Genomic DNA, 72089 nt, shown 5'->3' on the forward strand with positions numbered 1-72089 from the left:
CGCTTTGTTAGGATCAGCTAGACAATAGAGAGGATGCATCAGATTACAATTAGCGGCCACCCCACGCTTGCTGGAAAAGCACAGTTTTTAATTTCTTGCGGAAGGGCATTAGGTTCGTCTCATTGCGAAGTTCCGACGGTAATTTGTTCCACATAGCTGGCAGAGTATGTGAAAAAGCACGCCCACCCACAGTGGTCAGTCTACAGCGTGGCTGAACAAGATAGATGGAATCAGCAGATCTAAGCACCCTCCCTGGTTTATAGAGGGTCAGGCGTGATTTCAAATAGGTAGGTGCCCTTCCATAAAGAGCTTTGTGGACAATGCAGAGCCCCTTGAACATTAGCCTCTGCCTAACTGGCAACCAGTGGAGTTCCCGCAGGAGGGGGGATGCCTGGGTGCTCCTCGGTTTCTTAAAAATGAGCCTAGCGGCATCATTCATGACCGTCTGCATTCTGTTTAGAAGACCCTGTGGAAGTCCTATGTACAACGAATTGCCATAGTCCAACCTGGCTAAAATCATTGCAGAGACCGCACTCCTTAAAGTGGAAAAAGAGAGCAGCGAGGAAACTTTCCTGAGTTGTCGGAGGAGGCCGACACAGCTGCCCACCACAGCTGTGACTTGCTTTTTCATGGACAGCTTACTGTCCACCTGGATGCCCAGGCTCTTAACCACCTCCGCCGGTTCCGGAGGCATGCCCAATTCCCCAGGCCAGAAACGATCACACCAAGGGTTGCCAGCGATGGTAATCGACAGCACCTTGGTTTTGTCTGGGTTGATTTTTAGGGAGTTACCGGACATCCAGTTAGCTGTACTTCTCAGAATGTTTTGCAATCTAGCAAAAGCATTCTGGCTATCATCCAATTGGATGATGATCTGAGTGTCATCTGCGTAGTTATATACCTGGCAGTCCATTTGATTAAGCATTAGAATCAAAGGCTGCAGATATAAATTGAACAATAGGGGTGACAGAGCAGACCCTTGTGGGACTCCGCAAGTGATCGAAGTTGCGGTAGAAAGCATGTCACCTAATTGCACTCTCTGCGTCCTCCCTTGAAGGAAGGATGTGAACCATGCCAATGCTGTGCCCTGAATGCCGAAATCCCTCATCCGCGACAGTAGTTGTTCATGACACACGGTATCAAATGCCGCGGAGAGGTCCAACAGCACCAGGGCCCCCGGGATTTTCTTGTCTGCTCTGTTCCTAAGCTCATCTACGATTGACAGCATAACCAGCTCCGTGCTATGATTAGCACGGAAGCCTGCTTGATTCGGCTCTAACAGCGTGTTGCTTTCCAGGTGTTCCGATAGAGTGGTGAGGACGTGCTGCTCCAGTACCTTCGCCAGGAACGGTAACTGGGAAATTGGTCTGAAATTTTTCAGACTTTTCGCGTCCGCCCCCGTTTTTTTTAGCTAAGGAATCAGACGGGCTTCCTTAAAAGAGGAGTCAATGTCTGTGTTAGGGGAGTCCGAGAAATAAGGGTGGTTGACTACGGCCCAAAATTGCCTGCTGTCCCGCAAAATATTAGTGGCAATTAATTGTTCCCACGCCTCCTGTTTGATACTATCCCTTCTAAACTTAGTGGCCTTCCTATACTCTTTTCTCAAAGTTGAGACCAGAGCCCTGTCCCTAGGGTTTGCTTTAAGAGCAGATTTTAAAGCTCTAAGTGCCCTAGTACAGGCAGAATCAAACCACCTATGAGGCTTTGGCTCTCCCCTACCCCTTGGGGCCATAAGGTTGTCAGACACTATGTGGCATATTGACTGGAAGGCAACCATGGTATCGTGGCCTGGTGAGGTCGGATCTTGACAGATCCTGATCTGATCTTCAATCTGTGGGCCAATGTCGGTGTAAAAATCATCTGGTACCACATTCCCCCACTTCAGCCGCCTACCTTGATCTATTGGGCGAAGGGTAGGTCCATGTTTGATCTGCCCTGGCCTAGGACCCACAGAGTCCCCCCAGCGGACGATCAAAAGGACAGGGTTGTGGTCACTAAAGGGGGATAACACAGTGCGGTAAGAAATAATGCACTCAAGGAAAGCAGAGGTCACAAAAATATAATCAATGACAGTCCCCGGGGATGAGCCCTTAAACGTTGGTGTTCTATGGGCCCCCTCCCCTGCTGGAAATTCAAGGAGGTTAAAGTTGGCCAGGAAGTCCTCCAGCTCCTCGCCAGCCCTGGTATGTTCAAAGTGCGGGCCCTCCTGTTCCCAAGTCTCCAACTCTCCAATTGTAGTACAACCAAAATAACAAGGGTGGATGTTAAAGTCACCCATTAACACAAATTCATAACTGGTTAGAGTATTTTGGCTGAGTACGTTTAAAAAGGCATCCAATTTTGAGATGTTATCGCCACCATACTCCTTGTTGACAGAATTGTAAAAATTAATAAACAGAGTACTTTTTGACGGGCAGGTTTGCCTTTCTATAATCAAACAGTTAGGAGAGTCATAATTGATCTGTTTTAGGGATCCAGTGAGGTTAAGAGAGAAAAGAGTCAAGAGGCCTCCCCTCGCTCTGCCTGCAGTACTAGGGCAAGCCGCGACTGAAAAGCCTACAAAACCATCCAACCAAAAACGAGATGTTATGTCCCACGTTTCTTGCAAGGCAATAACATTGTGGTCTGAGACAAATGCAACCCATTCATTGTCACTCATTTTTGTGCTAATTCCGGCAATGTTCCAGCTGATGATTTTACAACCTTCTTCCTTGGTGGCTGCCCTAGAGATCCTTACGTCCTCCTTAGGCGTTGTTGACTCTTCTATCGTTAGTCAGTCCATATCATCCAGGCCAGACAAGGGAGAGAACTGATTACTTAAGCTCACACTCATCCCATCTACCAAAGTTGCTGCCTGAGTGTCATGATGTATCAAGGTGGGTGGATTAGGTAAGGTAGTTACTTGTTGCCTTATAGTGGAATTGAGTGCATTTCTGTGTGCCGCTGCTAGCCTTTTACCCTGCCATCTGGCCTGATAGTTTATATTGGGTTTATGAAAAGGTAGTGGTTGGTAGAAAAATCCCAAGGGGACAGGTCTAAGGCGATCCCTGATTGAGATTACCGAGCCATCCCAGAAAAGTCTATCAGCCACATCCGCCCTGCAGAAATTTACGACCACACAGTCGCCATAGGTTGTTTTGGGTTGTTTACCAATCCACCCCACCCTTCTTGCATGGATGATGAGATCCGCTATGTTTCCACCACAACATTTTTCGCCACTCCATCGCTTGACTTTAGCGATTAATTCCTCAGTTGATTCCCTTTCCCCTTCTCCCAGTGGGTCAACCCCAATGAACACTGCAACCAAAGGGGATGCTTCTGGTGGGAGGTGGAGTTTATATGTACTTGGCGAGGACCTTTTCCTGGGTGGTTGGCTATTATCAGGCGGTGCTAGTGGGACAGGAGCCACACTAAGGTTACCTGTCGTTGCTCGCTGAGGAGGTGTACAAAGATCACAAGGCCTATTATCGCTAGGAAAGTTTCCACCTATTGGATTAGTCACAAATGTAGACCTCTCTGCGTTCCTGTTCACTCTCGTCTGATCAAGCTTACCATCGCCCGTTTGAATGTGGTTAGGGGGGAGCGATTGGATGATTCTGTCAATGAGGGAACATTTCTTCAATAAACCTTCCAGGCATGTGTTTAAAGTATCTACGATATCTTTGGCAATGCCCACCAGCAATGGTTCAATCCTCGCCACAAATATTTCCTCCAGTTTTTTCCTCCATAGTGGCTGATCTGTCTGCAGTAAGTGGCATACTATTGGCTTTTTTCCCTCTCTTGCGGGAAATAGCTTTAGTGGCTATCTGGGTTTGTGCTCTTGGGGATGTGGCAGGTGGGGCGGGTTGTGGGTCAATAGCTGGTTGGGCGTGAGGGGGACGGTTGACAATGGTCACAAGAGGTTTCAAGGGAACGCCAGCTGGGGTGCATGAAGGGTGGGTTATGGCGTCAGCTGTGAGCGATGTTGATGGGGTGCTTGGGGAAATCAATGCAGTGGCCAACTCTTGCTCCACATTGGCAATCTCCTTCGTTAGGGCCCCCACAGCCGAGGAGAGATATGACATAATAGAGTTAGAATGCCTGGGCATTTTAGCGTTTTTCCCCCCCTCATCTATGGTAGTATGTTTCTTTCTCTTACCCATCTTGGATGTTGGATGTTAGCGTTGTGGCCCAGCCCGGCCTCCTTCGGCCCTTGACGGCCACAGACGGCCCGCCCTCTGCCCGGGCTCCGCCCGGCGACGCCCGCGCGTGTCCCGCGACGCGGAGGAAGCGTCCCGCTCAAGTAGCGGTAAACCGGAAGTTGCCGCTAGGCTCCCTGGGAGCTGTAGTCTCCAGCCGCCGGCCGCGATATGGAGCTGTGCGGCGCGGCGAGACTACAGCGTTTGGGCCCCAGGAGTCGGTGTCCGCCAGGTAAGTGAAGTCCTCAGCACCTCTACCGGCTTGTTCAGCTCTCCCCCGACGCAGATGGCTGCCCATCATAGAATATACGAATTAGGCAACAGGGCGGGAAAGACGCTGGCCTGGCTACAAAAAAAGGAGCAAGGCTCACGGTAGGTGCCGAGATTGCAAAAACCCCAGAGGGACATGGTATCCTCCCCGGTGGATATAGCGGAGACGTTTGCGGATTACTTTGAAAAATTATACTCGCCCTCAGCGGTTTATACTGCTGAGGAGTCGCGCCAACTCTTAGAGGAATGTGAGCTGCCTACGGTCTCGGCCGAAGACAGGGAGTCCTTGGAGCTAGACCTTTCGGAGGATGAAATCAGAGCGGCCATAAGTCGGACAGAGTCTGGAAAGGCGATGGGGCCTAATGGTACCCCGGTGGAATTCCTTAAAGTGACAGCCACCCAAATGGTTCCACATCTGAAAGCCATGTACCATGAGAGTTAGGAAAAGGGTGCCCTTCCGCCAGACCAGAGGTTGGCGAGCATAGTTGTCATCCATAAAACGGGCAAGCCAGTGGAAGACTGCAGTTCATACAGACCGATCTCGTTAATTAATGTGGAAGTGAAGGTTCTTGCGAAAGTGCTAGCCACACGTTTGGGAATGGTGATATCCTCCCTAGTACATCCCGATCAGTCCGGTTTTATGCCAGGGATTAATACAGCTCTAAATATCCGCCGTTTACGTAACGTGTTGGCCTGACAGGTGTCTTCAGAAGAAGACGCGGCTATATTGTCCCTGGATGCCTCTATGGCCTTCGATTCCATCGAATGGTCCTATATGTTTGAGGTACTAACCAGAACAGGTTTAGGCCAGAAGTTCCTGAGGTGGGTACGCCTGCTATATACAGACATAGCTGGACAGGTGAGAGTGAACAACTTCACGTCTAGACAATTTTCCCTTCGCAGGGGCACTAGACAGGGCTGCCCTCTGTCTCCGCTATTATTTGCATTGATGTTGGAACCCCTGGCAACCTGGGTGCGTAAAGATGTTATGACCAGAGGGCTGCGATGGTCACCGGACTGTGAGGACAGAATATCATTATATGCGGACGACATAGTGTTGTACCTGGCATATCCCTACCGATCCATCCGGGGGGTCTTTGACATTTTTATCAGTTTTGGAAAGTATTCTGGATACGCTATTAACTGGGACAAGTCGATACTGTATATTCTTCATGGACAGGTTCCTCGTCTTCCTAATGATTGTGCCTTGTTAGTGGCGACAAACGGTTTTAAGTACCTAGGAATCTTTGTTACACCAGACCCGGCTCTTTTCTACAAGAGCAATTTGGCTCCCTTACTAGCGTGGCTGCAAGCGGACGTCCAGCATTGGAGGACCCTCCCCTTGTCACTGATTGGCTGGGCTGCACTCTTTAAGATGCTTGCCCTTTCTCGCTTTCTGTATATCTTACAGAAAAGTCCGACTAAGGTTCCCGATACCTTTTTTACGGCTGTGGAGTGGGAGATACGTACATTATTGTGGGATGGACGGGCTCCCAGATTAGTGCTCCAAAAATTGACGAAGGGGTGGTATGATGGGGGAATTGCGCTGCCCGATGTGCGGCTGTACTATTGGGCTTCGCAACTAGCTATGGTCAACAGATGGAAGTATACTCTAACAGATGATCCGGCGTTTGCCTTGGACAGGTATCAAATGACCGGAGCAGGCTATCTCTAGGCGCTTTATTCGTCCCCACGGAGTAAGAAGTTTGTAGGTCCCACCCAACATACATTGCAAATTTGGAGACCGACTAATTCCCGCCTTGGTTGAACGAATAGACTCACTCAGATGACACCGTTGTGGTCGGCACAAAAGCTGGGCATGCTCTGCCACCACTCAAGGTTTGACAAATGGGACATGATTGGTATTTCGACAGTAGGAGATTTGATCAAGAAGGGTAAGATCCTTCGGTTCGAGGAGCTGCAGAAAACGTACCAGTTGGCTCCAAGTGAAGTCTTTCGATATTTACAAATCAGATATGCCTTAATGGCGGCGTTTCCTAGTTGCGAAGATATACCATAATACTTCCCGTTGGAAGACCGTTTATTGGACGGACAACTACATGCCAAGGCGATTTCCCTTACATATAGGAAGCTTAGTAACAACATGCCAGATACCTTTGGGCGGCTCAAGGAGCAATGGGAACAAGAACTAGGGCCAATTGAGGAGGAGGACTGGAGGCAGTCATTGATGTCCCCGAGAGAGGCTGCCATCACACTTAGATATCTCCTTATACAGCTCCGTATACTACACCGCTCCTACTTGACAGGGATCACTCTGGCGAAAATTGGGTCCAAAACGGATGACTTATGTTTCAAGGGATGTAGACAGTCAGCTAGCTTCTATCATATGGTCTGGGAATGTCCCATGCTACATGACAGATGGGACAGGTTGGTCACGCACCTGCAATCTGCTCTGGGTAAGAGTCACACTGATGCCACGGCTGGGTTTGTTAAACATATGGGATGCTACGGACCTTACGGAGACGGAACAACAGTTTGCTATGCTAGGATTCACCTTATTTAAGAGAGAATTAGCTAGGGGGTGGGGTAGTGCCAGGCCGCCGGGGTTGCAACATGGAGTAGGGAAATGGATAAATGTATGGTGGCCGAGAAAGAAATCTTTATCTCACGTGGATGTCCAAAGAAATGAGATAAGAAATGGGCCAAATGGAATATGTACAGAGGTGAAATATGTGTGTCCCCCTCGGTGGACCTAGATATGCGAAGGGGTAGGGACAGAGAGCAAGAATTGTAATGAATCTGTTTATTGTTTATATTGGTCAATGTAAGAGACATTATGATTGGTAATGTGAAATGATTGTATCAATGTCTAAGGTCTGTCACTACTGCAAAGTTCAAATAAAAACATTTTTTTTAAAAAGTACCTGCTTTCAGGTGCAATGTTTTGACAGAAGAAACCGTTAGAAATATATAATGTTTGTTGTATATTTTTTATATGTTTTATATTTTATACGCACAATGTTATTCATTAGTGCTGCACTGTGTGCGTTTTGTACTGCAAAGGTTTTGCAACAAGACTTTAAATGTCTGTAGTCCAAAACTAGACGATATGTATTGTCTGGTTTGGAGACAGGAAACAAAGGATTGTTCATTGACGAGGTGCATGTTTCAATCACCCCTTGATATTCAAGTAGATCTAATATCTCCCTGACATGTTGTTTAGTTTCTTGTTTTACTGGATACTGCTTCTGTGCAGTTGGTTGTGTTTTTAACTGGATTTTATGGTTAGGAGAATCCTCTTCCCATCCTACATGATTTTTATATAATGCTGGAGCCTGGGCTGCAGCCCATTTTCTGGCATAGGTGTATTGTAAGTGAATTGGAATATGCTTGGAGAAGGCTGGCATAATGATGTCTTCGCCATGTGGGCACTCCCTGACAAATGTTGATGGCCAGTCTATTTCAGCTAGAAGAATGTCATAACCCTTAGAGAGCTTCTCCCAAAAGAGTACTCTTATTTTCCTAGTTATGTCCCCCTCCATCCGGAGCGTTACTTCTTATAACTTATAACTTATGGGTTACACTAACCCTGGTATCTGCTGTTTGAACTTGAATGTACTCATTCAAGTCTACTGTCTCCAGATGATCCTTCAAGATCTTGAGAGCTATGGTGACTTCTGCTGCGCTTTCCAGCATTGTCTGGGCCCACTCCCCGTTCTTGAGTTGTGTCCTCAAGATCCTCAGCATGTCTGATTTTTAGACCTGCTACCTTCTTTTTGGTGAAATGGGTTTTCTTATTTTTTGGAACGTGTTGATCGTCTTTGGACTTCACCCGTCCTTCCTTGTGATCTGACCGTCCTCTTCTTTCCAATTTCTGTGAGGAAGTCTGAAAGGTACGAGAGGAACGTGTATCAGTATCTTGATATCTATCAGGTTTTTTCAAATTATCCCTGTTCCTGAGGTTATACCTCTTTTCAGAGGGCTCCTTTTGAGGAGACCCTCCTCGGGACTGAGAACGCTTCTCTTTAGAAGTTTGTTTAGTATTCTCCCACTTCTTTTTGGGAGTAGCGAAAGTGTTTTTCCAGGACTTTCTGTAAGTTGGGGTTTAACTGGTTTCACACCAAACTATCTCTACCTAGTTCTTCATAGGATTTTTCAATTATTCTGGCCAGTTCATATGGTTGCTCAGTTACATCAAATTCTTTTAATTTTTGGTGGAACGCTAATATTATAGCTGAGACCTGTTTGAAATCTCTCAGTAATTTCATACCCAGATTTAAAGCAGGCTCTACCCCTTATTCATTTTGAATCTGTTTCAGGACATCTGGTATAACCACCATAGACGGAACACCATGTGTTTTTGTGTAGATTGCAGCAAAGACTGTACCCCAAGTGTCACAGTCCTGCAGGTGTGGTGCGATCCCCATTGGTAAACTGATTGTTAAAATTCTGTGTTTCTCATGAGGGGTAGTATCGGGAAATACTGCCTCAATTTGAGTAATTTTTTGAGCTATCCAGAGTGGAATTTGTTCCCTTTTTGCGGGCAATTTACCAATGACTGATTGTATAGTCTGTGGTGTGATTTTATTTGTGTTCCCCTGGTAAGGGGTTTGTTGTGGAATCCTAATAGGAGGTTGGACTGTTTGAGTCCGCATGACATATTGAACCAATTGTCTAAGTATTTTGATTAGTTGTTTTAGTTGAACTAATAACTCCTCACCTGTTGGTTCTTCAATGGCAGGGTGTGGTGTATAGCTGGCTAGTACCTGCCATGTTGCTCCTGGTCTACCTAGTGGACCGAGCCTGGTGATTTTGATGTTGTAGGGCGCCTTTAAACCAGAGCGCATGCTCTTGGTATGTTAATGGAATTTCAACATCCTCGAAAGGAGAGTATTCCAATGGATGTTCCTCTACTATGTAGAAGTGAAACACATGTGATACTGAATTTGCTTCAGGGAAGAAAATCCATGAATAGAATACCTCTGTCTGCCGATATTCATGTCTTGGTGATAGGCCATTTGTTATAAGCTTTATAGTGATGGTTTTCCTTAGGTTTTCAGGAATGATTATAGCATCCGGGTCGGTTTCTTGGAAACCTGTAACATCTAAGCCCGGATGAGTTGCAGTTCCTGCAGCTCCACCGGTCGCGTTATTGTCGCCGTTAAGCGACATTGTTTTATGAAAGTTGTAGAGCAAGTTACAAGGAAACAAAGATAAGGTGCATAATATTTTGGAACACTGTGTCCTTCAACGTTGAACAAACCAAAAACGAATACATAGGTTTTTCGTCCTACTTAGTTATGGTGGATTTATGATCCTTTTACCCACTCCAGATGTCGATTGGAGTATTTTAAGGGAAAAAGAGGGTCTCTGAGAGAAGCGCAACTGAGTTACTCTAGTATCTAGCGTTAAATTAGTGCCTTACCAAACGTTGGGCGCCATGTAGTGTAGTTCCTATATTCCCAATAGGCTCTGCGCATTGGAACAATATATCCTAAAGATTTGACGTAGGACTTATGTCTACTAGGTCTCTATTGAATATATTAGACTTAATTGTGGGAGCCAGCTAGCTCAGAGGTCACTAGAAACTTTCTTGAATACACAAGAAGGGATTAGTTTCTGACAACCGCATAAACATGACAACTTTTTTCCCTAAGAATATCTTACGAGTCGTGGGAACAATAGATAGATATTTTACTCAGTCAATCGTGTATGCTTCGTTTCATCAGAGGTGCAGAGAAATAGAGAGATGGGCGTTTTCAATAAAAGGATTTATTGAACAGTCTTCTTTCTCATGCAATTAAAGTGAACTGCTACAATCGTAATACAGGCTGCAAAGTATAATGCGTACAGCGTGAAGAGTATTATAAAATAATACTGTAAAAGCATTGTATGGTTTCTAAACCATAGATAAATACATATATAAATAACAAAGGCTAAAAATGGTATGCAGTCTAAATATCGAGTTTTTTTATCGAGTGGACATAATATCGAGTCAGGAATATCAAGTCTGCAATAATATCGAGGTAAGTAATATCGAGGTATGTAATATCGATTTTAATAGTAAAAAAAAATATCGAAGGTAGTAATATCGAGTTGTTAATATCGAGTGTGTAAAATATCGATTATGTTTGTAAGTAATTAATATCGAAAGTAAAAATATAGAGTGTCAGAATATCGAATGTAAAAATATAGTGTCAGAATATCGAATGTAAAAATATAGAGTGTTAGAATATCGAATGTAAAAATATAGAAAGTTAGAATATCGAAATCAATAATATAGAGTGTAAGAATATTTATAATAGTATTTTAGATTGTAAAATATGTTATTTAAGTTATAAAAAATATATATTTTTATACATTTTTTAATAAATAATAAAAAAAATATTTAAAAAAAATGTATAATAAAATGTAGGATCGGGATGTGGGTTTTTAGGGGACTAGGGTAGGGAGTATTTTAAAAAATTGAATTTTTGAACAAAATTTCAATAAAAGTATAAGAAAATTTATGAGCGGGATGTGGGTATTTAGGGGAATAGGGTGGGGATTGTTTTTAAAAAGTGAAAATTGATTTTTTTTATTTTAATTTTTTTTATTTTAAAAAAAAATAAATAAATGTATAAAGAAATTTAGGAGTGGTATGTGTGTTTTTAGGGAAATGTGTGGGGAGTGCATTACAAATGTTATTTTTAAAAAATGTATTTTAAAAAAAATATTTTGAATTTTTTTTAATTTTAATAAAATTTATGAGTGGGTTGTGGGTTTTTAAGGGGAATAGGGAGGGGATTGTTATAAAAATTTAAATTTGTAATATTTATTTTAAATTGTTATCAACCCTGACTTTCTACTTGGTGGAGTGGGAATAGTAAATTATATGGGTTTTGTGTCCAGTACCTTCCCTGAGTTAGTACTTGATGGATTGGGAATAGTAAATTATATGGGTTTTGTGTCCAGCACCTTCCCTGACTTTCTACTTGGTGGAGTGGGAATAGTAAATTATATGGGTTTAGTGTCCAGCACCTTCCCTGAGTTTGTACTTGGTGGAGTTGGAATAGTACATTATATGGGTTTAGTGTCCAGCACCTTCCCTGAGTTTGTACTTGGTGGAGTACAAATAGTAAATTATATGGGTTTTGTGTCCAGCACCTTTCCTGAATTTGTACTTGGTGGAGTGGGAATAGTAAATTATATGGGTTTTGTGTCGAGCACCTTCCCTGAGTTAGTACTTGGTGGATTGGGAATAGTAAATTATATTGTTTGAGTGTACAACACTTTCCCTGAATTTGTACTTGGTGGAGTTGGAATAGTAAATTATCTGGGTTTAGTGTCCAGCACCTTCACTGAGTTTGTACTTGGTGGAGAAGTAATAGTAAATTGTATGGGTTTTGTGTCCAGCACCTTCCCTGAATTTGTACTTGGTGGAGTGGGAATAGTAAATTATATGGGTTTTGTGTCCAGCACCTTCCCTAAGTTAGTACTTGGTGGAGTGGGAATAGTAAATGATATTGTTTGAGTGTCCAACACCTTCTCTGAGTTTATAGTTGGTGGAGTTGGAATAGTAAAATATATGGGTTTTGTGTCCAGCACCTTCCCTGAATTTGTACTTGATGGAGTGGGAATAGTAAATTATCTGGGTTTTGTGTCCAGCACCTTCCCTGAGTTTGGACTTGGTGGAGTTGAAATAGTAAATTATATGGGTTTTGTGTCCAGCACCTTCCCTGAATTTGTACTTGGTGGAGTGGGAATAGTAAATTATATGGGTTTTGTGTCCAGCACCTTCCTTGAGTTAGTACTTGGTGGAGTGGGAATAGTAAATTATATTGTTTGAGTGTCCAACACCTTCCCTGAGTTTATAGTTGGTGGAGTTGGAATAGTAAATTATATGGGTTTTGTGTCCAGCACCTTCCCTGAATTTGTACTTGGTGGTGTGGGAATAGTAAATTATATGGGTTTTGTGTCCAGCACCTTCCCTGAGTTAGTACTTGGTGGAGTGGGAATAGTAAATTGTATTGTTTGAGTGTCCAACACCTTCCCTGAATTTATAGTTGGTGGAGTTGGAATAGTAAATTATATGGGTTTTGTGTCCAGAACCTTCCTTGAGTTAGTACTTGGTGGAGTGGGAATAGTAAATTATATTGTTTGACTGTCCAGCACCTTTCCTGAGTTTATAGTTGGTGGAGTTGGAATAGTAAATTATATGGGTTTTGTGTCCAGCACCTTCCTTGAGTTTATACTTGGTGGAGTGGGAATAGTAATTTATTTGGGTTAAGGGTTTACCACCTTCTCTGACTTTATACTTTGTGGAGTGGGAATGATAAATTATTTGTGTTGACTGTTCAGCATTTTGGTAGAATATATAGTTGATGGAGTGGAAATAGTACATTTTAATATATGAATGTTTAGTATTTTGTGAGAGTATATGTAATGATATTGAGTATGTTTAACTCATGTTGTATGGTGAAATTAATATAATAATATTAATTAATTATTGTAATTGTTAGCAATTAAAAATTGCAGCATGCTTTAAATATTAAACAGCATGCTTTAAATATTTTATTATTTTCAAAAAGTAGGTAATAAAATAAGAAATCAGAAAATATTTTTTTTTTGTCTTCATATGCTATAAGGATATTTTCAGAGTCACCGATTCCTGCCCCCCTCTGCAAAAAAAAAAAAAAAGGAAAAGCAGAGGGGCCCCTTCTTAAACTCTGACAATCTTTATTGGTGCACTTTCTGTAGATACCCAAGTGCGTCCCACACAGTTTCCGTTTAATTCAGTTCTTCCAACTATCCAAGCCCATGAACTGATCTTAGGGTAACTCCGTCTGCAGAAAGGCATAATCATTGGGCATAGTTGTTTACATCCTATCCAACCAATTAATACATGGATTCCAGAAATGCTTTCTTCTCTTCCACACAACCTTATCTAACTTAAGTCTGTGTCTAATCGCTCTAATCCAATCTATATACAATGGTGTACTTTCACTCACCCAAAGTTTACATATTTCTCTACGAGCAAGAATGATTAAATAAAGAGATAGTTTGTTGATATCTTGAGGGAGAGCCTCATAATTATCACACATTCCAAAAAAAACAATGATATACTAACCTGTATATCGAATTTGAAAAGCATTTTCATACCTTCTTCTATCTCAGTCCAGAAGATCCTTAGATTAGGGCAAGTTAAAAACATATGAAGGTCGTCTGCCTTTTCAACCTTACACTTTGGACAACACGGAATAGAGCCTTTAGAAAACTTGGCCAATCTGGCCGGCGACCAATATACTCTATGGAGGGAAAAGAGATGATTTCGCTTTAAATTGGCAGGTGAAACTGTCGCGTGAAGTAAATCAAAATATACTTGCCAAATATTCTGCAAGTCGATATCTGGAACTAGATTCCTCCAAAGATGTTCCGGTAGACAAAAATCTCCATCCTCTGCTTCTAAGATAGTCCAATAAAGCACTGATGTTTTTATTTTCCTTGCTTTATTCGATAAAAGTTCTTCCAACGCCGACTTAACACCAATTTGTCCAATCTTATCCTGGGCCCAGCTTTTAATTTGTAAATACTTGAACTTGGATAAGTTATTGTCCGTGAGCATAAAAATCTCCTCCCAACTCAGGAGGTCTCCTTCCGAAATTAGCTGACCCCATGTATTCAAGTTTGCTACCCTTAGAGGCCATGCTAAAGAGACTTTGGTCCATTCTGGCGACCCCGGTGAATCCCAGATGGGAGCCATCGCAGAGTAATATGAAGTGTTCGACACCCATCTCATTCTAGCCCAAACGTAAGCCATATCCCTAAGAACTTTTAACCAAACCTTTTTGAAGAAGCGAGTATCTCCAAACTTAAACAAAAATCCATGAGCCCCACCCTGGAGCTCAGAAAGCATAATCTGGAACATGATGTCTTTTTTCTGTTGTGGTTGGGGACTCAAATAGCGTAATTCCTGCCTTAATTAGTAGAGTCCAAGCATGCAATTTCAGATCCGGGGCACACAGCCCGCCTTTACATTTCCGTCTGCGCAAGTTCTTCCATGCAATTCTTATGCCTTTTGAAGCCCATATAAAAGTATTCCAGTTAGCTTGAATCTTATTAAGCCGGGCTTCCCTAAAAGCAAGTGGAATATTCTGAAAAATGAAAATTAATTTGGGTAACAACATCATTTTAATCATATTTACCCTACCAATTAAGGTCAAGGGAAGAAGTGCCTAACCTTTCAATGCCTCCTCACTTTCCCGCTCTACTTTCATTAGATTTTTTTCCGCTATTAAATTTATATCCTGCGTAATTTGAATACCCAAATATCTTATTTCCTGCTTTAAAATTGTAATATTTGCAGGCACTATGATGTTCCAAATCATACATTCTGATTTAGCCTGGTTAATTTGGTATCCTGAGATCTTGCCAAACTGCTCTGCCGCACTATAAATAATAGGGATAGCATTAATTGGATCTGCAGTATATATCATCATGTCATCAGCATATAAAGAAACTTTTTTCTTCCAATTATTATACTTAAATGGTACAATGCGCTGGTCTTGTCTTATATTTTCTGCCAGTGATTCTATATATAAATCGAAGATCAGGGGTGAGAGAGGACAGCCCTGTCTTGTGCCTCTGTAGATTTTTATAGGCGAGGACAAATTTCCATTAATTAATACTCTGGCGGTTGGTGCTCGATAAAAAGCTGCTATGGACCTACAAAAATTCCTACCCAGGTTGCAGCTTTCTAAGACCCTGTTCAAAAATGTCCAATTCACACGATCAATAGCCTTAGTGGCATCTAATGTTATGACCGTCAGTGGAATTTTATAGAGGGTAGCGAGATCAATTGTGTCCACAAATGCTTGCGCTTGTGTATAGAGCGCCCTCTGACAAATCCCTTATGGTCAGCATGTAACAGACTGCCTGCTACCCCATTCAATCTCTCTGCCAATATTTTCGCCATCAATTTATAGTCTGAATTGAGCGGAGAGATAGGTCTATATGAATCAGTCTGCGATCGTACCTTCAGTGGCTTAAGGATAAGAACTATTGTACCCTCATTCCATGACAGGGGAATTTCGCCTCCTTCCTCAAAAATATATGTGAAAAGCTTTTGAAGAACAGGAGTAACTATTGGAGCCAAAACCTTATATATCTCAGCCGGCAGTCCATCCGGACCCGGAGCCTTACTTTTTTTAGCAGAACTTATTGCCGCAGTTATTTCAATTAAGCTAATTCCCCTATTCAGGTTCTCCGATCTCTGATCATCTAACCGACGAGCAGCATACTTATCCAGCCAAACCCGGATATTATCATGACTATGAATTAAGTCCTCCTTATATACTAAATGGAAATGATTAAAAAAAGCCTGTTCAATATCTGTGCTATTTTCTGAAACCTCAGCCCCGACGCCCATCTGAACTCCCTTAATGGTGTTCCTCTTCTGCTCTTTCTTTGCTTTCCAAGCAAGCAGCTCACCACTGGCCTCACCATACTCGAAATGGGCCAGAGAGCTGGCCTGCCAACGTTGCCTAAGCCTTTCATCTAGGACCTGCTCAAGTTGTGATTTACAAGATATCAACTCTTCCTTCATACTGTCTGAGGTTGCTGAAATTGGATCCAATAGCCCACATTCTAAGGCTTTAATTTTCAACTCAATCTGGGCAATCTTTGGTCTATATGTTTTATGTTTGGCAGATTAAAAAGCCAATAATAGTCCTCTCAAAAAGGCTTTATATGCGTCCCAGACCATGGGAAGCGCAGCTGTCATTAAGTTAGTTTTAAAAAACTGATCTGATTCCAGGAGCAAAGTCTCTACTGTTCCTTCCTCCAAAAGAATGCTCCTATCCAATGTATACCTTCTAATATTCTGTATGTCTGGTAAATTAAGGTGCTTAACCTCTTTTACAAACTGACAGAGTTGTTGTGCAACTAGGAAAAAATCGAATCTAGATTTATGCCTCAACCTCTTATTATGGAAAGTATACTCTTTATTTCTCCCTGATTTCTTCCTCCATATATCTTTCCAACCAAACTGCTTTATTGCGTTTAATAGTAATGATCTTGTTTTCGGATTATGCAAGATCTTAAGTTTATGGGATTTATCAAGATATGGATCTAGCACTAAATTGAAATCCCCTGCAAAAATTAGGGGATCATCAAAATCAAGGAGTTCCACCAAAAGTTCTTTCAAGGGGAGTGTATCGTCCAAGTTTGGGCCGTAATTGTTAAGCGTTCATCCACGAGGTTCCTGTTGTTTCCTTCTTGGCGCTGCAAGCTCCCAACTCCCCTGAGAACTAACCAGTTAGCAAGGAAGAGAACACTTGACTGGACTGGTTATTCCCCAAGTGAAAGGGGAAGTGGACAGGGAAAGGGGAAGTGGACAGAGAAAACAAACACTGGATCTCTTCAGAGATGTCAACGAGTTTTCTCTCGAAGTGTTCTGGGCTTCAAAGTGATCGGAAGAGTTCAACCACTAGTACCTGTGCAAACCGGCACACTTGTAAATAGCGATAATGGACACCAAACTAATATTCATAATAGTGAAACATACAGTTTTAACTAAAGCCCATTCGCACACTTCTACTATTGCAAGATGTTGTGTTCAGATTTTGCTTCTTCAAGAGAAAAGATAAAATGCAAGATTAATCAACCCAAAACATCTAACAATCAAGATGACTCTAAAGGTTAGTCATTAGTTAGGGTTAAAGTAACTTATCACACCACTCAACTAAATCATACCTTGCAATGAGTAATCTTTATCCGTAAAATGGGTTCTGTAAAATGAAAGGAAGAAAAGAAAAGCCAAGAACAAATTCTGCGCCGACAATAACTAGTGCAATGTCCAGAACCAGCAGTTAAAGTCACTACTGAATCTTAATTACTCTCAGTTTCACATTTAAATCACAATATCTCTTGGCTTGTACTAAATCATTAAACAAACTGTTGTTTTACATTCACAGCCAAAATTCTTCCTATAAACCAAAAGTCTTGCAAGGAAAATCTCAATATGAATTGTCTTTAGCAAGGGTTGTTTGTTCATTTAGGAAAGAACAAGAATCGGAAAGTGTCTCTACGAATTTGTTGTATTGTTGCTAAGCAACTAAGTCTTACTGTCTTTGGGAACAGGATGCAGAGGTTTTCGCAGGTTGCACCAACCGGAAACTGAAGACGGAGGAACTGAAGTCCAGGAAAGCTCCGAAGGCGCTCCGAAGACCGGCGCTGACAGGAGACAGGTAAGGAGAAGCGGGGTGGAAGGGGAGGCTTGTGCGAACTGCCGGCAGGGTCAGGGAGGGAATCCAGCAAGAAAAGGAGCGGGCCAGTCGGAGAGGGAAGCAGGAGCAAGACGGGGCAGACGATGAGTCAGAGATGAATCAGGAAGCTCTCGTGGTGACGCTCGTAAACGAAGCGCATTGCCGTGTATGAGAGCGCGGTTTAAATAGTCTCTTGTTAGGGCGTTGGCTCAGGGCGTTGGCTCCTTCACACGTGTACTTAGCGAAGCTGTTTGCTGGCAGGTGGAACGTGCTTGGGAATCAACAAGCACTGCCAACCACAATAACAATTGTAACAAGCATTGCTACACACAAGGGTATTAGAAGTAATGCAACCATTCATTTCAAATACAAATTAACAATACTTGCACAATCTTTCCCCCCTGATTACTTGGAAAGGAATATTCAGCTTAAAGCAGCATGTGCACCATGAGCACCCATGACAGTAATACCCTACAACAGTAAAACTATGTGTATTATATTTTATCTTAGCTATCACCCACCTCCCTTTTTTATCAACTCTTGACTCCAATAATGTTATATCAAGATTGGTCTTAATCAATATGGCAACTCCTTTATTTGAAATCTGCTGCATAGTCATTTTCACATGCTGAATCCATTTCCTATTTCTGCACATATCCCTCAACTCCTTTTCAGTAGAGTGTGTCTCTTGTAAAATAAAGATATGTTCGGCGCATCTTTCAAATATTGGAAAATCCTCTCCCTTCTGTGTTTGACTCTTAACCCATTCAGATTCCATGATAAAAACGTAACATATGCTGACGACACTACCCTATCCTGTGACATTTTCTCCCTACTGGATGCAGACAATTAAATATCCTCTTCGGCATACTTTGAACTTTTTTTTGTTTTTCTCCCCAAATGCTCCCCACCCTGTGCCCCATCCTCCCCCACCCCTGCCTAGACCTACTCCCTCCCGTGCTCCCCTAGAGAACCCCCCTCCTTTCTTTTGGCCGACTCCTGGCCATTAAGACTCCGCCTCCGATGTTTGGGCAATGCTTAATTTAAGTGTTAACAAAATCAAATAGAACAAAAGAGTTGTGTTTAACATCAAAAATCTTTTAGTTGTTTTACACACCGAGTGCTTTGACTGTCCTCTAGAAGCAATTGGAGATACTCTTCAGCCTCCTCAACTCTTTTAAAAATTCTTATTTTGTTCTTGTACATCACTTTCAATGATGCGGGAAACTTTAATTGTGCAGTGGCGCCTAGTTGTTTAAAGGGATCCAATAATTTACCTTGCTCCCACTTCCTGGATGCTGTAATTGAGGATACAACCGACCTAATCTGAAAAGTGGTGCCTTCAGCTGACAATGAGTTTGCTTTTAATGCTCTGTTTAGTATCTCCTCTTTAATAGTATATGTCAAAAAGTGAACTAGTACCTTCCTGGGCCTAGTCTTGTTAGGGTTTTGCCTGAAAGGGTCCCTATGTACCTGTTGAATATCTCTCAATAGCTCCTCATCCGAAATTTCAATCTGCGTTGCTTGTTTTATCAGCTTGACCACAAACTCTTTTATATTTCCCCCTTCTGCCCCCTCAGGAACTTTCAATAGGCGCAAATTGTTCCTCCTTTGCGCATTTTCAAGTGACTCCAATTTCTCTTGATATCCCAGTTCACCCTGGGTGAAAGGCGTCAATTTTCTTTGTGTGCTGCACTGCAAGTAATTTGAGGTCTGAGACAGTGCTCTCCAAGTCTGCTGTTCTTATTGCTAAAGCATCAAATTTTCCTTCCAGTTTTTCGCAAAACAGTTTTATGTCTTGCTGATTTTTTTGAGAAGCGAGAAAACCGTTTTTGACCTCATGGCTTAAGGCCTGTAGCATTAATAGGACAGACTGGTCAGATTTATCGCCCCTTTCCAATCCAATCCAAAAATCTTTATTTCGGCCTTTTAGGCCATAAAAGAGACATTCAAATACATACAACAGTATAAAAAACATCATTGGAATGTACACAAATACAAGTAACGAGACTTCTTATCCGTTTTAAAATCGAATAGATAAAATACATTAAAAAAGGGAACAGCACAATTCATTACATGAGAGTAAAATTGACATTATGGTAAGGACGTTTACAACGGAAGCCGTAAATAACAATAAGACAGTGGCAGAATATTCAATCTATGTTAGTTTATCCTTAATCAGCTTGGACCTCATACGCCACATGGCAAGGAGAAATTTGGAAACTGCAAATACAATATGGGGGGAAGAGTCAGATTTCAGTATTCTATAGGATGACAGACAGTTCCTTATGGCCATGTTCCTGCATAGGGGCACCAACCAATATTTCCTTGGGGATTTATAGGTGGGGCAGAAAAACAGAACATGGATTTCGTCCTCATCGCACAGATTGCAGCCAGGGCATAACTTATCCCCCCCATTGGTCCATTTACTAGTAAAGGATTTGATTGGCAGGGAGCCAAACCGCCACTGTAAAAACAGCTTCCTTGCCAAGGTTGGATATATAAAATCCAAAAAAGTTTCAAACTTGTATGAATTTTTGGATTGAGTAAAACAGTGAGTTAGGGTGCCAGTGCTAAGTGCAGTCATGTGAGATGTGAGATTTTGTTCCTTGTACACTTCCACTAGTCTTTTCCGGGGTACCTTGCTACAGCCTATTTCTGGAGTCACCCAAAGCTCGCTAAAACCAAGCCTAAACAATTCTTTTTTTACAAAGGCTAGCCAAGGTATCTTGTCATTGTGGTTCAGGTTCATGACATTTACCAGATCTTGCCTGTAGTGACTAAGCTCCTTTGTTGACCACAGTCTATGCCAAAATCTAATGGGTTTGGATTTGAGATCCTCTCTGATGGAAGGTAGACCCAGATCCAGACGTATGGGAAGTAGGGGAGTTGCAGTTGGGAGGGCCAGGAGACGCCTCATAAAGTTATTTTCAGCACTTACCAACTCAGTTGCCGCTTGGTGCCCCCATAGCTCGCTTCCATAAAGTGCGGCCGGTTTCGCTTGCACTTTATACATCTCAACTGCAGGAGCTATAGGTTTATATGTTGAGGTGTTGGTAACCTTTAAAATAGCCCCAGACAGTTGGGAAAGCCTTAATCGCGAGCTTGCAATCTGTGGGCCCCATAAGAGGTTCTCTTGAAGGGTTACACCCAAATACTGAAATGTTTTGACCCTCTCTAGGACCGTAGAATTTAAGGTTGGGTTAGGTCTAGTTGTAGAGGAGGGGTTAAAAATCATGTTGTAGTGTAGTTCCTAGTTTCCCACTAGGCCCTGCGCATTGGAATAACATAAACAGTAGTATCGACGTGGAGCTGCGGATATTCCAGGCCTCCACTGACTATGCTAAACTTAATTGGGTTGTGTTACCAACTAGCTCAGAGGTCACTGGAAACTTTCTTCTCTGCATAGGAAGTGATCAGCTTCCTTGGCACAGACAAGAAGGGATTCAGCTTTCCAACAACCGTGCAACATGACAACTTTGCTCCTCAGATCAAGAGTCAATCTCTAGGGTCGTGTGAAACAATAGACATGTATTTCACTCAGTCAGTCTAGTGCAGTTTACTTTCACGAGATGTAGAGAATAGAGAGACGGGCGTTTGTCAATAAAGGGTTAACATTTATTGAACAGTCTTTCTTCTCGTACAAGAGAAATGTATTGCCACAATTGCAATAATTGTTATTATAAAAAGTACGTACAGTAAGATAAGTATTGCGAAATAGAACTGTAAAAGCATTGATATGGTTTCTTAGCCATACAATGGTTTAAAAGTAATAAAACATATATACAGTCATATATACATTAGGCTAACATACTCAACTGGTGCTTCTAACTAAGCCTACCCCAGTGTGCCTGACCTAAGCCTAACACGTGAAAGGGGAGTAAGTAAGCAGCTTTAAGTTAAGTTGGTTTTGCCAAGGTTTGTTTCAAGAATTCTCGTCTAAGGGTTTAGTCAACACCATACCTCTGAATAGAATGATGGAGGATTGGTATCTCCTTCAGGGGTCACTCTCGATATCCCAGTCACCCGCGAGGGTAGACCGGAAACGCCGTGGCTGGATTTCTCTGCACGAGAAAGGCAGCGGCTTCTCTTCAGCGCGTCGAGGAAGGAGGGGGGACAGCGTCCGCGGGCAGCTGGAATCTGCTGGATGTCTTCGCAGAGGGACGGCTGTTCAGCTCCTTAAGCGTACTGCACCATAGTTCACGCTTTAGCGGCGATAATGGTATCAGCAGCTTCACCACCACAGGATAGCAGGCTGCAGCGACAGAGTGCTAGATTTACCAACACGGGGTCTTGCAGGCAGCCAGCATCAGCAACAGTAGCTTGCAGCTCACATTGCTTAAGGCAACGTTGGTAATATTTATACCTGACAGGTGCCGGGTTTGACGCAAGTTTGCTGGACATAAGACGTCAATTAAATATGTCACTAGGAAGTGATAGTTATCAGTTGCTCATTAGAGTTCCATTACTAATCAAAAAATAGCAAGCGGGGATTTCCAGGTTTGCTGAGTTTTTATCTTGTTGAAGAACTCGGAGTGTTATCTAGGAATATCAGATAGTGACTACTGCTCTGTCATTGCACTAATTGGTCGCAAAGGAAGTGGCAGAGGGAACTATGCTGGAATGTGGCTCTGTTCGTGTGAGGCCAGAGATGACTTTTCAGAAAATCGCACTTGAACGGTTATGCCAATATAGGGAATAAATGGATTTATAGCCGAATAGGGGCATAAGGTCACTGTATCGATCAGGAACCTAGATAAACACGCAACCATGTATTTGGTCTTCCCTGCGTTTATCTCGAGGCCATACTGCCTACAGAAAAGATCGAAGCCATCAAGGATTCTCTGAATTCCCATGGGTGATTTGGAAAGCAGGAGGGTATCATCAGCAAACATAATCGCTGGTACCCTCCTGCCTGCCAAAACTGGGGCGTCATTATCCTCAACGTTAGATAAGTGTGGGATGACACTATTCACATATAAACAGAAAAGAGTAGGGGCAAGGACGCAGCCCTGCCTGACCCCCCGGGAAACAGGAAACCTATTTGTCAATGCTCCACCCCGTCCGCAGCGTACCTGAGCGAAGTTGCCCTGGTGAAGTCTAATTAAAGCCTGGAGTAAATTAGTGGGCACTTCTATCTCCTTCAGGACCTCCCAGAGCTTTCCTCGCGGTACCAGATCGAACGCTGACTTCAGGTCCACGAACACCATGTACAATCTCCCGCCCTCGATGGTTACCGTTTTCCAAAAGAGGAGAACTAGGCGGAAGATTTGGTCCATGGTGGACGTATTTTTCCTGAAGCCAGCCTTTTCCCGGCTCTCCATCCTAGTCCTGGTCAACTCTAAAGCTTCTATAGTGTCAACCTGCTCCAGTCCCGGGAATCAGAAATAATTTTATTGACATTTTTAAATGTTATCTGTACATTTTTATTTTCATGAAATATATTAAAAATATTGAAATTTTCATCACAGTTGTACATTTGTACATTTGTTTCCAAATTATTATTGCAAATATAATTTAGTACAATTATTTTTAAGTAAAATAATATGCATTAAGTGTACATTTTTTTGTTTAATTCACAGTTTTTAATGTAAAAATAAAGATTAATTAGACAAGTCATATACAACAATAATTTTTATAATTTTTTTACACTGTGGTAGTACTTTTAAACATTTTTGTAGTAAACATATTTATAAACATTAACACAAAAAGGTAGGTTTTGTTAACATTAATATAATATTTACATTTTTGATTTTTGAAATAAGTAATTATTATTAATATATAAAATATTAATCATAATACATTTTACAGATACATTGCTAATGTTTTTAGGTAAAATATAGGTTTATACAAACAGTAAATAATAGTACTTTTAATAACAGTATTGTATATTCATACAGTTAGGTAAGTAATTTTTAATAAGGTAAATGTTTGTTTATTTAATGTACAGTCATTGAAAATAAAATATAGTACATTGGAATAATTTTTATAACAATGTAACATTTTTGTTTCATTAAAAAAAATACAATAGTTACATAATGTATATTGTAAGATGTGGAAAATAATTTTAGAATGTTATTTAATGTTAATATAAATGGAACTATTTGTTTGTTTGGAACTATTTTGTAACCGCGCCTTGTTATTTTGGGTAATTTCGACTTGGAAGAGCGCGCGGTTGGAGGCTGCTTCGCGTGTGGAAGGGTAATTTTAATTTTAAGTACTTTATTTAAGTTATATGTTTAGTTTGAGTGTTTGTGGAGTGCGTGTAGGTTTTTTATTGTTTGATAGTTGTAGGATGTGTGTGTTGTAGGCGGTAGTTACGGTTATCGTTTTGGTTCCGGTTTACTAGTTTTGGGTTAGTTTGTTGATGAGGTAGGAATAGGATTAGAAATGTAACTTAATGTTTTGTATTATGTTTAAAAATGTTTTATATTGTATGTTGGAGTGCATTGTGTGCGGGTGGGTATGTTTTTTTTCTATTTTACAGGTACTTCATGTGGATGTTGTTTTTGGGGGAAGGGGTCTCTATCATTTTTTAATATATTAAAGACACACTTTCTAACATTTTCGGTTTTTCCTGGAGCGTTTTTTATATTTTACACTATTTTCGGGTTTTTAATGGGTTATCGTTGGATCTATCATGGAGAAGAATCGTTATAGATGTGTTTTTTTTATTTCATTTACATTACATTTCCATGGAGCGTTTTTTCTGTTTTTGTGAAATATTTTCGGGTTTTTAAGGGTTTTCGAGTGGATTGTGTTTGAGAAGAAGTTTTATGCATTTCGTGTTATTTTTGGATGATCTCGTTTGGATTGTTTGGGTGGATTACTTCTAAGGAATGATTTATTTTGTTACAAAGGTTTCTCTTCAGCAACAAAGTGAGTAAGTATTTTTCAATTATTTTTTGGGTGGGAATGTCATTTTATTTTTAATGTAATTTTATGGTACATGTTAGAAATGGTAAGAAAATAATTTAGATATATTTAAATAAATATATTAAATATATTCTAATAATTTGTTTACAGTTTCTAACATGTGTTTAATATGTATATTTTATGTTTACTATTTGAATAGTGTATGTATGTGAGTTATGTTTAAAGAATTGTTTTAGCTATGGTAGATAGGTATGGTAGGTCCCTAGTAGTTGGGTATAGGGTTACTTGGCTTTGTAAGGTGTAAGTAAGTTTTTGTTTCTTTAGTTAGTTTAGGACCTATTTGTGTTATAGATTGCTCCATTCGGAGTTCTTTGTAGCTTTGCTCCTTTTGTAATGCTTGAAGGAGTTTATGTAGGGTTAGGGAACCTCTGCCTGTACCTGCTTGGAAAGCATTGTGCCATCCTTCGACAGCGTTGTTGCTTTTAGCTTGTTTATTTAGTGTACTTAGGTAGACGTTCCACCAGGGGATTTGGAATTTAGGTTGCCTTCTGTGTCCTGATCTGTGTAGTCTCCCTACCCATGTATCTTCGAAATAATCTAAGAGAGGGCTTAGTTTTGTTTCATTTTTTTTATAATAGGGGCTGTCTATTAGTAGGTTGTAATGTTCTACTACGTCTGTAACTGGAACATAGGCCAGTGCAATTAATTTTTTACCTGGTAGGCAAAAGTACTGTCAGTGCAGTATTGGGTGCTTAGGGCAGATTTTTGTATATGTTTCCATATACATTTGTTAAAGTGGTAATCGGTCTTTAGAATTGTATTTATCATTGCTTTCTCAAAGTCAATGATATTTTTGGGGGGGAAGTACTTATTTGTTAGGTCTATTATTTTATTTAGTACCTCAGTATAGGTTGTTTATTGTTTGTTGGGTAGTAGGGCATATATGAAGGGGATATTGCAGTTTTGATAGTGTCCATGGATGGTGTATAATTGGTAGAATGGTTTTGGGCACACTGAGAATGTGCCGTCCATCATCCATGTTTCATATTTGTGTAATTTCACCATATTGTCTGCTGTAGCAAACGTTATAATTCTTTTTACTTTAGATGCATTGTCATATATGACGAAAGGTTAGTTATTATGGCTTATTGTTAGTTTAGGGGGAATTTGGACTTACTCAAATGTTTTTGGGGCAGGTGGTGTAGCTGTAGTTATTCTTTTTTACCTAGCTATTGTCCTTTTTAGAGAATCTATAGAAGGGAGTTGGCTAGCTGCATTTGGGGGAGAGTTCTTAGATGGTCTTTAAGAATAGTTGTAGGTGGGAGGTCTGTGTTAGTGCTTGCTTCTTTTAGTGAGTCAAGCATTTGTCTAATTTCTACTTCTGTCACGTTAGGAGGGTGGTTATGTTCAGTTGTGTTAGTTACAGTTGTTTCATGAGTTATAGCACGACCATTACATTTATTACTGTAATATATGCTGCATTTCCAAAACACTTTCAAGTAATGTTGTTTTTCTTGGGTATATGTATAGCCCATATAACAAAGAAGCCTTTTGCCTTTCTGTGAAGTTACAAATTTAGCCTCTTCTGTCATTGTTCTGGTTTCTTTCTACAGTAAATAAATGTTACATAGAGAAATTTAGATTTGTTTTACATTTATCATTACATTTATCACAGTTTCACAGTATATTTACCAGTTTTTCAGTTGTTTGGAGAGCTATGCTTTGTTTTTTGATGGTTTTCTTCTCTGTTTCTTTTGTTGCTGGCTCTGTTGGTAAAAGTAAAATCATTTATTGTATATGTTTTGTTTACAATTATTGGATTCCTTTTCATTTGGAAGTTTTCTTTCTAAGTTTCGTTTTATAAGTTGTCTCTGTTATTTTAGTTTGTATACTTACTTTGTTTTTAGAGTTGATAGGTTTGTAAATGTTGGCCTTTTTTTCTTTAAATGTGGTATATATGAAAAAAATTCTAAAATTGAAAGAAAATGATTAGTTTATTGTTTAATTTATTATTTGTAGCTTGTAGTGCTAAGCCTAGTAGTTAATGTTAGGTACTTACTTTTGTTTTCTTTATCCTTTGTTTGATGGTAGCAGCATTCTGTTCTGGTGAAAATTTGGCAGAGTTTCCCCTTCTTCACGTTTTGTAGCACCAAGTGATATCTAATGTGTGTTTTCTTTCCTTATATAGTGTATGAATTATGTGTTGGTTGATTAGATTGGTCAATGTAATTGTTTGGTGTTTTTTATTGGTTGTTAGAGATATTTTGAATTTTTTTGATAGTTATGTGATTCGTTTTGTAGATGCTCGGTAATGGTTTTATATTGTGATGTATTTATTTTTCATTCTTTTTTATTTAATATTCTTTTGTAATGTGAGCTGTATACTGTTTTTAATGATTATGTTATGTGAACCTATTGTATTGTAAAAATGTTTTATATGTTATAAATGTTGTTGTTTATTTATTGTTTGTTTGTAGTATGTTATATTTTATATAAGTATGCTGATTTATGTTATGTTTTACTGTGTTTTTTATCAGATATATTTGTTTATTTATTATGTACAGTGAAGTCGATAATTTGATTCATGCGATATTTTAGTGGTCTATATTATAGTTTTCGATATTTATGATTTTGTCTTTATGTGTGTTGAAAGTCGATATATTTTGTTTGCAATATTTTTTAGGGTCGATATTGTTGTTTTCGATGTTTTTTATTTGCGATATTGTTTAGTCGATATTTGTGTATTTTTATGTTTAAGTATTGGGACTCGATATTTTTGTATTCGATATAATTACGTCGATAATTTTTGTACTCGATATTCAGTCCGTCGATATTGTTTCAGTGATCCGCTAAAAATACTCAATTGGTGCTTCTAAAATATGCCTACCCCAATGCACCTAACCTAAGTCTAGTACGAGGGAAGAAGTAAGTGTGGTGTAGCATAGGTTTAGTTTTGTTTGCCAAGAATCTATCCAAGCTTTCTCTTAGGGTCTAATCAGCTCCGTACCTTGGTTTTAGAATGAAGGAGGTCTGGTATCTCTGTCTCGGGACTCGATTTCCCAACAACCCGCAAGGGGAGCTTAGAAACACTGGAGCTGGATTCTCAGTGAGAGAAAGGACAGCTTCTCGATCAGTGCATCAGCTGGAGGGTTAGCTTACTTCGGCACTTGCTGTAGCGAGCTGCTTCAGGCAAGTAGATAGACGAGCTGCTCCGAACCACTGTGTGTTTGCTAGGACAAGTGTTGGCATATTTATACCTTGAAGGTGCCTAGTTTGACGTAAAGTTTGGCATATTAACATCATCAAAGAACCCCAAGGGAATGGTAGTTCTTTGAAAACTCCATGAGTTCTTGGACAAATCAATATTCAAGCAAAGGGATGTCCCTGACTGCTGAAGCCGATTTTTCCAAGAAATTATTGTGGCTTTTTGGAACGGGTGGAAGTAGTCATGCCTGTATTTGGACTGCATGGGCTATGTCTAAATACGGTTATGATTTCTATGCCTATATAAGGGCAATGTGAATTGTATCTATATAAGGGCATGAATCGGTAAATTTAGCTTGGATCCTAAAACTCCATACAACACTGGAGGACGCTGCCCCCCAATCCACCAAGCGCCTGGACCAGATGGAGAAGATACTAAAGAATGTGGCCATGAAAAATGAAGATTTGGAGGTGAGAAGCAGACATAACAACGTGGGCACTCTTGGTGTCACAGAGTCCACCAATACTGGCCGCATGGACCTGTTTGTTGAAAATGTGCTAATTGACCTATTTGGCAAAGAGTCCTTAACTGCTACTTTCCTAATAGAGCATGAGCACCGTACACTCAGTCCTCACTGTAACCCGGGAGCTACTCTGAGACTGCCTCCTAAACGTTTGTGACAGAGATACTGCACTGCAGATGGCAAGGGAAAGTGGCACCCTGTCCTGTCAGGGGTCCACAATCACATTGTTTCCAGACTTCACCACTATGTCCCAGGAGGCGAGGATAAAGTATACTGGTGTGAAGGCTGCACTCTGAAATATAGGCCTCAGATATGGCATGATCTAGCCAGTTCGCTTTCGAGTAGATGTTGGTGGGAGATCTGGAGTGTATGATACCCCAACAGCGGTTCAGGAGTTTTTGATGAGACTACAAAGGGACCAGTGGCACCAAAGGAAAAGACTCTCCTAAAGTATCTCCCCCTTACAGTGGCACGGTGGCTAGTGTGGAACTATTCTCCTCGGAATGATCAAAACTGCTGACCTTCAAAATATATTGCCTGAACTACTCTGAGTTTATTTAAGGGCAAATAACTGTGTGTATTAGATGTTTTCCTTTTTTCAAATTAGGGTAGATGGCGAGGTGTTGCCTCACCCTAAGTGTGTATCACGTTAGATTGGATATACTATTTGGAATGCATATTGCTTTTCCCATTCCTCATTACGTATGGGGGTTCTGTGTTGCATTCTACACATTAGATAGTGGGGAATTTCCCTGCAGTTGGGAGTTTGTTCCTATTGTAAACCATTTGCTTCTTTTCCTATTTACTCATTGTAGCTGATATGCTGTTTTATATGATGCACGAACAGTCTTATTCTTTAAATCAGGTAAATGTCTTCATGGGGTAAATTGTCCACCTTTTCAGACTTAACCCTGATCACCTAGAATGTTAGGGGGCTTAAATAATGCCAGGAAAGGGAAACAGGTGTTGCATTATTTACTGAGACACCAAGTAGACATTGCGTTTCTAAAAGAGACACATTTGCCAAAGACAGCTGTGGCCCACTTCGCCTCGTCATGGGGTCCCCACAGATATTTTGTGAATTACAACACATACTCCAGAGGAACGTCTGTACTTATACATAAAAGTCTGCCATTCCGATTCTCCAGGGTTTGCAACGATAGCAAGGGTCAGTACACTATAGTGGTGGAGCATCTAATGGACTGTTGGATGGCATTTGCCAACGTCTATTCCCCTTACGTTGAAAGCCCAGAATTATTTCACGACCTTCACGCACACCTTCTTCAGCTGGATGTGGACTACATTTGCATGGGTGTGGACTTTAATCTCCTACTAGAACCAACATGAGATGGCACATCCGATTCCCCAGACACCAGGCCCGAGCCATCCTCGCTTTACTAGAACTGTATGATACACTCAGTCTTATAGATGTGTGGAGGAACTACCGACCCGAAGACTCACTACATACCCACTATTCGGCACAACATGACACTTGGACACAATTGGACTTTTGGCTGGTCTCCCCCAACTTGGCAGCTTGGTACAGAGTGTCCCACCACCGACCCAGAACACTCTCTGACCATTCCAAGTCGTCTTAACTCTTAGGATACCCCGACCTGAGGGGTGTGAGAAGCAGTGGAGGTTTCTTAGTCAGGCTTTGTTGGATTAAGTATTCCGCACTGAACTACATGACGCTATTGTTGAGTATTTTGCCCTAAATACAGGGTTGGTCCAATCCTGGGACACGCTATGGGAGGCTTTTAAAGCGTACCTACGGGGGTCTGTATCACCAAGCATGACAGGTGTTGAGGGACCTGCGACGTACACTAGTAAATATTAAGTATGGGCGAAATTTGCGAATTCGCAGTCTGCTAATTCATGCAAAATGGCAAAAAAAATCTACGAGTTCGCGAATTTTCCAGCGAACTCGCGGATTTCTGTGCCATTTGCACAAATATGTGACCACGTGTGCCTGGAACTTTGCCAGCGCGCCAAAAGGCGCTGAGGGCCCTTGAGTGAACTGGGCATTATAGTGGGGACGGGCAGGAAGACATTTCATACCGCTAGTGTGTGGTGGACAGGGCCAAACGGGCGGAGCTTCTATGCGAGTTCACATGCATCTTGTTTCTAAAGGGTCAGAGACCGAGCAGAGCAGCGGATGAGGAGAAAGCAGCCTCCTGGTCACAGGAGCTACACAGGGATGGCGCTCGGGAAACTCATGGATCCAGAATCCTTCAGATGTCCAAGATAGCTCTGCTGCTTGTGCAGGTACAAAGCCATCCTGATCCTGCTCAGTGGGTTCAGACGCATGCAGATGCTGCTGCTGGACAATGTCCATCTCATACTAAACTGCCCCGTACAGGCATATGCTGGCGCTGGGCAGTAGGGTGCAGTGGCATGCGGGTGCTCCACGCCTGGTACATGCACATACAGGTGCCAGGGGGGACAAATGTTTATTGGTGCTGTGAAGCAAGTTATGCTTTTACATTTTGACTGCACCAGACGGTGGTACCATCTACATGGATCAGGAGCATCCAGGCACCAGACTTCATTGTGCAAGAGCATAATGGTGCTGTGCGGTACAGGTATATATATACTGGGGGCAGGAGGGCACAAGGCACAATGTGTGCTCACACCCAGAGGGCTCCCAGGCAATTGAGCACGAATGATTTTCCCACTGAGAGGGCTCCGGGCAGTTCAGTAGCGCGTAGGCTCATACCCGCAGGGCTCCCGGGCAGTTTAGCAGCGCCCCCCTCTGGCTCATCACTGCCACCCTCTGGTTCATCACTGCCACCCTCTGGTTCACCACTGCCACTCTCTGGTTCATCACTGCCACCCTCTGGTTTACCACTGCCACCCTCTGGTTCACCACTGCCACCCTCTGGTTCACCACTGCCACCCTCTGGTTCACCAGTGCCACCCTCTGGTTCACCACTGTCACCCTCTGGCTCATCACTGTCACCCTCTGGCTCATCACTGTCACCCTCTGGTTCATCACTGCCCCCCTCTGGTTCATCGCAGCACTCTCTGGTTCACCACTGCAACCCTCTGGTTCATCACTGTCACCCTCTGGTTCATCACTGCGACCCTCTGGTTCATCACAGCACCCTCTGGTACACCACTGCCACCCTCTGGTTTATCACTGCCACCCTCTGGTTCATCACTGTCACCCTCTGGTTCATCACTGCCACCCTCTGGTTCACCACTGCCACTCTCAGGTTCATCACTGCCACCCTCTGGTTCACCACTGCCACCCTCTGGTTCACCACTGTCACCCTCTGGTTCATCACTGTCACCCTCTGGTTTACCATTGCCACCCTCTGGTTCATCACTGTCACCCTCTGGTTCATCACTGCCACCCTCTGGTTTATCACTGCCACCCTATGGTTTACCACTGCCACCCTCTTGTTCACCACTGCCAACCGCTGGTTCATCACTGCCACCCGCTGGTTCATCACTGCCACCCGCTGGTTCATCACTGCCACCCTCGGTGTGTATCACTTACAACGCAACTTTTACGTCGTAATGCTGTTACAACGCAGCTATTACAACGCAGGATCCATTACATCGGATGCCATTACAACGCATGGCATTACATAGCAGATGGTATTACAACGCATACCATTACATCGTAAGTATTGGTAAGTATATAATTTTATTTTATTTTATTTAATATTATTTAATTGTTTTAATTATTATTAATTATAAATAAAAATTAATAAAAATATTTATTTATGTTTTTAAATATTATAAATTAAATGTATTAATTTAAGTAATTTTTTTAATAAATATGAGTATAGGAGTATATGTTTTGGGGTACTGAGGTATATGTTTTGGGGTGTTTGGGTATTTTTAGGTTTTAGGGCAGGGTTTGCGTTTTGGGGTACAGGGGTGTTTTTAGGTTTTAGGGCAGGGTTTTGGGTTTTGGGGTACAGGGGTGGGCAGGGTTTGCGTTTTGGGGTACAGGGGTGTTTTTAGGTTTTAGGGCAGGGTTTTGGGTTTTGGGGTACAGGGGTGTTTTTAGGTTTTAGGGCAGGGTTTTGGGTTTTGGGGTACAGGGGTGTTTTTAGGTTTTAGGGCAGGGTTTTGGGTTTTGGGGTACAGGGGTGTTTTTAGGTTTTAGGGCAGGGTTTTGGGTTTTGGGGTACAGGGGTGTTTTTAGGTTTTAGGGCAGGGTTTTGGGTTTTGGGGTACAGGGGTGTTTTTAGGTTTTAGGGCAGGGTTTGGGTTTTGGGGTACAGGGGTGTTTTTAGGTTTTAGGGCAGGGTTTTGGGTTTTGGGGTACAGGGGTGTTTTTAGGTTTTAGGGCAGGGTTTTGGGTTTTGGGGTACAGGGGTGTTTTTAGGTTTTAGGGCAGCGTTTGGGTTTTGGGGTACAGGGGTGTTTTTAGGTTTAAGGGCAGGGTTTTGGGTTTTGGGGTACAGGGGTGTTTTTAGGTTTTAGGGCAGGGTTTGTGTTTTGGGGTACAGGGGTGTTTTTAGGTTTTAGGGCAGGGTTTTGGGTTTTGGGGTACAGGGGTGTTTTTAGGTTTTAGGGCAGGGTTTGGGTTTTGGGGTACAGGGGTGTTTTTAGGTTTTAGGGCAGGGTTTTGGGTTTTGGGGTACAGGGGTGTTTTTAGGTTTTAGGGCAGGGTTTGGGTTTTGGGGTACAGGGGTGTTTTTAGGTTTTAGGGCAGGGTTTGGGTTTTGGGGTACAGGGGTGTTTTTAGGTTTTAGGGCAGGGTTTGGGTTTTGGGGTACAGGGGTTTGTGTTTTGGGTTAATTAAATTATATTTACCATTTTTAAATTAATTAAAATATATTTAATAAATTAAATACATTTTATTTCATTAATTACATTTTTACATTAAATTAATTAAATTAAATAAATTATTTCAATTAATTTAATTTAATATCAATTATAAAAATATGTACATTAAGTTAATTTTATTATTTTAATTAAATTAAAATATTCCCATTTTTTATTGAAATTACATTTATTAAATAGATATTATTTTATTAAATTAAATTAATGGCTATTTTAAAATGTATTTTATTTAAATTAATTACATTAAATTAATTAAATTAACTTAATAACATTTTTAAAAAAAGGTATACTTACCTATACTTACGATGTAATGCCATGCGTTGTAATACCATCTGCTATGTAATGCCATGCATTGTAATGGCATCCGTTGTAATGGATCCTGCGTTGTAAAAATTCCGTTGTAACGGAATGCGACGTAAAAATCTGCGTTGTACTGACACCAATCCCCACCCTCTGGTTAATCACTGCCACCCTCTGGTTCGCCACTGCTACCCTCTGGATCATCACTGCCACCCTCTGGTTCGCCACTGCCACCCTCTGGTTCGCCACTGCCACCCTCTGGATCATCACTGTCACCCTCTGGATCATCACTGTCACCCTCTGGTTCATCACTCCCACCCTCTGGTTCATCACAGCGCATCCTCTGGTTCACCACTGCCACCCTCTGGTTCACCACTGCCACCCTCTTGATCATCACTGTCACCCTCTGGTGCATCACTGCCACCCTCTGGTTCACCACTGCCACCCTCTGGTTCATCACTGCCACCCTCTGGTTCATCTCAGCACCCTCTGGTTCACCCCTGACACCCTCTGGTTCATCATTGTCACCCTCTGGTGCATCACTGCCACCCTCTGGTTCACCACTGCCACCCTCTGGTTCACCACTGCCACCCTCTTGTTCATCACTGCCACCCTCTTGTTCATCACTGCCACCCTCTGGTTCACCACTGCCACCCTCTGGTTCACCACTGCCACCCTCTGGTTCACCACTGCCTCCCTCTGGTTCATCACTGCCACCCTCTGGTTCATCACTGCCACCCTCTGGTTCATCACTGCCACCCTCTGGTTCATCACTGCCACCTTCTGGTTCACCACTGCCACCCTCTGGTTCATCACAGCACCCTCTGGTTCACCACTGTAGATTATGGGGAGAAAGCACACCTGCCCAGCCTCAACCGGGGGCTGGTTAATATGTTACTGAATTTGAGCTTCAAGTCCGGCACCTGCTTCATTATCTGTAAGTGCTTCCTGTTGTGGTTTAATTTTTGTGACAGCCTGGAGCATTGTGCCATACTTGTAACTATTTTCTGACCCTTCTTCGTGGGTCAGAGCAGGGTCAGAGAATAGTTCCAAGTAGGCAACAACTCTGGAGGTGCCGCTCAGGAAGCACTTACAGGGTTACAGCAGGTGCCCAAGTTGAAGTTAATTTCTTTGTAATCATTTTGTAAATGGTTACAAAGAAATTAGCTTCAACTTGGGCACCTGCTGTAACCCTGTAAGTGCTTTATGTACATCAGTTTTTGAAAATCCGCCCGCATGCGATTTAGCGGATTTTTATGCAATTTCGCGAGATTCGCGGACCGCGAAATTGCAGAAAATCCGCAAATTCCGTGAACGGAACGAATTTTACGCCCATGCTTAGTAAATATAATGCAGAAACTGGGTTTACTTGATCAGGAGCAGGTCGGACGACCTGTGCCGGCCCAACATGGCAACCACCTAGCACTCTTAATGGAATTTAGGGAAACTGCATAGCGAGAAGCACGCTTTCTAAGTAAATATGCTATTGCGCGACGTTATGGAGAGGAAGAGAGACCTTGCCAAACCTAGGCGCTGCTTTTGAGGCACCCTGCAGGACAATCATATATCACCTGCCTCCCCTTCTGTAAGGGGTAGACATTGACAGGCACTCCGGACATACAAGGTGAATTTCTGGATGATTATTCTAATATATACTCGACACTCGTAACACACAGCGTAGAAGATCGCAATGATTACCGAGTAGAAATTGCACTGGTATGGCTTGACAGAGTTATGCAAAAATTCTTAGCAGAACCCTTCTCTACCGATGAAATCATTAGTGCCATCAATGCCATGAACGGCTCAATCGCCCCCGGCCTAGACGGCTTCAACGGACATTTTTATAGGACCAACAAGACCCTTTTGCACCACACCTCCTTGAGGTCTATAACAAAGCTCTTGAACTGCAGGAACTTCCCCCCATGCTACATAAGGCTGTGATAATCCTACTTCCTACGCCTGGTAAGGATCCGCTCCTGTGTGGATCATACAGACCACTGTCATTGTTAAATCTTGATTACAAGATTTTGTAAAAAATGATAGCGATGAGGCTAGCCCTGCTGTTAGATAAGATTATTTCACCAGATCAATCGGGTTTTGTCCCACACAGATCGACGGCTCCGAATCTCTGTATGCTTTTTGCTGTTATCCATAGGATAGCCCCAGAAGTTCCGGCGACTGACGTTTTACTTGACACAGAAAAAGCCTTTCACTCTTCGGAGTGGCCTTTTTTCCAGGCCATTATGAGGAAGATGGGAATGCCTAAGGGATTCATTGATCTCACTTCACTGCTCTATGCCAAACCCACTGCTAGACTCAGGCTAAATAGTAGGCTATCCTCTCAGTTTAAACTTACCTGCAGCACCAAACAGGGCTGACTGCTCTCACCATTATTTTTATTATAGTGCTGGACCCTTTGGTTAGGCAATTGCAAGAACGACACTTGCATAGGGGGCTTCAGTTGAACACCAGCCCTCTTCTGATTTCCCTATCTGCCAATGACATCGTACTGTACGTTCCCCAACCCCAGGTGAATTTAGACCCCCTCGTTAGAGAGGTCATCCGATTTGGTAGATTCTCGGGACTGGGCATAAACTGGAGCAAATCGGAATTCTTTCCTCTGACTCCTAGTACAGCTAGGTGGGATTGTGAATTCCCCCTGGTGTGGTATAATGAATCCACTAAGTATTTGGTAATCAAGTCCACAGGGAGGTTGAGCAGATAGTTTTGCTCAACTATAGTCTAGCACTACATACACTAGAGCAACATGTGGAATGTTGGATAAAACTCCCTCTCTCGTTTGCCGGTAGAGTAGCAATCATTAAAATGGTGGTACTCCCCAAATTATTATATCTGTTTCACAATATTTCCATTCCGTTGCCCAACGGTTTCTTTCGGACCCTTTGTTCTCATCTCATTAGGCTGACTTGGGTAGGGTGCAGAGCCAGGGTCAGCTGGGACACACTGACCTTGCCTTATGAAAGGAGGGACTTGGGCTTCCCAATTTTCAGATTTATTATTAAGTCGTGCAATGCAACTTTGCACGCTCCTAGTACCACTCTGATGCACGTATTCCTTCAACTTCATTAGGATTCGTAGTGCACTTAGAGCACATATTACTGAGTTCTTATTGGAGCCTGAGTCCTTCACACCACTAACACTGCTGATCACAAACAAAGGGGGGAACCATCTCATCTCTAAATTTTACAGAGCCTGTATGGCCACAATCCCTAGCAGAGACACCAAGATCTGAGAGACCTGGGAACGTGACCTGGGACATCCTATACAGGACTCCCATTGGTCCTTCTGCTGCACTCAGACCAAATAAGTTTCCCTGTACAGTTGACATAAACTGATTCATTTCAAGTTCCTGTGGAAGACATACATTCCCCTGCGAAACTCAACTACATTGATCCCTCTCAACCGCAGACGTCCCCTAAGTGTGGAGCACATCAGGTAGACTTCTCAAACATGACCTGGAACTGTGTGAAGATAGGGAGTTGTTGGAGAGCTGTCTACATAATCCTATCGCGTATGATTCACCTTGATATAAGCCCAGGCCTGAGTTAGCCCTGCTGGGATATATGCATGATTTTCCTAAACAACTGTGCAGATTTGTTTCCATAGCTTTATTGCTTTCCAAGCGGGAGATAGCGCTGCACTGAGGCAATAGAATCACTCCTACAACAAAAGCTTGGCTTAATAGCCTCATTTATTGCAACACAAATTGCGAGCTGTTAACAACAAGTCAACCCTTGACATCCAGACCCAAGGACACTTGGAGCCCTCTGAAATGTTATTTGCTAGAAGTTGAGTTTGTCCCTTTCTCACAGCTGCCTGCAGGGAAAGTCTCCACTGTGGTGGGTTGACCCCTCATTTCCATGTTCTATATTGATACATGCCATCTGTCGTTTGACCAGGTGGGGGGCTGGTGTGAATGCAAGAGTTACTGGGCCCACTGTATATCACATATATGTTACCCCTAGCTAACAGTGTTTTGTGCTTTCTAAGATAATATTTGCCCTGATCAATATGATCTATGCTGCTACATTAAGAAAGTAATGTATGTTTGTTGTGATTTAATATAAAAATGGCAAAGAAAGTTTTTTTTTTAAATACGGTGTAGGTATGGCAGTTTCTGCAAAACTGGTGCATTGACCCCGTTCTGGATCAGTGGATGGGTGCTAAAGATATTCAGAATATGGTCTCTGATCCTTCTGTATATCAGAACGCTGCACCTTTATGCATATGTTGTAGACTCTCACCATGTAAAATTAAGAAAAGGAGTGTTGGTTACAGTGCTTCACAGGAGGAGATTGGGTCTGCAGGTATCTCCATGCTTAGGGATTTTTGTTCTAGTGAACAGTGAGCTGAAACCATATGAGGTGAGCCATGCACCGAAAACAGGAGTGAATAGAGGTTCTGAGAGTCCAGGGAACTTGTGGATGGTCAGAAGGGAATATTAAGTTGCTTACCAAGACCTGATTGGGTCATAGCTATAATCTCCATCACCAAAAGGGGCTTCCAGGTAAAAGCTGCACTTACACTACTTTGACACCACAGGGCCCAAAAGAAGATAAAGTAAAGCAACATTCAATGTTTTCTTGGGTCAATTTAAATGCAAATATTCTCTTCAGTAGTGGTTTATCAGTTATTGAAAGTTTTAACTGAAAACTGGAAACTGTAGCCATGAGGTACTGTTGCAGGGATTCTGCTCAGTCACAAAACTGTGCACAGAGACTCAGGACCTCAGTGAATTAGGGTGTACCAAAAACTCACCTTAGTACCCAAAATCCCCTATCAGACTAGCATCAGTGTCTCATTAGCTCTTCGTCCTATAGCAAAGTAACCAATGATTAGACAACCCAGAACATGCAACTTAGGAGACCTCAGGTAAGGTGGCAAACATGAGCACTCTTTCGTTATACTCTCATACCAGTCCAGAACAGGGAGTAAAGGGAGACACGAGCAAGTTTAAAATGCTTATATTAACGCTGTGTTCTCAGTTAGGACAAATGCAAAAACAACAGTTGATGGACAGAATGCGGAACAATGTCATACATTCACCCCAGTACAGAGATCTGGGCCTAAATCCATTGTTTTTTTGCACTCCACACCACCCCAGTTCAGACATGGCCATATGCAAATCAGCCTTGACCCTGTGCCTCATGGGAACAGTCCAGCCCGAACTGCCAAGCCATGTCTTTCCTGGACCGGAATCAAGCAGCCTAGGACCGGTTTCTGGCTATCAGCTGTCTTCAGCCAGGATAGCTTGACTCCAGTGGTGTGGAGAGCATGGGACTTAGGTCTGAGCATACCCATCCCACTCAGGGTGACAAATGCAAAAACAACAGTTGATGGACAGAATGCAGAACAATGTCATACATTCACCCCAGTACAGAGATCTGGGCCTAAATCCATCATTTTGTTGCACTCCACACCACCCCAGTTCAGACATGGCCATATGCAAATCAGCCTTGACCCTGTGCCTCATGGGAACAGTCCAGCCGAACTACCATGCCAGTCTTTCCTGGACCGGAATCAAGCATCCTAGGACCGTTTTTTTGCTATCAGCTGTCTTCAGCCAAGATAGCTTGACTCCAGTGGTGTGGAGAGCATGGGACTCCCGTCTGAGCAAACACATCCCACTCGGGGTGACAAATGTAAAAACAACAGTTGATGGACAGAATGCAGAACAATGTCATACATTCACCCCAGTACAGAGATCTGGACCTAAATCCATCGTTTTTTTTGCACTCCACACCACCCCAGTACAGACATGGCCATTTGCAAATCAGCATTGACCCTGTGCCTCATGGGAACAGTCCAGCCCGAACTGCCAAGCCATGTCTTTCCTGGACCGGAATCAAGCATCCTAGGACCGGTTTCTGGCTATCAGCCGTCTTCAGCCAGGATAGATTGACTCCAGTAGTGTGTAGAGCATGGGACTCCCGTCTGAGCATAACCATCCCACTCGGGGTGACAAATGCAAAAACAACAGTTGACGGACTAAATGCAGAACAATGTCATACATTCACCCCAGCACAGAGATGTGGGCCTAAATCCATTGTTTTTTTGCACTTTTTGTGTTCTCAGGTGCAGCATCTTAGCTAATAAAAGCAGACATATGATAAGAAATAAGATTGTCAGCATAGTTACTATTCCATAAAATACAAAGGGAGAAAGCATGTTATAATGCTAAATCGAAACAGGTTAAATATATATTTCACCCTCCCTTGCTAGTAAGTTATTTGACAACTAAAGAAGGTCTCTTAGGCTTGGGTAGGCGACCCCATACCTCAAGAATTAGCAGGAGTTAATCACATCGAGTTCTGCACAAGCTCTCAGCATACAAATGTTCTCCAAGTGTGTTCAATCATGCCTACACAGTGCATTGTTAAAGGCGCCAGTATCTGACCGTGTGGGGTCAACTTTTGATACTCTGGTGCCTAGTTATTTGGCAGGAAGCTTTGTTTGATTACACCCATTCAGTGTTATAAGTTCTTGACAGCGATTTAGCAAAAAGTGAAATGACAGGGGTGTATTTATTGCAAATTTAAGAATTGCTGTTCAACCTTATAGTTGACCCGATATTCTTGCAACTGGTTCACTTAGTTCCAGTTTGTGTGTATTTTATGGATGCTTGAATGAAAGTGGTTTGAATGTGATATGTCTGAAGAGTGATGATATGGTTGAAGTTTTTTACTGTCTTTGTGTCCTAACTTTCATTACTGGTTAAAAATATAACCTGAAATGGCGCACTAAAATATAAATGGTGTTCATTTTTGAATAATTTTGAATAAATAGCTATTTAAAAGCAACCTCAGGTATTGAACTGTAGTCTTTACTTTAGAGAAGATATATCTCTTGAAAAAGAACACATCAGTATTGGCAATGTTCCTTTGTTGATTGTAGTATCTGAGTTGGCCACAGCTGCATATATGTTATGGCTAGAACGTGAGCTGATCAGTTCGAACAACAGCAACAGTGTTGATATAACCTTGAAGGCCTTTGCACTCACTGTTCAGACTAAGCTTACGAATCAAGTCTAGCAATATAGAAAAACAAGTTATTCTCATGTGAAGCAACAACTCAGCCTAACTCTAAACAATAGGTAACGTGTGTGCCTTGTGCAAAGGAAAGCAAAAGGTAAAATGGTGTTTAAACTTCTAATAAGCTCATGCTAACTTAACACTGTATGAATGCAAGGCTCAGCCCCACTACACCCTCCTTTGATCGGAGTACGGACAAGTAATGGGGGCAAAGCATGAACGCAGAGTTCAGGTTTTGAGAGATAGAATCAAGTTCAATTTTGCCATAATTGAAAAATGGGAGGTAACTCAGAATTTTGAAAATACTCCAAACTAGTAATCACTTGTGGGTACAGTAAAGCCAATAGGCCCTAAAAAATAATAATAAAAAAATCCGATGTCCAACATGTGATGTTGGTCGTGAAAGAGAGAGAGAAGGAAAGGCACCTCACTCCAACAGTGTATATGCACAGTAATTTGCAACAGCCTCCAACAGGAAGTCATTGTTCTCATCTGAAAACATTTCAGCCATCCAATTTAGTAACTGGAATGAACATACATGTTCCTCAATAACTGGAGCCTCTAGTACCATCAGAGGACAACTCAGATTTACTTCAATATAACTGCGTGCCAAGAAATGATGCACCGCTGCAAAAATATTCCAACGTCCCAGGACTCCATGCATCGCTGCAAAGCCCATAATATCGCCATCAGAACAAAGCAATTCATGAGCAACTAAGGAGCTCATCAGTTGATCATAATCTGCGATGGGAGACACCATACTGTAGAAACACAAATCCAGAGCACATTCGAAATCGCAACTCAGGCAATGAAAGACAGGCTGGACGCATGTGAAAAAAGAAAATCGAAACAATAATCCATAAGCTGCACTCAATGTAGTCAGAGGCAGCGCTCCATAGTAATAAAGCGCTCAATTGCGGAGCAGCAACAGCCGGGGCAAATCGTCTCCTGGCACAGGATGTGCATCAATTCTGAAATAAACAAAGCAGTAGAAGCACTCCGGCGACCAGAGCGAGCATCAAGGGAAATCCACCAAAGAGGCTAAAGAAAATCGAATAAAAAAATGCCGGGAATACACCGAATATAGTTTGGAAGGAAGTCACAAGGCCACTACTAACAACTTTGAAAAAGTGAGCCAGCCCTGTGGTCGAGGAGGCATTAAAGATAGTGTGAATCAACTCCCAAAAATGCAGGGGCTGATCCTTATTTAATAAGGCATGCACTTCTGTGCAGGTGTTTGCCACATGAAGGACAAATGTTTCACGGGCAGATGTAAGGGCGACTTCTTTCTGTGACAAAAGAGCTCTTATTCGACTCATCTTGTTGCACTTTGCTTTGAAGGTCGGAATCGAGGGCCAGATGGAAACATCCAACTTCCCATGTGGAGGAGGAAACATTACGTTTTTACAACAAACTACATGTTGGGAGACCATAACGATGTAAGGAATTCCTGCCAGCCTTCCACAACAATCCTCATTATTTAAAAGTTAATAACTACAGTTTGCTAGTAATGTGAATGTGGGTGTGATAGCAGGTGTCCGTGTACCTTTTAAGACACAGGCCAAATTAGGTGCATTTTGATTATGCGAGCCATGCAATTGGATATTCCTACACACTAACGAGTGATCAGGTGGTGTTGTGCAATCTTTACTATTTAAATAAACCTCTTTACCCTCCCTCAGGCACCTATAGGTAAATGGTAGTGACCAAGCTTCATGGAGATAAGCAGTGCCCAGAGGTTCATACCTGCCAATTGCATAATACTTCATGCATGCTTTGAATTTGAACAAAGGAAAAGGTAATGTTATTAACCCATGGACAAGCCACATAGCAGAATTTGTCTTAGCCACAGAAAACGGCAAAGGTTCTAACTTTTCAATGTGTAACATAGAAAAAGTTGCATCTTTCATAGACATACATTGCTGTTTGTCAATCAAATTAAAAGGGGCAAATAATGAGGACGTGTTCATGTAGTCCCAAGGCACCTTTCCAGCCTTCAACGTTTGTAAAGTCCATGCAGACTGCATACTGGAACCCAATTGATTTTGACTATGGTACAAAACAGAGACATCTTCTTGTACAATATCAACAACAGATGAAACAATATTATCTAATGTGTAAATGCGGGAAGAAAGCGTGTTAATGCTGGTATCTACAACTGCGAGCACCTTTTCTAAATTAACCTGATCTATAGCTCTTAAGCGGGAAGCAGCCTCCGTCTGGGACAGTTTCCAAACTTCGTTGTAAATAGCATATATCCACCTTTTGGATCTGCCGGAACCAGGGCCCTTGACAAAGTCATTCAGATCAACATTGTCAGTCAATTTCGACAAATGAAGCGTAACTGATGCTAAAGTGGAATGTTTGAGCCAATTCTGACACAGCTTGCCTACAGAGTAGGTAGTTACAGAATGGTCACTCTCAAAACGAGGATCCACCCTAACCTGTGTGTAGCCAGGGGCTAAACCCAGAAAACGATGTTGGCAAGAATCTGCACTTTTGTGCCACAACAACCAACGCTTAGGATCCAAACTGGATATGTTAAAAGTAGAATTCAGCAACAGGGTCTGTAATTCCCTGATATAAATACTGGTATTATTATCGCAACCGGGGTACTCTTCCAATTCTGGAAAAGAAGGAGCATTTAATTTTTTAGTAGTAGCCAATCCAAAGCAGGTGGTTTGTGAAATAGTCGAATTCAAAAACAACATATGGTTCGGGATGAGACATGCACGATGCAAAGCCTCTGTGCCTTGCACTTGCCAACTTTTAGAACCTCAAACAGATTTAAGATCAATAGTATCTTTCCACAGTTCATAGCCCCCAATAGCCAATTGGTCAAGAAAGTACTTAGAATATAACAATTTTGTGTGGGTAAGTCTAACTTTGGAAGATGACTTTTTGGACATCTTAAAATAAAATGCATTAGGATTTTACTGGTTAAAACCAGTAAAATAAGGGAATCTCTTTAAAAGAGAACTGGAGCTCTCTTCAACAGGAGCGGGGCAATGTTCCCATTGCGTATAATTAACTATATTCCTCCTTGTGTTTGCTTTATGCAGGTAGTTATTGTCATAGTGTTGATAGCAGAACAAATCACCATAATTAGCCCAATCTAAATTTAAATCCTCAGCATGAAAAGCAGCATAATATTTCAAATCTGAAAATAAAGCCTCTACGGCTTGAACATCCCAATCATCAGAGCGTATATTTTGTTTAATCACATCCCCAATAGAAACTCTTTGCACATTAGGGACATTTATAACCTCTGTAGGACAGTGAATCTGAAATTTAACAGCATTCCATACAATGCCATCTAAGACTGGCAAAGCAGTAATATTTACAAAAGTCAGGTCCCTCTTCAATCTGTATGATGAGGAGTGGGGTGCCAATGTTCCATTAATTAGTCGCATAGCAGTCCTCTCTTCAACGTGGTGCCCATTCACTAGACGGAAAAAATATACCATAAAGCCAATTGACATAAACTAAATTTTTTTTTAAAGTACCAACCCAAATGTAGGTCCAAGGAGGAATCAAAAAATGTTTTTTTAACTATGCTGCAAAAACAGAAAGTTTTGAAGAGGACTTCGATGTGGTAGAGTTAGTGTCAAATGAAAATATGGATTCAGTTGCTAAACATGTTTGTAAATCGGGCATCAACAAGTCTGTGGGGTAAGTATAATCAGTGTCATAAAGATGAGCATCAGGTGGGGATTTCAATAAAGGACTTGAAACTGCAGACATCTCAAAGGCATCATCAGGCCTGTCGTTAGGCGCCGGAGCCAAAACAGAATTTATCAGTATCGATGGACAAGAGACCGCAGGTGTCATACTAAGAAGAATCGGCCACTCTGTGTAATTTGACATTGTCAATGGAGATGTACCTTTTTTCCTTACGACCTGGAGGTGGAGGTAAAACGACTGTTCTTGTGCCCTGCATGTCAAGAACAGGAACTTGAGCTCAATATGAGGGGCCAAACTCTTTCTGCTGGAATCAGCGCTGACCTACGGTCCGCGTTGGGAATCAATCTGTCACCAGCGTCTGGTATTTTCACATAAGGAACTTTGTCAGGACTTAAATGATAACAATACTTTGAAGGAAATCCAGTAGGATATTTACTTCCCTTTTCAGTAGCAGCAATTGCTGCCAAGATGTCATTATCAATCTTACTTTCGGAACATGTAACTGCTGCAACCAAATATGTCGAAACTACTGTCTTTGCGGCCTCATCGGCCAAACTTTTGCCAACAGCGCGAACTCCCACACGCTGATGACCAAGAGTATGAATTACATACACGAGTGGCAGTTGCTCTTTAAGTTCAGCCACTCGAACCCAGATCATTTTATGTCTTAGTGTGCTTCTTTTGGTGTCACGATAGTTGTTTTGAGTCCAAAAGAACAGATTGTCATTGTAAGACTGGACACAGTAGTAAGAGTCACTCACAATAAGAGTAGTCACACCAGAGTCTGCGTACTCCAATGCAAGCATCAGAGCACAGAGCTCTGCTAACTGGGCAGTACAGTCCCCTAATGTCTGTGTTGGCACAACATTGGACTTGAATTCTCCATTCACCAACCACAATTGCGCATGTTGAGACCTATGCATGCTTAGACCGATGCGCGACTTGTGCAGAACCATCAGTGTAAATGATACAATGGAAATCCTCCAAAGGGCACATAGTCAAAGGAGCAGGATGAACAAATTTATAATGCAAGAACTCCTGCGAGCGTAAGGAGGCATCAAAAATGAACGTGACATCCGGAGATGTCAAAGATGTCGCCCATTGTATCCACCGTGGGTGCAAAGATTTAGAATTAGGTACACCGGCTTTTGTCACTGCCTCCAAGGCAGGCTACGAGGTAACAACCAACATGCGTTTTCCCTGCGACAGTGAGCGCTCCTTCAGAATCACCATTTGCACTGCTGTCAAAACTTTTTCCACAGTGGAAAACCGCATTTAAGCCGAAGTGTACAAGTGTGACTTGTAAGCGATAGGTACTGTGTCACCTTCGTTAAAAGTAAGGTATGTGAAACCCATTGCCCCAGGGACGATTCTTATCGCCAGGTTGGTGTGGTTATTACGAGTCAGTAAGAATTTTGATTTTAGCAGATCAGTCTTCAGAGATTGCAAAATGGCTGAATGTTCAGGCAGCCAGCACGATTTGGTAAAAGTTGGTTTTATCAGAGCATATAATGGCTTGATATGCTGGGCATATTCAGGAATGTATGTACGCCCGAAATTCATAAATCCCAGCAAGGATTGCAATTTTTTCAGTGTTGTAGGAGCGTGCACTTGTGCGCATTTCTCCAAGATGTGAGGAGCCAATCCTCGACCTTCATTGTTGAGCTCATAGCCCAGGAACAACGCTGTGTACTCTGCAATGTGAGACTTTGCAAAGTTAAGTCCGCAAAATTACAAATTATGCATTCAACGTGGCACAGATGCGCCCATATATCGTCTGTGAGATAAATGTCATCCACATACGAACAAGCATCTGAGTCAATTCTCTCTAAAAGAAAAACTATACGGGCAGCAAACACACCTGGACTATTCTCATAGCCCATAGCCAAACATTTACATTTTTTCTGTGTGCCACCACTGGTAAAAGTGGTCCATTGACTACTTAATTCAGAAAGATTGTGGGCAAAAAAAACATTGGATAGTGTGGTTTTAAACCTTTTATGCACAAGACCATCCACCAGGGCAGAGCCGTGGGTATTCTGTACTGCACAGGTAAGGCAATGCGAGTTCAGATGCCGGTAATCCAATACCAAATGGTAAGAACCATTAGGCTTGGTCACAGTAAAAAGAAGGTTATTTATCGAAGACCCCCAAGTTTCAATCACACCTTGATATTGTAATTGTTCAAGGATTTCTGCGACCAAAGCTTTTGCTTCATGCCTCATGGGATATTGGGGTTGAGGCTGTGGCATAGACCGCAAGGGAATCCTTGTGGCCCACCCCGAGTGTGCCCGGCCTCCTCCTGCTGCCTATGAGCTCTGCCCCTGCCTCCGGACCCTGCCTGCCCTCTGTGCCGCTCGTGCCAGGTAGTTGTATCGCCGCCCTGTGCTCACTCGTTCCGCCGTCCTTGTGCCCTGTGAAGTTTTGTACAGTTGTGAAGTTTTGCTCTGTACCTGTTGGCTGTTTTGTATTGTACCCCTTTTTTATCGCCCTTTTGTATTGTGCCCCGTGTCGCCGCTGTCTCCTGCCCCACCCCGCTCCCTGCCGCTGTTCCCCGCCTCCCCACCCACACTCCCTCCAGCATCACCGCACCGCTGCCACCCCCTCCCTCCACCCTGCTCCCGCCTCCCAGCTGCTCCTCCCTCGCCCCTCCCCTCCACACTCTCCATTTATGGCAGAGTGCATGCGGACGTGCAGCGTTGATATGCAGCGGGCGCGCCGATTGTGCGCCAAAGGCGCGCCAAAGGCAAGCCCGTCTGCGCCCGTCCGCACCTGGACGGCGCCCAGCGCCAGAACCCCTGGCCCCCGCCGATGTAAGCCCACCCGGCAGACCTACGATGCAGCCACCCTCAACACCGGCTGAAACCCCGGCTGCCACCGAGCCACCCCAGGACGCACCCACTGACCCTTCACCTGCCAATCCTGCAAGTTCCCCTGCATCCGGACCTGCACCGCACCCGCCAAGCCAAGCACCAGCAACAACCACCTGAAGTGCATCCTGCTCAACACCCGCTCCTTCCACAGACACGCCGTGGAACTCTGGAACCTCCTCGACTCCACATACCCAGACGTCGCCTTCCTCACGGAAACATGGATGAATGCCTCCTCAGCGCCCGACATCGCCATCGCCATCCCGGACCCGGACGGATACAAGATCACCCGGAGGGACCGCGTCAACCAGACGGGAGGAGGCATCGCCATCATCCACAAGAACACCATCCGCATCACGACCAACTCCGACGACACCCTCACAGCCGCCGAACACCTGCATTTCCAGATACACACCGACCCCAAGACCACACTCAGAGGCACCCTCATCTTCAGACCCCCGGGACCACGCACACAATTCAGCGAAGACATCGCAGACTTCATCAGCCCGCACGCCCTCCCCTCCGCTGACTACATCCTCCTTGGGGACTTCAACTTCCACCTGGAGAACAACAAGGACCGCAGCACCACCACCCTGCTGGACAACCACCCTGCTGGACAATCTCGCCAACCTCGGACTCAAGCAACTGGTGACCACCCCCACCTACTACGCCGGCCACACGCTTGACCCCGTCTTCTCCTCCAGCAAGGACATCTCCTTCAGCCACACCACCGGACTCCACTGGACAGACCACAGCTGCGTCCACTTCAGCTTCAGAAGAACCACGACCCACCACCACCCGCAACAGGTTCCCCGCAGAAGCTGGAGCAAGATCACAGCTGACCAGCTCGCCACATCCCTGAGCCAGAACCCTCCCGCCAGCTCAGCGAACCCCAACCAAGCTGCCAACAACCTCACAAGGTGGATCAACAACTGTGCAGACGACCTCGCTCCACTGAAGACCCCCCCCCCCGTCAGACCAGGCAACAAGAAAGCCTCCTGGTTCAACGACGAACTCAGGAGCTCCAAGAAGAACTGCCGAGCCCTCGAGAAAGCCTGGCGCAGAGACCCGACACCACCAAGAAATCCGCATTCAAGGAACGACTAGAAAACAACGCCCACAACAGCAAAGAACTCTTCAACATCGTCAAAGAGATCTCGAACCCTAGCGCCGGAAACAACGGCATCACCCCATCGCAAGAACTCTGCAACTCGCTCGCCTCGTTCTTCCACAGCAAGATCGCTGACATACACAACAGCTTCAACACACAGCCGACGCACCCCACGAACGCACCAACGCCCCCCACCTCCACCCTCCGCGCCTGGACACCGGTCAACACCGAAGACACCATCCTCACGATGAACTCCATTCACTCTGGATCACCAACCGACCCCTGCCCCCACCACGTCTTCAACAAGGCCAACTCCATCATCACACCCCATCTCCGGGACATCATCAACGCCTCCTTCAACCCCGCCACCTTCCGAGAGAGCTGGAAGCACACCGAACTCAGCGCCCTACTGAAGAAACCATCAGCGGACCCCACCGACCTCAAGAACTACCGCCCCATCTCGCTCCTTCCTTTTCCGGCCAAAGTCATTGAGAAGACAGTCAACAGACAGCTGGCCGCCTTCCTCGAGACAAATGGATCCCTCGACCACTCACAGTCTGGCTTCCGGGCCAACCACAGCACCGAGACCGCCCTAATCGCTGCCACCGACGACATCCGAGCCCTGCTCGACAACGGGGAAACGGCGGCCCTCATCCTCCTGGACCTCTCCGCAGCGTTCGACACGGTCTGCCACCGCACCCTAGTACAGCACCTGCACAACATCGGAATCCATGAGAAGGCACTGGAGTGGATCATCTCGTTCCTCTCCGGAAGAACCCAGAGAGTCCGCCTCCCCCCGTTCAGATCCAAGGCCACCGAAGTCATCTGCGGCGTACCACAAGGATCTTCACTCAGCCCCACGCTGTTCAACATCTACATGAGCCCCCTCGTGGCCATCGCACGCCAACACAACCTCAAAATCATCTCCTACGCCGACGACACCCAGCTGATTCTCTCCCTCACCAACGACCCCGCCACCGCCAGAAACAACCTACATGAAGGGATGAAAGACGTAGCCGAGTGGATGATGAACAGCCGCCTGAAACTGAACTCAGATAAGATGGAAGTCCTCATCCTGGGATCATCACCCTCTGCCGGGGTCGACTCCTGGTGGCCCCCTGCCCTCGGCAGCACACCCAAACCAACGGACCACGCACAAAACCTGGGCTTCATCCTGGACTCCTCCCTCTTGATGGCCAGACAAGTCAACGCCGTCTCCTCATCATGCTTCAACATCCTACGCATGCTCCGGAAGATCTTCCGGTGGATCCCCACCGAAACCAGGAAGACAGTCACCCAGGCCCTCATCACCAGCCGACTGGACTACGGGAACACCCTTTACGCCGGAACCACAGCCAAACTCTAGGAAAGACTCCAGCGCATTCAGAACGCCTCAGCACGACTCATCATGGACATCCCCCGACACAGCCACATCTCCGGACACCTGAGAGACCTGCACTGGCTCCCCGTCAGCAAGAGGATCACGTTCCGACTCCTCACCCACGCACACAAAGCTCTTCACAACCAAGGCCCCAGATACCTCAACGACCGCCTGACCTTCTACACCCCCACTCGCCAACTCCGATCAACCACCCATGCCCTCGCCACCATTCCTCGCATCCGAAGAGACACAACAGGAGGAAGATCCTTCTCCTACCTGGCTGCCAAGACATGGAACTCCCTCCCCATCCACCTCCGCCTGACCCAAGACCACCTCTCCTTCAGGAAGCAACTCAAGACCTGGCTGTTCGAGCAGTAGAGGACCACCCAAGCGCCTTGAGACCCTCCGTGTGAGTAGTGCCCTATATAAATGCTTTGATTGATTGATTGATTGATTGATTGATTGAGGGCCTCTCAAACTATGGTAATCTCCGCCGCGCTTTCCAACAACGTCAGCGCCCAAGTCTGATTCTGAAGCTGCATTCTCCTTCTCATACCTGGCTGCCAAAACATGGAACTCACTCCCCGCTTACCTTCGACTCACCCAGAATCACCTAGCGTTCAGAAAGCAGCTTAAAACGTGGATTTTTGACAAATAATCCTCCCCCCCTTCCTAAGCGCCTTGAAACCCTCTGGGTATGTAGTGCGCTATATAAATTTTATGACTTGACTTGACTTGACTATCTGTGGCATATTTCACTGTTAAAGCAGCAACTTTCTTTTTCTGAAACTGGGATCTTTTCTGTGAAGAATAGTCCTGCTTACCTTTTCCGTCTTTTGGGCGGGGTTGGTCACGACTTTGCTGGCAACCCCGTCCTCTGCCACCGTCTCCACCACCAGATGATGAGGCCGATGTGTCCTGTAAAGAACAAGGAGAACGTTGATCAGGTACCTGAAATAGATCAGGTGACTTAATCGTAGCGTGGTAGCGCAAGTCATAAGAGTGCTCAGTAGATGCAGGGACTGGTGACGCAGGACAGGACTCCTGTTTCTGTTGTTGCTTTCCCTGTTTCTTGTTTTTGTTCTAATTTTGCTTTTGAGTTTTGGGTTGATCGTCTTTCTCAGACTTCGACCCCTGAGTTTGTTTTTCATCTTTAGCAGAAAAGGGCTTGACACCTAAACTATTACGGCCTATGGTCTTATAAGCCACTGTAATAATTCTCAGTAACTGTCGGGGTTTGTGGGCATTGGGGACTTCGCACAAAGCATTAGACACTTAGAAGTTTACCGCATCTCCCTTTATATTAGAAAGGATTAGATCGGAAACAACGTCAAATGAGCCAGCGAGTCTCATTCCCAATTCAACCGCAGCCTCAGGTCCGTGTTCATCCTGAACACGCTTAATGACCTTGGGCAGGACAGCCATTGACTGAGTGCCGAAGCACCTCGTGTACACTGCCGCAAAGATTCTACCACATGACTCGCAGTCACCGGCTTCCGGTACCAAGTCCTTGGGCAAACTAATTGTAAGAATCCTGTGTTTTTCCACAAGACTCAAATTAGGAAAAACGCTTCCAGTTGGTCAAATTTCTCGGCAAGCCAGAAAGGCATATCATCCTTATCCTGGGGACACTTGCCCATAACCGCATTAACCATGACGGGACTAAGCTTCATTCCACTTGGTCCAGCTGGAAGCGCCGCGACACCAGGGGCCTGCCCTGGAAATTGTGGGTAACATATTGAACCAAGGCCCTAATAACTCAAATTGGGGAGGTTTATAGGAGCCTCAACTCAGCAACGGGGACTGCCCCCGCACGAGAATGCAGGGTAAATCTAGCCAAAACAGGCCAAGAAGCGCCTGGAATGGACAAAGGACCTAATCTAATTGCCGTTAAACTGTGGGGAAGGGCGCCATTAAACCAAACACAGTGCTGCCATGCAGAAATCGGAATTTCCTGTGTCCTATAAGGAAAATATTCCACGGGCACAGCTGTGTGAGTATAAGTGTGAAACGCCTGAGTAGCTGCATCCACAGCAGGAAATGTCACCCTTGAGTAGAAAATCTCAAAAGGGTAAGCTATCTCAGCACTCACCACCCAAAATAACACCCATGCCCTCCAAGGCAACGTTATAAGCTTGTAAATGATTGCGGACCGCAATGCGACTTTACTTTGGTATATCAACGTCACCCATAACGACACAGACAGGAAAGGTACAATGCAAATCAATGTTGGACAACTGGGTAGTAATTCAAAAGGAAACCGTTTTGAAAGATTCAAGCTTGAAAAGACCTATGTGACTATAGGTAGGTTTATCCATCACCACCGCTAACCGGAAACAATAGTGAAGGGGTTAAGGACTGATATAAGCACTACTCATGTGTCATGAAATAAGACCACCATTGTTTGGACGCCATGTTGCAGGGATTCTGCTCAGTCACAGAACTGTGCACAGAGACTCAGGACCTCAGTGAATTAGGGTGTACCAAAAACACACCTTAGTACCCAAGATCCCCTACCAGACTAGCATCAGTGTCTCATTAGCTCTTCATCCTGTAGAAAAGTAACCAATGATTAGAAAACCCAGAACATGCAACTTAGGATACCTCAGGTAAGGTGGAAAACACAAGCACTCTTTCGTTATACTCCCATACCAGTCCAGAGCAGGGAGTAAAGGGAGACACGAGCAAGTTTAAATGTTTATTTTAACGCTGTGTTCTCAGGTGCAGCATCTTAGCCAATACAAGCAGATATATGATAAGAAATAAGATTGTCAGCATAGTTACTATTCCGTAAAATACAAAGGGAGAAAGCATGTTATAATGCTAAATGGAAACAGGTTAAATATATACCTATATTTCACCCACCCTTGCTAGTAGGTTATTTTATAACTAAACAAGGTCTCTTAGGCTTGCATAGACGACCCCATACATCAAAGATTAGCAGGAGTCAATCACATAGAGTTCTGCACAAGCTCTCAGAATACAAATGTTCTCCAATTGTGTTCAATCATGCCTACACAGTGCATATGTGTTATAACTAGAACGTGTGCTGATCAGTTCGAACAACAGCAACAGTGTGAGGAAGTTTGTCTCTCCCTGCACATTCCAGAACTTTCCATTACAGAAATGTGAAGAATTATTTTTTAATAAAGTTTGAGGCTTGCAAGGGATTCTGGGGAACAGACCCTGGTGAGAGCCAAACCAGTCACCCCATCTTGGATTCCCCTGGGTGTCTAGGTTTAAAAATAGAGGTTGGCTAGGTTTCCCTTGGTGCCAGCTATTCCCCAGCTATTCCCCAGCTCCAGAGGCTGCTTTGGAATAAAGGACAGCTCTTTGGTGCCTGCACTAGAGGGATTTCCTGTGCCATGTGCTTGGGAGCGTGGGAGCCGTCCAACGTATATGAGCCCCGTTGCGTCGGATGGCTCCCGCACATCCGACACACAGAAAGGGTTAAAAAGCAACAAAAGAAATCAGTCCCTAAGCCAAACTTATCTACTATCCAATATATTGCTGTGTATGTCTTTTAAATTCAGCACTTTCAATGTAAATTTCAACTTTTGTCTCAATTTCATAACACTCTCCTTTGAGCATACAGTTTAAGTCTGCCACTGTAACGTGCTAAGCAAAGAGGTCACTTTTTAATAATAATAACAATAATAATTATTATTTTTATAATTATTATGGTTCTCATTATTATTATAATTATTATTATTATTATTATTATTATTATTGTTGGTGTTGTTGTTATCATTATTAGGGCACATTCATGCAGCTCTATGACTAATCCATTATTTTCTTTCTCATGCATGACTGGATTTTTCTATATATAATGCTGTAAATTGTAAGCAATAAGTTTAAACCCTTTACAGAACTATTTGCAGTGTGCAACTAGCATTTGATAAGCCAATAGTTCTCACCTTTTTGACCTATCAACTTTGTTAATACTTTTCGCAGAAAAAAAATAAAGAAGAGGGCTAGATGACACAAATACAAAGTATACACATCATGACATTGCTATTGGTTGTCTCATTTTGTATGCACACAGGCATGATGACGTATGTACGCACGTGTCACCATTCATGTGCACACATACGGAATGGTGTGGGTGCTGTTTTATTATTTTTTTACACTTCAAAGACTATAGATGCCTCTCAGAGTGGTAAATTAAAAAAAAATGTTACTCGTTCAAAATGCTTTTTTGTAAACAGAGTGGCGTGGCAGCAAATGGCAATTTACAGGCCTATGGAAAAAAACTGAAAAACTTACAAAAAGAAAAATAAATATTTGAACAAAAGAGAGCAATGGAGGAGCAGGTCGGCAGCAGGGGAATGAAGAGGGTTGGAGAAAAAGCCAAAAAAGACTGGGTGGGCAAAACAATGGATGAGCTGAAGATGTTGCGAGGAGGGAGCAACTTGGAGTGCAGAGTGTCCAGTATTTGATGGGGAAAGCAGTGCCTGAATGAGAGAGCAAGAAATCACATTCACTCTTCTGGAGTGTTTAATGGTAAAGAAAGCAATTCATGTAAGCAGTGGAGGGATACAAGTCATCCAGTCACGAGGATGGTAAAGAAGCTGTGCTCCAAAGGAGGGACAAACACATGAAGAGAAATAAAAGTCATTGAATAAGAGGGAAGCAAAAGAGAATGACAATAAAGCGAAAGTCCATTTCAATTTTGTTTTGGTCCACAGAAAGTTTTTAGCAAGTTAAAAGCTATCTGTTTCTAGATGAGACCTGAAAAACACTCACCTAGAAGCAAAAATGTGCTTCTCTTTAACAATCCTATGATTAATATGCATGAAGCCTAGAAAATGCCTTAATAGTGCAGCATTTTAATTGTCAGACATAAATGTTATGTGCTACCAAACCTAACCTATCATACCCACCAACAGCATCTAAAATACCTACCCTACCATACCTACCTGCAACACTTATTTTTCATACCTACCTTAGTGCTACCCCCTAAGTGCGCATGACTGCTTGGCCGGCCGCACAGTCATGCGCACTTTGCATCTTCCTCACCAGGCTGTAATTTACAGCTTGGTGAGGAACATGCCCAGTTCCAATTCCCCATCTGAGCGCCGAACCATGGTGCACAGACCAACCACAACGCTGCATTGCAGCGTTGTGATTGGCTTAGGGAGGGTGCCTGTGTGCTTCCTTCCGCTACCGAAGCAGAAGTGAAGGTGGCGTGCAAAGGGATGGAAGGGGAGAGATGGTGGCTGGCAAAAGGTAAGTGTTTTTTTTCTTATCTACCAACAATAATTACCCACAATACCTACCTACCATGCCTTTGATATTTAAGCTACTTTTTTAACATACTATATCTACCTTAACTAGCATTCTATACCTTCCACATCTACCATACTTATCAACCATACTGAGCTTGTTATAACTAACCTAACATGCTTAACCCCCTATGCCCTCCTACCATAACTACAAACCTACCTGGCATGCCCACTTAGCCATCATTCTCTTTATCCATCATACGTATTTATCTAGCATACCTTCTCACCTACCTACCATAAATAACCTACCAGCCTTAACTCACTTTACCTAACCTAGCATCTCACCCATAATAACTTACAGAGGTAGGTGACCCATAATAACTTACAGAGGTAGGTGACCCATAATAACTTACAGAGGTAGGTGAGCCAGTAAATTAATAGGGAGAGCTGAGCCAGATCTGAGCCTACGGCCTTGCCTAGCTCCAAGAGCCTGAGCAAGAGCCTAGTCATCAAAATATTAGCAAGTAAATAGTGCAACACTTGTCATGTTAAAATAGAATAAAGACTTCACAATAAAAAAATAACTTCTTTGCAATGCAGGAGCACTTCACTCAACTACACCTATGAGCAAAACAAAATATCTGCTAGAGCTAGCACCATTACACGGCTTCACATCAACAAAAGTGAAGTGCAGCATCCATCTGTAGAGCTGCAGACAGATGTGAATGATAGTTTGCACTGGAGAGGAGGAGGGGTGGCGACCTGAGCCCAGGGAGAATGGTTGCCTAGAGTCAGAGCTCCGCCATGAGATGCCATACGGATGCTGGTTTCCTGTCTTTCAGAGCTTTCTTGCTACCTTGAATCCATCATTCTTCATAGCTCTCCATGCATGTATTCTGCTAAGATCTGAAGCTATCCCCAGAGTCTGTTTTTACACTCACTGGAGCCAATTGAGGTGTGCCGCATTAACTACCAAGATGGCACCGTGGACAATATATGCTCTCTTCCCTACCCGCATCGGAGCATGCTGACTGCTTTGTTGGTGCACCACACTATTGGACACCAGATCTAGCAGTCTACTACCTATAGACATGAACCTCTTCTGTGTAAGGAGGCTGGGTATATGCCTCATCTCTAATACCTGACTTAACGTGGTGCATGACACTCAGCGCATGGAGGTGCAAAAGGTGCTCCATGTGCAGGAAGGGACACCGTCCTATACAAAAACAATCCCCTGAGACATATTTTTCTCTTTCTATGTGTGCCACAGAATGCAGCACACATAGAAAGAGGAAAAACGAGAAGATATAAACATATTTCTCCTTGTTATGTCTCACCTGGGTGGGTTTAGCATTTTGTTGTATTCCCAGGTTTACCAGTAATAGCAAATCTGGAAATGCACCAAAAATCCATGGGTGGATTCATGGGAAAACCCTTGCTCCACCCAAGGAATGCTTCTCTGAGGCAGAGTAATGCAACGCAGAAATTTGTGCTGCATTGCATTACTCCAGATTTCTCAATCCACTGAGGGCCTGCAAGGTGGCCGAGCATGGCTTCAAAAATCTAACGAGAGTTGCGTTGATCTTGCACCCCATTGCATTACGCAAGGGTGACGCAACTCTTTGATAAATATGCCCCTTCATTATTTTCTGTGCACCTCTCTGCCATCTTCCATTGCCATGTAGATGCCAAGCCTGTGCCATTTGAAGAGCAATAGAGCTCTTTTCTCCAACTGAGAGTGGAATAGGGAATTGCTGGGGTTGTGAAACAAATGCTGTACTCCCTAAAACTGGCTTTCTTTCTCCAAGAAGGGTAATATGAGAAAGTAGCCTTTTCATATATCTGTAAGACTCAATCTCTGTGAAACCTCAGTCACTGTACAAAGTAGGAGAAGGGCTGTGCCATGGAAGTGGCTTTCTACCAGCCTCTTTGCTGCATGAAGATTTAGGGGCTTTTTTACAAGCCCATTGCCCCGCCGCTGCATTATTTATTTTGATGAAGCGGCGGCGCAATGGGCATGCCCGTATTTGCAAAGCCACGTAAAGTCACCCTGCGTGACTTCTCATGGCCTTGTAAATATGGGCCTCTTTCACGCATTATTGTGTGAAAGGGAAGTTCAATGGATGTTGCTGTGGGTGTTCCCACACAACATCCATGGAACCTGACACATTCCCAGATTTGCAAAGTGTTGTAAACTTGGGAATGCCTCAGAATCTTCTCCTTCCGAGGGGAGGCGTAGGAATGGCGCAATGGGGAGAAACACTCTTATTTCTCCTCGTTTGTTTCCTCTTTCTATGCATATAGAAATAGGAAAATGCCATTAATTACTGTTTTTGTGCAGGAAAGTGTCCTTTCTTGCTCAAAAAACAATCATCCCCACTGCGCAGGAACCTTTGGAAAATGACAATAGGGTGCCTGCGCTGGCGCATGGCAGCTAATTGTTATGTTATGTTATTAAATCATTTATTGAGCGCACTAACACTGATTAGTTTCTTGGCGCTAAAATTGACAGTAACACAATCAAAAGTAGGAAAGTGGGTTAAAAAGCTTGTCTAAAAAGCCAGGTCTTCAGTGCTTTCCGGAAAGGTAAGAGATCTTGGCAGGACCGGATTTCCAGGGGAAAGGTGTTCCATAAGCAGGGGGCCAATATTGCAAATCTACGTCCACCAGAACATTTAAGTTTGAAGGGAGGGGTCTGAAGAAGGCCTAGGTGGAGTGAACGAAGGTTGCGGGAAGGAACGTATCTGGTGATTAATTGATTAATGAATTTAGGGCTTTTGCCGTGTAGTGACTTAAAGATCATACAACCTGCTTTGCAGGAACAACGTTGTATGACCGTAAGCCAGTGCAGCTTGATTAGAAGAGGAGTCGCCGCCTGCCACCTTGGTTGCTTCAGGATCAACCTAGCAGCATAGTTCTGCACCATCTGGAGACGCTTGAGTAAATAGTTTGGGAGACCCAGGTAGATGGCATTCGCGTAATCCAGATGGGACAGAACAGTGGCGATCACAACCTGGGTAATAGCTTCTGGCGTTAGTAGTCGCCTGACCTTCCTGATTTTTTTTAGCTGGTAAAAGCATTTGGAGACCACTTGTCCCACTTGTGCTTTCAGTGAAAGGTCACTGTCCACAATGACTCCAAGCGTTTAAGCCGATGGTGATGGTTGCGGAGCTTGACCCAGATCTGAAGGCCAATAGTGAGGACCCCAATACTTAGCACTGTCCCCAGTCAGTACCAGTTCGGTTTTACCTGGATTTAGTTTCAGCTGATTTTGATCCATCCAGGATTTAATAAACCTCATGGTTGACTGGAAATGACTCAGATTTTTCGGAATTGTCAATGGTGAAGAGTAGCTGCAGGTCATCTGCATAATTAAAAACTCTCACCTGTTCGTCCCTCAAGGTTTGTATAAGGGGGAGTATGTAAATGTTAAAAAGATGGGGTGACAGGGAGGAACCCTGTGGCACTCCACATGGGATGGACTGTTTAACACCGGTCAAGTCCCCCAGACGCACCGCTTGGGAGCGATCCTCCAAGAGGGACCTCAACCAGCAGGCCGCCACGCCCTGTATGCCGGCCTGTCCGACACGGTCGACCAGGATATTGTGGTCGACCGTGTCGAACGCGGCCGACAGGTCCAAAAGCACCAGGGCCTGGGGAGAGCGTCTATCTGCGCAGTCTCGAAGTGTGTCCAAAACTGCAGTGACCACTGCCTCCGTAGAGTGTGCAGGCCGGAATCCAGCCTGATGAGGGTCAAAGCAGGAGGACTCCTCCAAAAAATTAGAGAGAGTTTTCGCCACGTGTGCCTCTAGAAATTTTGCCAAGTAAGGCAATAAGGAGATGGGCCTGTAGTTTGCCTTGCATCCAGGATCCGCCCCGGGTTTTTTTAATAGAGGTATGACCGTGGCTTCTTTGAAAGCGAACGGGACTATGCCAGACAAGAGGGAGTCATTTAAAAGGGCAAGAACAGGGGTTGGGTAGGTGGAAAAGCATTCTTTCAAGACACGAGGGGACAGATATCCAGTGGGGAGCCAGATTTGACTCTCATCATTAATTCCGAGAGCTGGCCATGGGTTATGGGTTGAAAATTGGTAAGGGTGGCAGAGCCAGTCTTTATTGCCCTGCCGGTCGTGATTGGGGTCTTTGATTGGGGAATGCTAGTTTGTATGTCTGTGATTTTGTCACTAAAGTAAGAATTGAGTGAGTCACACAGACACTGAGTGGGGATTACTTTAGGACGGACATTCTCCAAGTTGGTCAGTTCATTAAAGACAGAGAAGATATCTTTAGATTTGTTTGATGAGTCTAGAATACGAGAAGAGAAATACTCCACCTTTGCTGCAGAGATGGCATTCATATATTCCTTCCTCGCCCTAGTATATTTAATTTTTCCCTCAATGTCATATTCACGGCGCCACAAGCGCTCAAGATGACGGAGAGCCAGTTTCCTGCTTTTCAAGTCGGTAGAAAACCATCTGTTGGCATCCGTGCGCCGTGCAAGTTTAATTCTTTTGTACGAGGCATGGAGATTGATGGCCGCTTGTAGCCAGTCGGTTAGAAAAGAAACTGACAGATTTATGCCATTGTCCAAGGAGGGGACATCATTAGCTAATGACTGTAGAAAAGCAGTCTTATCCATAGCGTTCCACTTCCTGGCTAATCTGACGGCAATTGGCACAGTAGTTCTGATGTGAGTAACACAAATCTTAAATTTAAGGATAAGATGGTCTGACCATAGGCAAGGCAAGGTTAGCGGGGAGGTCACGCAAGTGGTATTAGACCACACCTGATCCAATATGTGTCCTTTATCGTGAGTGGGGGAGAGCACCAGTTGCTTGAAGTTGAGGTTAGACAGAAGGTCAGTCAATTCCGCCGATTGAGAGCCCTCTGATGGATCTTTGTACCAGTAATTAAAATCACCTACTAACATAACCCTGGCGTGATCCAAAGCTAGGTTAGCAACTTGCTCACTAAAAGCCATGGGAAACAATGGCATTGAGGTGTCCGGTCTATACAAGAGGACACATGCTATAGTCATGTGAGGAGTGGCAATTTTTAGTACAAGATTATCTGTGTTGGCTAGCGTCAGACAGGTAAGAGTAGTGACATCCAGGCTAGAGTGGATAATCGCCGCAACTCCACCTCCTCCTTTCACGCTAGCGCGGTCTGACTGGATAATATAGTAGTCAGGTGGTAGAGCTGCTATGATATCGGGTGCTGAGGTAGGAGATAGCCATGTTTCTGCCAGCAGAAGGATGTCAGATTTCTCCGTGTCGAGTAACAGGAAGATGTCCATCTGATGCTTGACAAGGGAACGGGTGTTGAGGTAAAGGATAGCGAGCGAATTGGGGGGTGGGTTGGACGGAGCCAAACATGCTGCACGAGTGGAAAGGTGACAGCCTTGGCTCAGGATACCATGCTTACATAGCTGGTGGAGTGTATCCTTTGATAGAAGTAAATGATCATTATTCTTATTGAACTCCAAAAGGTCGGCCCTGGAGTAGGGGAAGGTTTGGGTATTATGAGGTGCCCCTAGTCCCGGTCGGTCGCGGACGGGCGCAGACGGGCTTTCCTTTGGCGTGCCTTCGGCACGCAATCGTCGCGCCCGCTGCGCTCGTCCGCTGCGCTTCCGAGGAAAGCACATGATTTATAGAAGAATGGACTGACGGTCGCTGGGCGTGGCCTCTGAAGGGAGCCTGGCCTGCGGGCTGAGCGAGGCGCTGGAAAGCGTTCCACGCCTAGTTACAGGACAGCGCTGAGTCCGCTTTTCAAGCGTGAGAAGTGAGGGTAAATGAGTTTTAAAACAGCAAATATAATAGCAACAGCAATTTTTAAAATAAGCTGCCTCCCGGCTTTCCGCCTCAGGAGTGTGTCACGACAAATGGGAGCGCTCGCAATCAGCGTCCCGTTATAGTGACGGTCGGTGGGCGTGGCCTCTGAAGGGGGCGTGGCCTGCGGGTTGAGCGAGGCGCTGGAAAGCGTTCCACGCCTAGCTACAGAACAGCGCTGAGTCCGCTTTTCAAGCGTGAGAAGTGAGGGTAAGTGAGTTTTAAAACAGCAAATATAATAGCAACAACAATTTTTAAAATAAGCTGCCTCCCGGCTTTCCGCCTCAGGAGTGTGTCACGACAAATGGGAGCGCTCGCAATCAGCGTCCCCTTTATAGTGACGGTCGGTGGGCGTGGCCTCTGAAGGGGGTGTGGCCTGCGGGCTGAGCGAGGCGCTGGAAAGCGTTCCACGCCTAGTTACAGGACAGAGCTGAGTCCGCTTTTCAAGTGTGAGAAGTGAGGGAAAGTGAGTTTTAAAACAGCAAATATGATAGCAACAACAATTTTTAAATAAGCTGCCTCCCGGCTTTCCGCCTCAGGAGTGTGTCACGACAAAATGACATCAGTGCAGGGGAATTCCCAGGGATGTGTTGTATTGTTGTTAATATGAAGTAATCCCTGTTCTTTGAAAATGAGGCAGCACAGCTAAATGGCTTCCGACGCTGTGCTGCGTTAGTTTCTTGTAAATTCGGCCCTATGTTTTAAGGAGAAACTTGATTTTCCCCCCGCTCTGATATACGAGAAACTATGGTTAGCTTTAATCAAGTGGATTGCTGGGTTCAGCGTTGGGGAATGGGGTTTAAAGTGGCCAGCAGTATTTTCTAGTGGGCACCTGAATAGAGCAGCGGGCAACACTTCTCTTCCTTAGCCTTCTATTGGCAGCTGTCAACTGCAGTAGCCAACCTTGTTCTCCAGTTGGCAGGAGTAAGCAAGCAGGAGATCGTATTCTCCAATTAGCAGCTGCATTCTTCTTGTTAGCAAACTTTATTCTTCAGTATACAGCTGTCTGTTACATTTTGCAGTTTTAGTTTGCATAGTGTACGTGTATTTTTTTGTTGCTCTGGTGGCAGTTTTTTAAAAACAGAAGGTATTTCTGGCAGTGGGTGGTTGAAATATTCACTGACAGCCGCATTCTCTTTCCCCTGGCACAGTATTTAACTGCTGCACGCCCTGACTGTGTCCTCCTGAAGGGCTCAGCACAGTGGCGTAGCTTGGGGAAAGGGGCAGTTGGGATTGTGGGGGTGCCAGCCTACGCCCGCTCTTACCTGCCGTCGCGGGAGTCAGTAGCAAGCTACACATCCTTAACTATGTTCCATATATACCTACCTACAATACCCACCATACCCAATGTACCATACCTACCTACCATGACTACCAGGTCTATTACCTACCATGCCTACATATCTACCATGCATAACATAACATGCATGCTAATCCTACCAAACTATACCAACCTTACCTAGCTAGCATACACACCCTACTTAACCTACCTACCATACCCAACCTGCCATACATAACCTACTTCCACCTTCGCAGTGTGTTGATCTTACACCTGCCCTGAAGTGGTGTTGTGATCGTATCTAGGACCCTAATTAAATATTCCCGATTCATGCCCTTATGTGGTTATAACAAATCATGTCCTTATAAAGGCATAAGAATCATATCTATATTTAGTAATAGCCAATGCAATCCAAATACGGCAAGGCTGACTCCTAGAAAGTACAACGAGTTCTTTAAACAAACCAAACCTCCAGCAACCTGGGAATTCCCCATTCTTTTGTTTTGATTTGTCCTAGAACTCCTGCGAGCACTGAAAGAACGGCCAGTTCTTAGTGACATCTTTTATTGACGTCTTATGTCCAACCTTACGTCAAACACGGCACCTTCCAGGTATGAATATACCAGCGTTTGCCTTAAGGAACACACAGTGGTTTGGAGCAGAGCGGCTATCTACTTATCCGAAGCCCAGCTGATGCGAGTGCCGAAGGAAGCCGTCCCTCCCATTTTGACGCACTGAGAAAGACGCTGTCTTTTTCTCCTGCAGAGAAAATCCAGCTCCAGTGTTTCCAGTCACCCTTGCGGGTTACTGGAAGATTGAGTCCTGAGAACGGGATACAAGACCTCCTTCATTCTAAAACCAAGGTACGGAACTGATTAGATCCTTAGAGAATTCTTGAGTCAGATTCTTGGCACAAACTAACTTAACTTAAAAACTCCTTTACTCCTTCCCAAGTACTAGGCCTAGGTTAGGTACACTGGGGTAGGCGTATTTAGAAACATCAGTTGAATACGTTTAGTCAACTTTTATCATTGTATGTTATTGTATATATTTTATACCTTTTAAGTATCATATGGCTCAGAAACCATATCAATGCTTTTACAGTATTATTTCATAATACTCCTTTTACTGTACGCACTTTACTTTATGACAAGTATTGCATTTATAGCAATTCACTTCTCTTGCATGAGAAAGAAGACTGCTCAATAAATAACACCTTTTATTGAAAACGCCTGTCTCTCTATTTCTCTGCACTCTGGTGAAACTAAGTATGCACGATTGACTGAGTGAAATAGCTATCTATTGTTTTCACAGGACTCTGGAGATATACTCCTAATTCTGGGGGAGCAAAGTTTTCATGTGTATGCGGTTGTCAGAAGCTAATCCCTTCTTGTCTAATCAGGGAAGTTAACTCCTCCCTGTTCATTCGAGAAGGTTTCTAGTGACCTCTGAGCTAGCTGGCAAACCTAATTAAGTCTAACATATTCAATAGAGACCTAGTCGACCTCAGTCCTACGTCTAAACTATCTTTTTTGTTATTCCGATTCTCAGAGCCTATTGGGAAAATAGGAACTACACTACATGGCGCCCAACGTTTGGTAAGGCGATAATCTAACGCAAGATACTAGAGTAACTCAGTCGTGCTTTTTCACACAGACCCCTTTTTCCCGTAAAAACTTCAATAGACGTCTGGAGTGGGTGAAAGGTTAATATCCGCCAGAACTTAGTACGATGAGAATCCTATGTATTAGTTTTTGGTTTAGTCAACGTTGAAGGATACAGTGTTCCAAAATATTGTGCACCTAATCTTTGTTTCCTCAAAACTTGCTCTACAAACTTTCAGTCAGTAAAATGACAGAGAGTGACAACGAAAGGGAGAGAGCTGCTTTGGCAGCTCAACTCGTAGCGGACGACACACTTGCCCGAGATAACGACCATGATGCAATACTCATCCCGGTCAATATAAGAAAAACCATAACTATAAAACTTATAGAAAATGGAGTAACATCAAGAGGTGGTACAGTCATATTTGTGGTAGAGGCACATGAGTTTCGGCAAACAGAGGTATTCTATTCCTGGATAAATTTTCCAGCAGCACATGCTGTAACAAATGAGTTCCACTACTACAAAATAGTGGAAGCTCCAGGGGAATACTCTCCTTTCAAGAAAGTTGAAATTCCACTAACATACCAAGAGCACCTGCTCTGGTTTAATGGCGCCCTAAAACATCAAAATCACATTACCAGGCTCGGTCCACTAGGTAGACCAGGAGCCACATGGCCGGTTCTAGCCAGCTACACACCACACCCCGACATTGAAACAATGTCAGACGGAGAACTTTTAGTTCAGTTAAAACCACTAATTAAAATACATAGACAATTGGTCCAATATGTCATGCGGACTTCAACGGTCCAACCTGTAATTAAACTTCCACAAAACACCCCTCACCAGGGGAACACAAATAAAATTACACCACAGAATATACAATCATGTCTTGGTAAAACACCCGCAAAACGGGAACAAATTCCATTCTGGTTAGCTCAAAAAATCCCTCAGATAGAGGCAGTATTTCCTGATACTACCCCTCATGAAAAACACAGAATTCTGACTATATGTCTCCCAATGGGGATAGCACCACATGTGGAGGACTGTGACACTTGGGGCACAGTTTTTGCTTCTATCTACACAAAAACACATGGTGTTCCATCTATGGCGGTTATACCAGATGTACTAATACAGATTCAAAATGAATATGGTCCAGAACCTGCTTTAACTCTGGGTATGAAATTACTGAAAGACTTTAAGCAGGTTTCGGCTATATTATTAGCCAACATAAAAGGAGAAGCAGCATGTGTGGCGATCCGCCAAAAATTGAAAGAGACGGATATAGCAGAGCAACCTTTTGAACTTGCTAAAATAATTGAAAAATCCTATGAAGAATTAGGCAGAGATAGCTTGGGAGGTAAACCAGTAAAACCCCAACTAAATGAAAATCCTGAAAAAACTTTTATTAAAAATAATCTCAATTCTCAAAAGAAGAAGTGGGAGGGTAATAAACAAACCACTCCCACAGAAAAACAGTTTCAATCCAGAGGAAGGTCTTCCCAACGAAGAAATAGATCTCCAGAAGGGGGGGCAAGTCTCCCCAAAGGGAACCCTCTGAAAAAAGATACAACCTTAGAAATAGGGACAATTTGAGAAAACCTGACAGATATCAATATATTGATACACGTCCCTCTTGATCTTTTCAGACTTCATCAAAGAAATCGGAAAGAAGAGGACGGTCAGAACATAAAGAAGAGCACGTCAAGTCCAAAGACAAGGAACCTGCTCATCAAAGTAAAAAATTACAATTTCCTAGTAAGAAGGTAGCCAGTAATAAAATTAAACATGCCGAGAATTCTGAGGACACAACTGAAAAACAGAGAGTGGGCCCAGACAATGCTAGACAGCGCAGCAGAAGTGAGCATAGCTCGCAAGATCCTGATGAATCTTCTGGAGACAGTGGACACGAATGAATACATTCAAGTGGAAACTGCAGACACCCGAGTGAGCGTGCCCCATAAACTATATGAAATAACATTACGTATAGAGGGAGATAAAACTAGGAAAATAAAAGGTCTCTTTTGGGAGAACCTATCGAAAGGCTATGATATACTTCTAGCAGAAAAGAACTGGCCACCAGAGTTTGTCAGGGAGTGTCCACATGGCGATGAAATGATTATGCCTGCCTTCTCAAATCACATTCCAATTCATATAAAATACACACTTGCTAGAAAATGGGCAGTAGCCCAAGCCCCTGCATTATATAAAAATCATGTAAGATGGGATGAGGATTCTCTTCACCATAAAATCCAGTTAAAAAATCAACCTTGTGCACAGAGGCAGTATCCTGTTTAGCAAGAAGCTAAAAAACAAGTAAAAGAAATTTTAGATCAACTTGAATATCAGGGGGTGATTGAAACATGCACCTCACAAATGAACAATCCTTTGTTTCCTATCTCCAAGCCAGACGATTCATATTGTCTAGTTTTAGACTACGGACATCTAAACTCCTGCTGTAAAACATGTGCAGTACAAAACTCACACAGTGCAGCACTAATGAATAACATTGTGCGCAAGAAATATAAAACGACATTAGATATTTCAAATGGTTTCTTCTGTCAAAACATAGCACCTGAAAGCAGATATTTGACTGCTTTCTCCAGCATGGGGACCCAAAAACAATTTTGTCGTCTCCCACAGGGATTCAAGAATAGCCCGGGTTTATTTTCAGCCAGGGTAACAGAGTTACTACAAATTTATGATGATGAGGCATTATCTTATGTCGATGACATCTATCTTACAGACAATGACCTGGAGACTCACTTGAAAAGAGTGAACACCATAATACTTGGGTTTGCAGCTGAAGGGTACAAATTTAAGTTTAAAAAATCACGAATTGCCCATCTAACTGTGCTATTTTTAGGATACAAATTATCAAGTGAAGGCAAAAGCCTAGCAGACAACTTCTTAGAGAAGTGCGTAGCACTCCAAGCTCCAAAAACGCTGAAGAACTTACAATCAATAATAGGTTTCCTGAATTTTGGAAGAACATACATTCTAAATTATGCAGAGAGGGTTAAACCTCTCTACGAACTGATAAAACCTGATTTTAAACCAATTAATTGGACTCAAAAACACACAGACATTTTAAGAACATTACAGACAGACATGTTAACTAAAACAAAACTGCAAACACGCGCAAATGAACGCAATCTTGTAATCCGAGTCATCCCAGGAAGATGCGGATTCACATACCTGACCTCTAATGAGGGAGAAACGGTACCAATAGCTTACAAATCACACTTGTACACACAAGCTGAAATGAAATTCAGTTCTACTGAAAAAATTCTAAATGCGGTTCAAACTGCTGTAGCAAAAGAAAGAGCCCTAGCCCAAAGGAAAAGGATATCTGTTTTAACAGCAGTATCAGCCCTTGAAGCGGTAATAATACCAGGCAATCTTAATGCTAAAGCTCTAGATCCAAAATGGATAAAATGGGAAAATTCTCTTGCTACAGAAGACGTGACACACGCATTTGATTTGAAAATGAAAAAACTAGAAAATCTGGAATATGAAAATGAATGTCCTGTGCCGATCGAAATTCTGCCTCTCGAACAGTACACCTGGGTAATCTACACGGACAGAATTGCACAACACTACGTTGTGGAAAAACAGATTTACAATGCAGCGTGCGTGATTGTTAAAGGTCGCTGGCGCCTAGGTAAATTCAGACCGATGGTCACTAAAACTGAATCTCTCAGAAACTGTTCAGCTCAGCGAGCTGAAATAAGATCTTTAAAGATGGCGCTTGAAAATGCTGATCGCGAATTCCCGACACTAGTAGTGTGCGATTCGCATTACTGCGTCCGATCTTACAATAATTCCATGCAGACCTGGATAAAAAACGGTTACAAAGATCAGACAGTTGCCACAATAAAACATAAAAAACTTTGGAAACAAGTAGTTCTTTTGCAGACAGAACTACAAAAGACTCATTGGGTACATACGCAGAGTCTTCAGCGTGATGGCGTTCACGTTTCAGGGAATTCATTGGCTGACAAAACCACAGCGGCAGCTGATCACTCGGCTTCCGTAGCCACAAAAAAGCGTACGAAAAAACAAATATATGGCGAGACGCTGCTTGCAGTAAAAGCCTCAATGTAAGGCAATTATGCGGTGTTACCTCTAAACTATCCACTCGGCAATACACACATAATTGATGCGAACTCCGTTCCGTTTGCTCAAATCCCTGGAGTGGGGGATAGAGTAATTCCAAACACTAACCGGAGAGTCTTCTTGATACAAGAAGCACACATGGGATTGGGTCTGAGGCACCAAGAGATCCTGAAATCTCTAATAGAATTACAATCACAATACTGGTGGCCGGGGATGAGCGTAGAAATTTATAACTTTGCAATGAATTGTCAGGACTGCAACAGAGATCACAGTTGTGAACCGGCCCAGACACCACTATTAGACAGCATCAGGCTATCTATGCGCAGACATCCAGACGGAAAAATGCGGTCCCATAAATTTTAAGACAAAATTCATTTAGATGAGATACCCAGCGCTCGGCTGACGCCAGAACTGTAATAAAAGATTTGCGAGTCTTTATCGGCACATACGCAATTGGCATGCTACATTCTGACCAGGGTCCTGCGTTTAGCTCTCGGGCTTACAAGGAGGCCATGGCCAGCATGGGCATTGCATTGCGGTATTCTAGTCCATTCCATCCCGAGGGAAATGCGGTAGTGGAGAGAAAAAAACGGGACATAAAGCAATCTATAACAGCAAGGGTATTAGGTTCGGGTGACGGATGGGTCAAACATCTAATAAGTGTCCAACGTAGTCTTAATAATATGCCAAGAAATTCTCTAGAAGGTTTCAGTCCGTACAAACTTTTATTTGGTACTAGATTGATCATCCAGGACTTGGATTGTCAGACTTCAGTGGTGCAATAAAAAGCCTTTGATATCAAAGATCGTTTGGCTGTTTTACAGGACTTAAATGAAACAAGAAAAAGTCTGAGTAACGAAAAGCTAAAGCCAACTACCACTGAAGAAAAACCACCTGTCCCAGCAAGACCTGTCTGGATTCCAAAGATTGGGGATCTGGTCAGAGAAAAGATCGCGGTGAAGATGGAATTCGGGCCTTCTTACAGAAAAGCAGTACCTGTCTTAGCTGTCAGCGGAACAAGATCAGTTGTACTACCGCCCCTTGCTGGTAAAAAGGAGAACCAAGTTGTATCAATCGACCTGGGGAAACCACAATCATGTGGCCAATAATAAGTAGTAGGCCCAGTGGACTCCCAAGAAATAGCAGAAGACCAAATCTTGCTACAATCCAAGAGGTTCAAACTGAGAGACTAATCACATTTGACAAACCTGCAGTAATTAAAAAAGGACTATGCAACAAAGCCATGGAGCTTGTGCCTCTTGAAACCCAAATTGCAACAGTTCATCAAGAAACTCCAGTCTACAACGATGTAGCCTCGGACTATACAAATGTAACAAAAGAAAATGCAAAAATCAATGGAAATCCGGAAGCAATCCCACCAATTGACAGAACTGCATCTGGCTACTTTATCAACTTTGATGACTTTTCCGATGATCCAAGTGAACATGGAGACAAGCCAGCAAGAAAAACTTTCAAAAATAAAATCACAGAGCTCTTTTATCAACTGAGAGAAACATATCTAACTTCACCATGGATTAAATTATGGATTGTGTTAGGTGTACTTTTCCTCCTTCTGTGGCTCATCTTGGTTTTAAGTTTGGGTAGAATTATTGATGGAAAATATAGTACAATGGACAAAGCAAGTCAGAACATCAACTTGGTCCTGAAACCACACAGATCCTCTCACATCGAAAAAAGAGAACTGTCATCAGTCAACATCACAGCAAAGCCTATACCTGGTGGTATAGCATGGGACAAAACTGATTATGAAATCTATGGCCCGGTTGAGCTCTTGAAATATCCACACCAATTTAAGATTTCCTTAAGTGACTTTGTCTCACCTAGTACCTTTTCTGATGATTGGGACTTTGAAAATATTAATAATATGATGTCAGATTTAGAAATGTCAGCAAAATTTACAGAACATGAATATTTACAGGGTTCTTCGAATTATTAGAAAATGTATTGTTACAATCACTTTGGGCATCATTATCTGCATAAATCTGCAAATCCTAGAAATGTTTTCAGTTATAATCAATGGGAACATTGTCCAACTCCGCCAAAAGGCAGTTCAAAAACATTTTATGAGAAATTCCCATACTTCTCAGGGTTTAATGTCACTGATCCTGAAACATTCTATTTCAAAGTGTTAAATAAGACAGGAATGAAAAACATGTTGACAAATACTAAACTGATTTATTCTGACAAAATTTTATGAAAAAATATCAACATTTGGTTTTGAATTTTGGAAAAACAACATTGAGACAAAAACCGTCTGGGGTACAAAAGAATGGCAGGTATAAGGTTTAGAAGCATTGTTTAGAGCCTGAATGATCCCAGAACAAATAATATTCCTGAATGACACAATTCAGCAAACAACCTGTCTTGGTTTAGCCAAGATAAAAGATTTAAACAACCCATCTATACCAAAGCCTATGCCTGAGAGAAACACCACTACAGATGAGGTGATAATACATGGCACCATTACAATCCCAATAACAACTTTTCAGTTTCAATACTGCCAAAAGTATATACCAGCAGGCCTGTATGAAAGGTTGAGTAAAGGATACATCAAATCAACCTGGAATTTACCTTATACACATAGATGTTGGAGTGGGGGCAAGAAAGAGGTATTTCTTAGTGGTAATAATTGTAAAACATCACTGAGCGGTACACTTCTATGTCAAGGTATAAACTTGCATGGAGCCTGCAAAGGTTCATCAAACAACATTTCATGTCATCTGCACGGCACCCCAGCTACACAGATAGAGCCCTTTTTCAGACAACTTTCCAAAGGTAGCTACGTTATATTAAGTGACCACAGCTGTTGTGGCATGATGCCAGGAAAACCCTATCTCGTGAGCGTTACTTCCAGGGTCATTTGTTGTATGCAAGTATTGTATCCAAACAGCAATCCAGACATGGAGGCAGCATTATGGCCTTCTGTGAATATCTCTTCTATTCGAATTGATACTTTAAGCAGAATGAAGTCTATTCGTTTACAGACAACTGTGCCTTTAACCTCGTCCAAAGAGACATATGACCTGCAATCTGCAAGGACAGCGGCAGAGATACATACCCTATTATCGACAAATTGTCCGGTGCATTTCGTAGAAATGTTAAGCCAAATTTTAAACATATCAGATACCAGTGGCATTTCACATGTATTTAAGACAAATTTTTCAGGACTGTTAGCACCCTTTGAAACAATTCTGGGCATCTTCCCGAACTTTGTGCATTCGCTATTCGGCGGCCTGCCTCTTATTTTGGGACTCGTAGCAAGAATTTTATTTTTGTTCCTTCTGCTCCGATATGGCAAGCCAAGTCACAGACAAAGCTCAGGCTACAATGGAAGAAACAATCCTAGCAATACGATACCGAGATCGTATCACTATTCTTAAAGAACAGAACTTCTATTTTTAGAGACTCTAGAGACACTATTTTGAATCAAACTCTAGCACATGTACAATCTTGTATCAATATGTGATGAAATGGTCTCGACCTTCTCTTCTGTATTAAGAGCCATTTCATAAATGTAATTTTCGCAATTCATTCAGCTGATATTTATATTTGCATTATCTGAATGATACCACTGCTTGAAAGCGTACAGTATAATACTCATTTTCGTGTATCTATACCATTTCAAATGCGTTTGATGTATTTTGGGGTGGGCTGGAAAACACATGCATATCTATATGTTTATATATTGCTTAGTATTTAGTAATGATGGACATTATACGTGGAGTGGGTGTTGTGATCGTATCTAGGACACTAATTAAATATTCCTGATGCATGCCCTTATGTGGTTATAACAAATCATGTCCTTATAAAGGCATTAGAATCATATCCATATTTAGTAATAGCCAATGCAATCCAAATACGGCAAGGCTACTTTCTTAGACTCATAGAAAGTACAACGAGTTCTTTAAACAAACCAAACCTCCAGCAACCTGGGAATTCCCAATGCTTTTGTTTTGATTTGTCCTAGAACTCCTGCGAGCACTGAAAAAATGGCCAGTTCTTAGTGACATCTTTTTTGACGTCTTATGTCCAACCTTACGTCAAACATGGCACCTTCCAGGTATAACTATACCAGCATTTGCCTTAAGCAACACACGGTAGTTTGGAGCAGAGCGGCTATCTACTTATCCGAAGCCCAGCTGATGCGAGTGCCGAAGGAAACCGTCACTCCCATTTTGACGCACTGAGAAAGAAGCTGTCTTTTTCTCCTGCCGAGAAAATCCAGCTCCAGTGTTTCCAGTCACCCTTGCGGGTCACGGGGAGATAGAGTCCGGAGAGCGAGATACAAGACCTCCTTCATTCTAAAACCAAGGTACGGAACTGATTAGATCCTTAGAGAATTCTTGAGTCATATTCTTGGCAAAAACTAACTTAACTTAAAAACTCCTTTACTCCTTCCCATGTACTAGGCCTAGGTTAGGTACACTGGGGTAGGCGTATTTAGAAACATCAGTTGATTATGTTTAGTCAACCTTTATCATTGTATGTAATTGTATATATTTTATACCTTTTAAGTATCTGGCTCAGGAACCATATCAATGCTTTTACAGTATT

The sequence above is a fragment of the Lissotriton vulgaris genome, chromosome 9 (genome assembly GCF_964263255.1).
Source record: "Lissotriton vulgaris chromosome 9, aLisVul1.2, whole genome shotgun sequence".
Taxonomy (NCBI): Eukaryota; Metazoa; Chordata; class Amphibia; order Caudata; family Salamandridae; genus Lissotriton; species Lissotriton vulgaris.